At 46.3% G+C, this 72089-nt stretch overlaps 1 long non-coding RNA gene and 1 pseudogene across 4 annotated transcripts; one reads left to right on the plus strand and one right to left on the minus strand.

The window, feature by feature from the left end:
• The first annotated feature begins 25921 nt into the window (after positions 1–25921).
• Positions 25922–26041, plus strand: LOC120098002 (small nucleolar RNA SNORA17; annotated as a pseudogene).
• A 1787-nt stretch (positions 26042–27828) lies between these two features.
• LOC108348514 (uncharacterized) lies at positions 27829–56276 on the minus strand. 4 transcript variants are annotated; one of them, XR_015641086.1, is made up of 5 exons: positions 56208–56276; positions 55827–55952; positions 33833–33978; positions 33027–33181; positions 27856–29621 (listed from the first exon to the last, which is right to left on the minus strand). It is a non-coding gene; the product is annotated as an uncharacterized LOC108348514 (long non-coding RNA). The 4 variants fall into 4 exon arrangements; XR_015641085.1 differs by lacking the exon at positions 56208–56276 and having other exon boundaries at positions 27829–29621; positions 55827–56071; XR_015641088.1 differs by lacking the exons at positions 55827–55952; positions 56208–56276 and adding an exon at positions 49610–49776 and having other exon boundaries at positions 27831–29621; positions 33027–33144.
• Between the last annotated feature and the right edge of the window lie 15813 nt (positions 56277–72089).

The following is a 72089-nucleotide window of genomic DNA, read 5'->3' on the forward strand; positions in this document are numbered from 1 at the left end:
TTTATGTCCAATCCTTGACCAAGACACTAGTAACACGGTGGTCCAAATTCCTGGCAGAAGATATTTAGGTATGCCTCTTTTTTCACCACTGAAAAAGTGCCTCCGTTTCACCACCTGGTGAACCCTCTTCACGCTCTGTCTGTCCTTCAAAGTGCCCCTGGGGTAGAGGAAGACAAACTCAGGATTCAGATTGACAGCAACTTTAGACCACTGCACATCGTCGCAGTAACTCACAGCATGCTCTGTTTGAGTCTTTTTTTTTTTCATTGCTGCAACATAACACCAGAGGCTAGATACATCATAAATAAAAAGAAATTTATTTAGCTCACATTTTAGGAGACTTCAAGTCCAAGATCAGTCAGCGTCATTGGCTTGTCTCAGGGGTGTGGTCTCACAATGAATGAGGTTATCACATCTTGAGATCACACGCTAAGATAGGAAGCCAAGGAGTCAGAAGCAGGGTCTGTTCTTACAAAGAAACTGTTTGCACAGTAAGTTACGGGGATCCCCAAAGAACCACATTATTCCCTTCTGAAGCATCACACATGTAAAGCTCAGCTCCTCTCTGTGTGTATACAGACATGCATACATACATACACACATATAAATACATACATACATGCATACATACATACATACATACATACATACATCTTACATGTGTGTCTATCTCTCTATGGTATATGAATATGTGTTTAGTGTGTAGAGGCCAGGGGTCAACATTGGGGGCTTTTCTTTATCACCTGATTTTTTGAGACTGAAATATATCATCTCAGGACATGATTTCTGTGCTTTAAACTCACCCCAAGAAAGGCTCAGGGCTACAGTGGGATCCTGAACATCCGGTGTAGTCACCTGTGGCTAATAAAGATTTTCTAATAAAGATTATAATAAAGATTGGCTTAAATCTATATCTGAGCAGTCTTCCCTGGCAGTTACCTCACAGCATTTCTGGAGGTCCCACTGAGATCCCAGATACCAAAACTCAAGACACTAGGAGTCCTTGAAGCCAGGAAGAGTGTGGTGGCCAGGGGACTCCTAGGGGGTGTGCAGCCTGAGATGTTCCGGGTCTCCAGGTTCCCTTTCAGCAATTGCTGCCTGACACCTCCTCCCTCAAAGGACACAAACTAGAAAGTCACCTGGTCTGTCTCCTCCGGAGTCTGGTTAAGGCACCTTCTGTTTGGATACATAGGAGAGCTTGCCCATGGCTGCTGATCCAGTGTCCGATTACCATGTGATATGTCGCTGGATTCCCCATGTGCTCAGGTGTGTGAATGTGTGGTGGCCACTCCTGGTCTGGTTGTCTTTTTTCTCTCTGTTTCTCTCTGTTTCTGTTTCTCTGTCTCTGTCTCTGTCTCTCTGTGTCTCTGCCTCTGTCTCTGTCTCTGTCTCTCTGTCTCTCTGTCTCTCTGTCTCTGTGTCTCTGTCTCTCTGTGTCTCTGCCTCTGCCTCTGTCTCTGTCTCTCTGTCTCTCTGTCTCTCTATCTCTGTCTCTCTATGTCTCTGTCTCTCTGTCTCTGTCTCTGTCTCTCTCTGTCTCTCTGTGTCTCTGCCTCTGCCTCTGTCTCTGTCTCTCTGTCTCTCTATCTCTCTGTCTCTGTCTCTCTGTGTCTCTGTCTCTGTGTCTCTGTCTCTCTCTGTCTCTGTCTCTGTCTCTGTCTCTCTGTGTCTCTGCCTCTGTCTCTGTCTCTCTGTGTCTCTGTCTCTGTGTCTCTGTCTCTCTCTGTCTCTCTCTCTCTCTGTGCGTGTGTGTGTGTGTGTGTATGTGTGTGTGTGTGTGTGCGTGTATGTGCGTGTGTAAGTAGAGATACCATGACCAAGGGAGTTCTTATAGAAGAAAGCATTTAATTGGTGACTTGATTGCTGTTTCAAAGGCTCCGTCCATTCTTATCGTGAGGAGAAGGCAGGGCAGCAGGCTGACATGGTGCTGGAGAAGTAGCTGAGAGCCACATTCTGATCTGTGAGCAGAGAAAAATGCTAGCCCGGCGAGGAATTTTGAAACCTCAAAGCCCACCACCAGTGACGTACCTCCTCCAACAAGACCACGGCTTTTCATTTTCTAGTCTTTTCAAACAGTAGCACGCCATGGTGACTAACCATTCAGCTATGTGAGCCTGTGGGAGCCATTCTTATTCAAGCCACCACCTATAGAACGGGGATGTATTAGAATGGCTTACAGGCTGTGGTCCAGCTAGCCCAGCAGTGGCTGCCTATGAATGGAAGGTCTAAGGATACAGTAGATTTTCACTCCATGAGGCTGGACATCACAGCTGGTCTTCAGTATAGGCCAGAGTTCCAAAGAAGTGGCCTTTGATGCCGGTGATGACTTCACAGTGAGAACAAGAGAAAGCAAGAGATAAGAACAAGCCTCGTTCTTCCATGTTCCCCACATAAGCTGCCAGCCGAAGGTAGGGCCCGGACTAAAGCTGGATCTTCCCATCTGAAAAGATCTGGATTAAAGGCGGCTCTGCCCATCACAAATGGTTTAAATAAGGAAAAAATAATCTCTCACAGGTGTGCCCATATGGTCAATTCCAGATGTAGTCAAGTTGACAATCAAGAACAGCCCCTACAATATTCATTCACTCTGTCAGAGAACCCTGACTATGCACACTACAAGCCCCTTCCCAGACGAACCGTCTTCCCTTGCCCTGAGGTTCTACCAAATCTCCCCCAAGTTTAGATACATAAACTTAAGGCAGGATGGAGCTTTGTGCTTTCCCATGGATGGTTCTACAATACGCATTGGTGTTCAGATTTCCAGACACAATCAACACAGTGGTACCTGGCTGTGTCCGCACTGCCTGAGCTGTGGTGTTGGACTAAGTCAATACCATCTCCTGCCTTCCCAAGAAACTGAATAATTGACTGCCTACCCAACTTTCTGGCTACTTCTTGTTCTCCTGCGATTCAGTAACCAGGTGTGAGGAAGCCTGGGAGTACAGGACCCCCTCTGAAGGGCTCAGCTCAGTGTTCCCTGTGGAGGGTGAGGAGATGGACCCTGAGTAGGGAAAGTAGAAGCCCAGAGCATGGTGCATGCTGGGTGGGGCTGGGCTCCGCAGTTCACGTGTTGCCTAATGTATTCTCTTTGGTTTTCTTGCACAAACGGCGAGTAGCAATCTTAAACTCTCTCAGTGTAGTTTTTATAGTAAGTGTGTGCTTCCTGTGCACCTGATGATGATGGTCACAACTGGTTTGTTTTCCCCGAGAAGGGATTTGCTGGTGCAGAAAAAAAAAAAAAAATGAGTTCCTATCCCAAGGAATACAGACACCAGAGGCAGAGCTTGGGCCTCTGAAAGTGTAGAAGATGTTTATATATATAAAACATCTTGCTGCTTTTCAAAGCTTGCTTTTGTATCTTTTGTAAGAAAGGCTCCATTTCTTAGGAACTAAGTTGCAACACGTGGCCAGAGAAGCCAGCGCAGAGGCCCAGCTCCTGCCAAAGCAAAAACAAAGACTAACTCCATAGTTCCAGGAACGTCCCTGAGTAAACCCTAATCGTACTGACCTTGCCTTTCAGTTTCTATAGTTCTGCTTCTTGCTAACTGAAGTGTGCCAAGCAGGATGTGGGTTTCATGCATAAAAGACAAATGGCTGTAAGGGTTCAGGGCTGTGTCATTTGGGCAAGTCGCCCATGCACCCACACACCCTGGCCAGCAATAAAGACTTTCCTTTCAACTTTAAGTGTCCGTGTGGTGGTTCCTTGTAGACTTACCACACAACAAAGTATGCTGGCCCTTGTTGCTCTGAAAATTTCCTAGCAAGCATCTGGCCTACTTCTACAGGATGTGCTTGTTATATAACACAAATCCCTGAAAGGTACCCGAGTGGAATCTGCAGCTCCTGAAAGAGTTCTTGCAAGGTACTGCTGAGGCGCACAGAAGCAGAGCTAAAATGTTGCAGCCGTTTGAGTTTAAAAATACATGTGATTTATGTACGAGCCAAGATGGCTGCCTTAGCCCAGTTTATGAGAGGGCCTAAGGGGACCCTGCGGAGATAAGCCAGGCATAAAAGGCTTCTTGCTGAAGTGCTAAGAGTCCTGGATGTTGGAACAAGGACTAGTCCACTGAGCACAGGCTTAGGGAAGAATGTACCCTCATGACCAAACTATGACTCCTCTTGGGATAAACGAGGCATCGGTTACCCTGCCCTGAAGTCCTATGTCTGCAATCCTAGCCCTCAGTTCCTGCTGTCTCACCTGAAAGTTTGAGCTTCCTCACATGCCCTTAGCCTCATGACCAGCAGCTTAAATTGTCTTCAAACAAAACAGAGCCAGGCACCTCTTCCTGCTGGGTGTGTGACGCTCCACCAGGCAGAGAGCTGATAAATTTCTGTCTTAAATGCACACTTCTCAGGCCACCTGCAAAGGTACCTGAGACCCAAGACTCTTTTATTGCAAAATTCAGGCAGCTCACTTCCTGGCTCTGTAAAACTTTCCTCCTTTGCCAGGGTGCTCTGGGATGTAGCAAAGGCACTGTTCATTTTAATTAACTGTTATTAGTTAGCATGGCTGTTTGGGTAACCCAGAAGCCCTGATACAGTGAGACTGTTCTGTGTGTGACTGGCTAAACGTACTGAGGCTAAGACCATCAAGCTGAAGCAGGAAGTGGATACAACCTCTTCCCAGCTATCCCCCTGCCTCCAGACTTGCTGCACTGGTGTTGTGTCTCCAAAAAACAAACAAACAAACAAACAAAAACCTTACCAAACCTTCAGCAATTTCTTAAAAATAATATTGGCACTGTTCTAGGTCAGCCTCCCACCCTGAGGGTTTTTAGTGACTTCATGAAAAATATAAACACATGTGCATATGTACACATTCATATCCAAGCACTGAATTGGTCAGGGTTTTCTAAAGAAAACAGAACAAATAGAATAAATGCATAGTAAAGGGGTTTATTAAATTGGCTTACAGGATATGGTCTGAGGGGTCTGAAAATGGCTGTCTGTACGTTGGGGAAGCTTTGTCTCGAGTAGCTGCTCAGACCAGGAGGCTGGAGGCTTCAGAAGTCCCTGTTTGGTTCTGAAGAGCCAGAGCCTTCCTGGAGAACCACTGGCCGTCTGTTTATTATGGCAGGCTAAAGAACCTAGGTTCTGCTATCAGTGAAGGGGTGTCACAGCCATAGAGGTAGCAATCAGGTAGAGGACCTTACGGGGTAGATTAACTTGCTGGTGAGATTCAGAGGCAGTGAGAGAAATAGCAAAGGTCTCCACTCAGATCTCCCAATGTCCTCTGGGGCTGCCCCAGAAGATGTCACGCACACTTCCTGCCTCTCAGAACCTGATCAAGAACATCCCTCACAGGTGTGCCAGAAGCTGTCCCCCGAGTTGATTCCAGATCCCATCAAATTGACAACCAAGATAAACAACATGAGCCCCCCCGTGTGGTGTGCGTGTGCGTGCGTGCGTGTGTGTGTGTGTGTGTGTGTGTGCGCGCGCGCGTGCGTGCGTGGAGGTTCATTTGTGTTTTCACCAAGAACATTTTAGGCCTGACTTCAGGTAACCCTAGCTGCCATGTAGCTATCCAGTAATCTTTTCCAACTGATCACACACGCCATTTTCCTCACAGCCAGAGTTGGGTACCGTTCTACTTGGGAGTGTTTCCCAAATGACAGCAGACGTGTATGTTACTCAACTGGAGAAGGAATTTTCTTTCTGTTGTGAGAATCTACTTTGCGCAGAGAAGTGGGGGCTCTGTGTAGGGCCGAAGCTTTGTGCCAGGTCTTCTGAGGAAAGCCAGCCTTTGCTTCTCACCTAGCAAAGAAGAGAAGGAAGAGAGGGCACTCCTCAGTCTACTGTTCAAGCTGAGGGTTTTGGGGTCTCCCTGGGTCTCATTATATTACAGTGTGTTATGACCCTAGCAGAAGCCTGCCAGTGAGCCTCCTCCTGCATCGTAGCTATCTCTCTGGGAAGGGATGAGTTAAGGTACCAGTCTACTAACCCCGGAAAGTTCACACTGCACTTGAAGGTTCACATCCAGAAAGTCCCACAGGCGATCAGAATCTGTGAGTGCTGTGAACACCAGACTCAAAATGTTCACATCCCACATTTTAAAAACAGATTTTTTTACAGGGGATGAGGTGAGACACCTGGGACCTCTGACTTCTCACTAATGACCGGTTCTTCTTATGGAGCATCTTTTCCTTATTACGTCAGTTCCTTATTTTACCGGTGCTTTCCATAGCACCCATCTCCATCTCCCCTCTCCCTCTTCCTCTTCCTCTTCCCTCCTCCCCCATTTTAACTGCCATCTTTTGGTCATTACTTTCACCGGATCTGCCACTTCTCAGTTCTTAGGATAATCATTCCCATATATTTAACAGCTATTCAGGAGTTGTTGACTTTAATGTACACAGTCACCTTGAAACCTCATATGTGCAGAAGATTCACAAATGATACTTCAGAGCAAGGCAACATCCCGTGTCCTTTGTCCAGATGGGGTTTGATTAAATATTGCAGAACAATGACTAACAGTTTGTTAACTTATTCATTTTCTCCATCATATGACGATTACACTGTTCTGGCTGCTCTTGGCCTCCTCCATTCACATCCATGTCTGTGGCTTTGGTGAAATCATCCCTTCAAGATCCTCCGGGTCACCCTAGATCTCCCAGCATCCTTCCCTTTTGGCTACCTTCCGGGTTATGCCTGTACGTTCACAGCTTGACTGTTTCTTATTTCCCTTGTGTATTCAGTTAGCTTTTGAATATACTAAAATTGAGAAACTTGTGATTGCATCATTGTGACTAGATACTGGGAACGTGCAGGGAGGCATTCAATAAACGCTCAAAGTGCTTCTAACTAACAAGTGTTGTGTGCCACAGAAACATGCTGTGTGGTGGTTTGAATACACTTGGCCCAGGGGGTAGCACTACTAGGAGGTGTGGCCTTGTAGGAGGAAGTGTTGTGGGTGTGGCCTTTAAAACCCTCATTCTAGTTGCCTGAAAGTCAGTCTTCTTCTTCCATTTGCCTATTGAACAAGATGCAGAGCTCTCAGCTCCTCCTGCACCATGCCTCCTGCCTGGATGCTGTCATGTTCCTGCCTTGATGATAATGAACTGAACTTCTGAACCTGTAAGCCAGCCCAAACTCAATATTGTCCTTTATAAGAGTTACCTGGGCTATTGTGTATGTTCACAGCAATAAGACCCTAACCAATACATGCTGTGTACAAAGGAGCAAACACTGGTCACCTTCTACCCATTGGCCAGGTAAGTATCCATCAGCAGATAGGCTGTCTAGCTGGAAGTAACCTCAGAACACAGAGACTGACCCTTCAGCTTCTCCAAAGCTTGGTGGGAGAGTCTCTGAGCTATTTACCCTGGGTAAATTGTTCCTTTGTTCTGTGGGTACTAAGCTTTGGTCCTCATAATCAGACACAGAGTTTGCATGGGAAAGCTCTTGGGAATCTCTGATGCTGGGTTTCCCATTCCAGGGCCTTCAATGGAGATTTTGAGGCAGTGGATCAGAATGGACCCAGGCCTCTCTACTCAGTAAGGGCTCCTTGGCTTTTGTCTGTTAGCCACAGGGAAATCATTGATGGAGCCTGATTCTCAGAGGCCCAGAGCTGGCACTGCAGAGGTGCGCAGGCGGCCTGCGGAGCCTGCCTGGCGTCTCCTGCGTTGGAAGCCAGGATGATGGTGAAGGTTTCGCGCCAGCTCCACCAAGGTTTGTTGTGTCACTGTAATTGCAGGGTGAACGCAGCGGCGTTCCGCACTGTAAATAAAGCAGTCGGAGCCCAGTCTGAGGCAATTGTTTCCCATTAGGGAAATGCTAGGTTTCCTGTAACAAGGAGCTGAAATAACACAGTATGTAATTCCTATAGCCTCGATGGGACAGCATCCCGGAGCCCAAACCTTGCTGTCTCATGAGCCAGGTCCTGGAGGCTCTGGGAAAGAGTAGGTGCTGCGTGCAGACCTGCAAGGACCTCCCGATGCTTCTGTCAATTTGTCTCTCTTCCCAGAAAGTCAAAGTGAGGCAAAGCCTCACCTCTACACCGATGTATCAGCCCTAGATAGTGAGATTCAGGGAGGCTTTGAGCAACACTTGACAAAAGGAAACAATGTTTCCCATGTTCTTAAATTGTATCACCTAAGTCTCTTTAAAAGTTTTTAAGGGATAGTTTAAATTGTATATGTACCTATGCTTTGGTTATATGTATGTATGTGTGCTACATCTGTGCCTGACCCCTGTGGAAGCCAGAGGAGCACATGGATAGATGGGAACTGGAGTTACAAACAGTTGTAGGCCATCAAGTGGGTTCTGGGAACACAGGTCCTCGGCAAGGGCAACATGTGCTCTTAACTGGTGAGCTATCTCTCCTGACTTTAAACCGCTTTTTAAAATATAGGACTTTTATTAATTCTTTGTGAATATGATGCATTCCGGTCAGACTCACCTCCAGCTCTTCTCTCTAACGGCTCACGATTCACCACTCTCACCCCCTCCCAAATGTCCATTGTAATATTTGCTGCGCCTGTTTTCATGGGTGTGGGGTCATCTGACAAGGACCGCACTCTTAAAAAGAAACCCACCCTTACTCCCCGGGGAAGTCACCCACTGTCAATAGCTCCTGAGCTGGGGCTGGGAGCTCGCGCCATTCCACTGTCAGATGGTAATGCTTGGTTAACGTGCTGTTGACCTCGGCTGCTGAGTTCACAGGTACTGCCACCCTGTCAGGTCCAGAAGACACGGCTTCACTCAAGGTCCTCTCTTACCTCTGCTTCCTGCAATTGCCGCCCCCTCCTCTGTGATTCAGATGAACCTCTTAAGAGTTACAAAGTGATTCATCTGACCCTCTTAAAAGTTACAAATCCGTTCATCCCTAGAGGTTTTGAAGACCCGACCTGTACTATTTCCTTCTATAGATGTCCAACCCACAGGCGGCATTCAGTCTGGGGACAGCTAGGAGTACAGCTGACCAACACAAAATCATAAATTTACTTAAACCAATTATAAGATTCTTTTTTAGTATCAATACTGGGAGGAGACTCATCCATGTGACGTTGTTCTTGGGAGTGAACATTGTGGACAATACTGAGTTGCAGTGCCAGAAGCCTGGACTCAGCAGAGCCCTCCTCTGAGGAGGATTACCTCCATCTGCCATTGTCATTGACTCCCTCTCTGCTTTCTTCTCACACAAGAGGATGCGAGTCCCTACTCTCCATAAGATGCTTGTAGGGAAATGGGCAAAGCTATCAGGGCAAGTAACAAGGCTGATTGTGCTTGGCATGTAAGCACAAGGACCCAACTTGGATCCCTAAAATCACATAAAACAGTCAGGCATGTGTGGTAGTTTGAATAGGTTTGGCTCGCAGAGACTCATGTGTTTGACTGCCTGGCCCGTGGGGAGTGGCAATGTTAGGAGGTGTGGCCTTGTTAGAGTAGGCGTGGCTTTGTTGGAGGAAGCAAATCACAGTGGGGATGGGCTTTGAGGTCTCCTCCTGTGCTCAGGTTCCACCCAGAGCAGATGATAGTCTCCTCTTGGCCGCAGCACGTCTACCTGCCCGCTGCCATACTTCCCACCATGATGATAATGAACTAAACCTCTGAGACTGTAAGCCAGTTTCAGTAAACTGTTTTCCTTTATAAGATTTGTCTTGGTCATGGTGTCGCTTCACAGCAGTGGAAACCCTAACTAAGATGGCGTAGAAACATGTTTGAAATCTCACAGTTGGAAAGGCAGAGTCAGGTAGACACCTGGTACTTGGTGAGCGGCCAGTATTACCTGCTCGGTGAGCTCCAGGACTCATTGAAAGATTCTCGTAGGCATATACATGCATGCCAAATACACACACACACACACACACACACACACACACACACACACACCCTGGCACATACAAGCCTATCAATGAGTGAAGATAAACTAATGCTGGCTCAAAACTTAAGTCATCGTGGATGACAAGCAAGGAGCCTCGCTAGCATTTCTTCGCTGTTGTAATTGTTCATGGCTAGAAATGGGTGTAGTAAGGTAAGAGGGGTAACAGGGAAAGTTGCTGAAGGAAGAGAGAAGCCAGTAGGTCTTATTGCCTGAGCTGTAGCACTTTCAGCTGTTATGACAATATTATAAACAAGAGAAGTTAGCTCATGGTGCTAGAAGTTGGAAAGTCCATGGTCAAGGAGATACAGCTGGTGAGGGTCTTGGGACTCTATCTTCTCATGGTTGAAGATGAAGAGAAAGGGTAAAGGGGAGAGGGAGGGGGAGGGGGAGGAGGAGGGGAGGAGGAGAGGGAGAGGGAGAGGGAAAGGGAGGGGGAGGGGTAGGGGGAGGGGGAGAGGGAGAGTTATCCTGAGATGAACTCATCCTGGGATAGCTTATGCACTGTAGGCTTACATTTTTCCAAACCTACCTTAATAAGTGTTCTTAAGCACTCCCTTATAACCCAACGACCAAAAGTAAGAATGGAAGATGGCTAATAGGACCTGTTTAGAAATAGTTCTTTAGGGTGATTCCAATCTTCATTGTCAGCAGTCCAGTCCTCTAGCAAAACACCAGACGAGAATCAGCAGCAGCAGCAGAAACCACTATCAGTATGAGTCTGCTAAAGCTAAAAGAAGCAGCTGAAACAGACAGCACCAGAAGTTCCTTGGTGCGTTTCTCTTTATGAAGTCATGACAAGAGACGACCAGCCGAGAAATCAGGCAAACCAATGCCAGAGCGCCGTCAGTGAAGACAGTCAGTCAAGCCCAATGAAGACCGCAACGAAAACCAATGCCAGAGAGCCATCCACTGTCTGTGGGTTCTACCTCTACTCTTTCCGCACATCATGGGTTCTGTCAAGTGTCTGCTCCAGCAAAACATCATGTGCCCCCTCACCAGACAGCTTCCAGTAAAACAACACCACATGTCTGCTCTCAGCAAAACATCCTCTCACAACACAGCTTCCAGAAAGGCATCACATGACACAACTGAGCTTCTCCAGTGAACTCGTTTATCCGATGAAACCAGAAATTCCAGCTTCGGCCATAAGAACCTCAGTCACCTTGTGCTGGGATACGGTGGGGGCGGGGGGAGCAGAGTGGAACTGCGTTTCTTCAGTTTCTGGGGAGAAACGTCTTGGAAGAGCCCTGCTATTTGAAGCGTTGATTCCAAGGAACGCATACTGCCACTGGACTCTGGAAACAAAATCAGAGGGTGGCAACTGCAATGTGTAAAACTCATGTTCAGGTCGGTGCGTTTTCTGCTTTGGGATAAGAGTGTGTACCGCCTGGCCGATCTAGTGCACGAGTGACTGAAAAGAAGATCTAAGACATTTTCCAGAGCCGAAGTTGGCACCAGGTGACCCTGTGAGCTTAGAAGACAGATGGCAGACAACTGCTGGCTAAGCAGAGTCCCCAACCTTCTGGAAGCACCATGAGCTAGCACGGCTTTCGGCTCTCCACTAGTTATGCACAGGAAGCCTCCCCAAACTGGGATTGCACTCATGTTCTTGGCACATGACACATTTCACCAAGACTCTTCTCTAGACGGAGCTCCAGTGGCTTGTGTCCTGATTCCTGGGAAAGATGGAGAGAGGCAGTTGGAGAGTCCGTGTTCTAATAGGGTTGATGGACATGTAGACGCTGTGTGGACCGACGGTTTGGGCTGTTGTCAAATGCTACATTCTACTTGCAACCGACTTGCTGAGCAAAGCCACCAGGCCCAAGAGGTGACTGCCATGTGTTTTTGCTACCTGCCTGTGGCTTATCTATTTCTGGCTTTGCTTGGGCAGCCCGAGGGAGGTAATGTCTCTGAAGTCACCCGTGTTCTCCAGGAAGCAGGCTTGGGAAGCCGTTGTATTTCAGAACATCTTTGCTGATTAAACCATGTGGCCTGCTGGGAGTCCTCTTGTCCCTGGCAAGTGGCTTCTGAAAATAAAACAGAGAAGAACTCAAGCAGAGCTCAGTGGCAAGAAAACCGCTCTGGTGCCCTAGGATGCGAGGGAGGGAGGGAGGGAGGGAGGGAGGGAGGGAGGGAGGGAGGGAGGGAGGGAGGGAGGGAGGGAGGCAGAGCGGTGGTGGATAGATGAAAAGAGGGGGTTGCTTTGATGTTCCCTCCCGGGGCATCATAGAGATGAATCTGTCTGGCTTCCCTCTGCTAAAGAGTCCGAAGCCTCCCACAGCCAGCGCTCACTCAAGATACACCAGAAACTGTCTTTAGCACCTTAACTGGGACGTTAGCTTTCTGTTCTTACAGATCGTTCTTAAATTCTTAAAAACAAGAGTCACTGGCATGAAAGCGACGTCCTAAAAACTCAATCTGGTTCACTGTAAAGGAGAGACCAGCAGTGAAATCACCAGTGGGCAAAGTGGGCAGTGCCAGCTGTTGACAGGCGTCACAGAGCCAAAGTGGGACCAAGGAATAAAAATGGTGGAGCATAGGGACACCTGAGAGTGATAGAGTGGATGGAAACATCTGTAACTTGACAGGGATGGTCTGCGTTTATTGAGATGATCTCACTGCCTGGTTTAGACTGGCCCCTAACTCACCTCTCCTGCCTCAGTCTCCCCCTCGGAATGCTGGGTTTTCAGGTGAGTGTCATCACCGCTGATCCCACTGCCAGACATTGGGCTGCATGCACCTTCACACTCGTTAGAACCTGCTGCATTGCATTGCCCTCTCAGACTTTTCCTCCACATGGGGGTAAAAGCACGGCTTGTGTCAGTCAGATGCAAGTCTCTGGAAACCTTTGGGGACAGAGGGAAATAACGTCAGAAATGACCTTGAAATAGAACACAAGGGAAATGAGTCAATGCTTGGACAGATGCCGTCCTCCAATAGCAAAGCGCTAAAGCTGCCTTCCGGTCAAAGTCTCCAGAATTGACCCGAGGAGGTTTGGATCTGGCTCGTCAAAAATGGACCTGCCAGCTGGGAAGATGACTCGGCTGTTAACGTGAGGACACGGCAGCCTATGCTGGGTGTGGCAGTGCACACCTGTCACCCCAACTCTAGGAAGCTGGGAAGACACAATCCCTGGGTCTTGCTAGACAGCTAGCCTAGGCTAGGCCAGCCAGGTTAACCTGCAGCCTCTGCATTCCTGTGCACACATATACACATGCACTGGCACCTACTGAACATGAATCCATTCACCCAACCTCGCCTGCCTACCAAAGAATTAGAAGAAAAAGAGGAAGAAAAGAAGGGTGAGGAGAGAGGGGGAAGGAAAGGAGTGGGGGAAAAGGGAGAGGGTGAGAGACAAAGTGGGAATAGACATATACAAGGAAGCCAGCTCACCCAGTCAACGATCCAGTCAATGACCATTTAACAACCACAGGCTCAAAAGTGCCCACTCGGCTTACAATAACCACATGGCCTCCCAAAGAATCAGGTCTCAGGTGTAGAAGCATCACAACCTTCTGGGCCTTTGTGAAAGAACCCCAAGCCCCACCCCTTCCCTCTGTCCAGTCAATAAGCAGCCTCCCCCTTCTTGTACATTCTCTCTTCACTTCCCAGACAAGGAGGTAGACCTGATTCACTGACTCCCATCTTCCCTGCCTGTCAACTGTGCAATTCCTGATGTCACGGTATTGGCCACATGCCTGCAGGATGGGAGCCCCTGCCTTGTATCAAGAGAAGGGGGACTGGTGAGTACAGGGAGGATAAAGAGTTGAGGCAGAAGCAAGGGGAGAGCTTATGATGGGGAGGTGGGTGCACTGGACCCATTATGTTCACTGACTTGTCTTAACTACCGGGGACAGCTAGGAATGCAACTGACCAACACAAAACTCTTCTGTTCTCTGAGAGGTTGGATCATAGTCATAAAAAGTCCAAAATGCCTGCCTGCTAGGACGTTGATAGAGCATTTTGTATTAGCCACAGCTCCCCTGGGGAGAGCCTTGCCCACCTGACTCTCTAGATTTGCCTTCTTAAGCCCTCAGCTCATCTGCCACAGAAATACATGGTCCAAGCGATGGTTCCAAGGCTTCCAGCAGCACAGCCTCTGGAGAAAGTCTGGGCTCAATATTGTCCCAGCAGTGTTGCTAAAGATGGGAGTGAGGGCTAACTGTCTAGCCCAAGACAATCCTACCCCATCTGAGGCATCTTCACCAACCTGTGAGTAAGGGAATATGGGACTTCCCATTGGCCAGGTAATAAGCTGGCTGGGCCCTTTGCTCATTCTGGGTACCAGAGATTCAGGAGCTGATTAGAGATCCACTTCCTTGGGCTTTGTGAGTCAGAGTCTTGTGAGTGGACCGCAACATGAGGTCTTGGCCAAGCTCTCAGGTACGTGCTGCACAGTGTGGGATTCACACTGCCCGTGTACAATTCATGCGTGCAACACTGATACACACAGGTCCAGTGCACTCTCCACACTGCTGTCCTCTCAGCACCGTAACTACCCAGTGTTGGCTGCAGCCCTGATGCTGGCCCCCTGGCTTGCTCTCACTGTTCCCCAGGTGAGGGTGGGGCTGCTGAGATCCGCTCACATTGGGAGCCCAGCTTGGAAGCCTCAGAGCCCAGAAAGGTGTCTTACTACCAACACGGTGACTCTAAGCCTACCATGCTAGGCTTTCTTAGATGATTTCTCTATGGAATTAACTCATCTGTGACAGTTCATCTTGATTGTAAACTAAGTGGCTCTGGAATCACTGAATAGACCAGTCTCTGGGCACACCAGTCAGGTGTTTTCCCCTTAGGTTAAGTAAGTGGGAAGACCCATGTTAAATTGGGTAATACCCACTCCAGGGGATGGAGTCCCAGCATTTTCTCCCCTCCCTCTCTTCCCCCTTTCTTCCTTCCCCCTTCCCTCCCTGCTCCACCGCCTCTGCTTCATGACTGTGGATGTAATATGACCGGCTGTGTCACAGTTCTATCACCTTGCCTGTGTCACCTTCGAATTGTTCAAATGAACCCTTCTTTGTAAGGATAGTCTCATGTGTACTGTGCAGAAGCATCACCTGCTAATAAAAACCTGATTTCCTATTAGAAGGAAGTGGAAGGTGGTAGTTCTGGTAGAAAGAGTAGAACTCTGGGGGATAGTCAGAGGCAGAGGATCTCTGAGGAGAGGTAACCAGCCACGGGGCAGACATAGAATCGTATAAACGGTTTTAATAAGTTACGAGATAGTTGGGGAACAAGTCTAGCCGAGGCCTAGGCATGTATTCATAAGACTGTTTGGAAACTGGGATGTGGATGGAAAGGCCCAAGGTTGCGCGTCTCCCATTAACCTGCTTTTGTCAGGAACTCCGTCACAGCCATGGGGGACATCACAAAGCTAGAAACATTGCAGCCAGGGTATGGAGTACACCAAGGGCATGAGAGGTGGGCGCGCACTGTGCGCTGTGTGGTTTGGGGTTAAAGTCTGAGGATCATCCTGGCCTTCATTCTTGGTGCGCATTGCGACAACTGCGGCATAGGCCTGTAACAGTGCCATGTTCTTTGATGGCGACCATTTCATGTGTGGCTCTCACAGTAGACTTCCCAGCAGGGTCTCCAGTGTGCTGTGGGTCATGTTATTCAACTTAGTAGGCTCCTGCTTCTGGAGAGTTTTCTGAGCGACAGCCTTATCTCTTTGAGTTTCTCCTTCCTTGTCCCCTGGCCTCGGGGGTACTTGATGCATTCTCTATCTAGAGCTCCCAGAGAACAGGAAGCCAACAGCAGCAAGCTTCGAAAGTAGGTTTCTCTCTGAAGTAAATAAACACATGGATGCTAGTCAGGAGAAGAGCCAGGTAGAAGCCCCAGGACCAGACATGAAAGCCCAGTTCACTTGGAGCCCACATCCGTGGTTGGCAGCCTCAAACTTTCTTTTGGGGGTGCCAGAGCTTGTCTCTTTGGGGACAGGAGTGGGAGAGTGTGAATTAGCCCAGGGCATGACCTATCACCTGAAGAGGAGTGCAGCTTCTGTATTTAGGGCCTCCGGCCACATTCCAGTTCTTCATCCTTCCCCTTACTAGGGAACATACCATTTGCCACGGTGAAACAGGCTCATGTCCACAGTGTTTGCACCCATGGCCTCTCCCCTTTCATCGGCATTGATCTAAGATGGGGAATTCTCAGGGCCATAAGGGAGAGAGTCTGCCGCTGAATGCTCGCCCAAGTCAGGGAACTCTTCCCAGCAAAACAAGCTTGGGTTACTTCAGAGGTTCTGAGTGACGTCTTCCAAGTAGCCAATTCCTCCACAAATGCTTCCCGGGTGCCCGCTGCTCTTACCAGGGCTTGCGTTTTAAATCAAGAACCATTGTACATCAGCAAGCACCCCTTCCTGATTGGTGACTTGGTCTTCTTGTATCCTTCTGGAGAATTCCACCTCATTGCTCAGTCCCTGCAACCTTCCTTCTGACTCCTCTGCCCTACCTATGTGGTGCCTATAGAAATTTGATTTCCTGCTAGGCATTGGTTTTGATATCCATTGGCTGTTTGTCTTTGACTCTAGTCCCTGGAAAATAAATTTCCAGTAATCCTGACTCAGTGAGACCCCACCCAAAAATATACAGTGGTGACCGTATACTTGATATATATGTCTAACTGCTGTTTCTTTGCTTCTGTAATTTGCGTACACGGGTAACCAAAGATTGTTCGGAGCTGTCTTTACCACTTAATTTGGCAAAACAGACGAGTTTTTGCTATGTTGCATGAATATTTAAGGTCTTCATGAGGTCCTCCCACAAAAACAGGCCCATTCTCCGCCTTCACAACATGCCGAGAGTCAATAAATCTTGTAATTATAACTGAACTCAGTCTATGGTCTTTTCCCAGGAGCCACAAACTCCATAACATTTGGAGGCCCCAGGGAGAACCCTGAGCTAGAGATCTAGGGTAGATCCTAGAGGGAGCAAGCCTAAAAGTGGAATTGATTGGCCTTAGGAAGCCTAGACTAAAGGCTGCCACAAATTAAAGGTCACTAGTAGGAAACAGTCCCTAGGGAGGGCAAGTCCAAAGTAGACTTGATCTAGGGATCCTATGCAAACTGAAAGTAAGAATTGCCAGCCAACTTGATTTTTAAGGTTGGGTTGGATCAGTGGGCTGTTTTGTTCTGTTTTGGAGTCCAGATACTTGGGGAGACAAGACAATATCAGACATGATCATATACTCAGCCTCTGGGGCAAAAGGGACACCCTCCTGTTCTTCTGATTTGGAACTATGACTGAAGATGGCTACCACATGTCTGAGTTCATCTGGTCTTCCAGATTGTATTGCTGTACTTACCGTCTTTTCCCATTGTTCTTTGTTGTCTGAGGTGGAAATTTTTGGTTTCCTGGGAGGCTCCGTTGTGTCATGTGATGATTTTCTGGAAGCTGCCTTATGGGAGGATATTTTGCTGAAGCAGACACAGGAGAGGATTTTTTTTTTTTTTTTTTTTTTTTTTTTTTTTTTTTTTTGCTGAGGCAGACACTTGGGAGGACATGTGATGGTAGGAAAGGTTACAAGTATAACCCCCACAGACAGTGAATAATGCTCTCGTCTTGGTTCGCCTTGCAACGCTTTGGTGGTCTTCACAGATCTTTGCTTGCCGTGACTTCAAACAGAGGAAAGCACAAAGAACTTCCTGTGGTACTCTCACCGCTTCCTGCTGCTTCTGCAGACTCATGCAGCCTCGTGGTTTCTTCTGGATCAAGCCACTGCTACTGATTTGTGTTTGGTGTTTGTGTTTGGACTGACTAGTCAGCTGCTACGGATTTGTTCACCCCAGAGAACCACTTGTCCACACCCCCCATTTCTTATTAACCTTTCTTCTCCCCTACTTTTGGTTGGTGGCCTAGCAGGGAGGTTGAAGCATTTAAGAACCATTATTGAAATAGGTTTGAAAAATCTAAGCCTGCAGTTGTCTGCTAGATTTGTACTCTAAAGCTTGGCTGCAAAGGTGGAAATCAAACTGAGCACAGCTAAATTGCTCCTGAGCTGCGGGCTGCAATATTTTCAGGATTTCTGGGAGCCTGACTGCTCTTGGCTGCTTCTACTCTAGCTCCCCTCGGGAGCTTGCTCCTTCTAGCTTGATCCATCTCTGTCCCTCTCTCATTGGCTCACTAAAGCCTGCAGTTTAAGTCCCACAGGTACATCGGGCACTTCTTTATGTCCCCCTGTTTGCAATCCTTTGCCCTTACTCTGCTTCTGAAGGGTGGCTCCTTTTTCCTATTTGATCTTCCTCCCTGCTGGCCCCTATTTCTGGTTACCACTACTCCCCATGCCACTGGGCTGGGGTGATGTAGGCATTCCTGACTCCCAGCCCCCCACCCCCAAGCACCATAAGGTCCTTGTTCTGCCACCTGCTGCTCGCAAGCTGATGCAGCTGGCCAGCACCCAGAATTTCTTATCTCTAAGCCTTCTTTGTGCTCAATTCGCTCTTATCTCTCCCTCTGATAACTGGGTTTGCTTTTTCAGGTCTTCTGATGTCGTTTGGAGGTATCTTCTATGTTTATGAAAAAGCTGGCTCTGGAGTTTCAGTAAGGCCCCCCTCTCCTAACCCAAGCATATATTCTGTTTAAATTTTTTTCTTCGAATTTTCTGTTTCAGGTCATAAGGCCATCTAACGCTAGGAGATAGAAAAGACAGTACTAAGTGCTGTAAAACAGCTAAAATATAAACCATCAGTACCTTAAGATTTGTAAGCTTACTGGATGTGATCAAAAATATGTAAAATGAAAATCCACAAAGAAAACAAGAAAACAACCTGGTGCCAACATTTTCAGAGTTCCTGTAGATGTCTGGGTTTTACGGTCTTCTGTTTAATGGCCTCTGGGTTACAGATATTATATATTTCTGCAGCTTAATAACTTTATAAGAAAAAAATACTTGTTAAGCTTCTCAGGTCACCTGCCTCTGTCTGCAGACACAAACTGGTTATGAAATAAAAATAAAACCCTGTCTAAAATTTCTCAGTAATAACTCCAGACACACCTGCTGAAAATAATCAGAGCTGGACTTGTTAAAAGTTAATATTCCTTCGAAAGAAGGAGATAGGCAAGGTCATTGGCCCTTCACCTAAGCATCCACTCCCTCCTCCCTGAGGTATAAAGGGAACTGTGACATTCAATAACTGCACACTATGAAAGAGTCAAAATAAAATAAGGTTCCCAATCTCTCTGTGGACTATATTTATGATTCCATCAAGTGCTCAATCTCTCTGTGGGATACAACTTAGAATTGGAAGTTTTATTTTGATACCAAGAGACAGCTTCAATTCAAAAATTATAATTGTTTGAATACAATTAGGCCCTAACTGCATGAAGCCCCAAGGTTTTCTGGAAAAACTGTGGTATACAGCCTAAAAATTAAGAATAAGGAAGGGAACACCTATGTGACAATGTTATCTATACTGGGTGAGGTTCCTTAGGAGAAATTGTCTAATTTCTCCTAAGGAAAATTTTCTAGCAACAAATGGTAAATGTATTAGTTACTGTTATATCTCTCATATTATTTAATTTAAATATTTTGATCAAAAGGGACTTACATAAAATTGGATGGCTAAATGTAATTAAAATGTCTAGTTCTTTGATGTCTTCCCCCCTTCTTGGTTCTTGTTTACAAAGAAATGGTCCCTTGTTCAAGGTCAAGGATACTCAAAGCTCTTGCTGAAATGTAAACTTTCTTTCTCTCAGGATTTGTAAGACCAGTGCTGGGAAGGGGTCAAGGGAGAACTATAAAATTCCGAGCAAAACAGTTAGCTTAAGACTCACCATGGAAATGTTAATAATTAAAAAACCTATAGAATGGTAATCTCAGTCTACTACTACGTGTTTATATATAACTTAAAATCAACTCTTGTTGTCTCCCTTTTAGACTAAGGAAGCAGCAGGCCTTCAAGATACTTTAGATTAGATGGATATTTTCCTATTGGATGGTTTTTGTCCTAAACATTTTAGATTTAAGAACCCCAACATGTGTTGAATGAATAGAATATATTTAACAAATACGATCTATAAATCCCTTATTTATTTATTATCCCTTATCACTTACTATTAGTTATGTCTACTCAGGCCAACAATGACTGACTCGAAGCTGTATGTGTTTCCTCTCCGTCTTTGATAACCTTGTTACCCTTTAGTTATTTGGATAAAATAGAGTCATACAGGAAACTATGATATTCTATAATGGTACACTATGGAAGAATAAAAAAATAAGATTTCTAATCGCTCTGTGGCTCTATTTATGGTTTCATAAAATTCCCAATCTCTCTATGGGCTGCACTTTAGAATTTAAAGTTTTATTTTGATACCAGAGTTCAAATTCAAAAAATGTATTAATTTTTTAAAACTAACACTTAACAGGAATAAAACTATAAAATCCTAACCTTATTAAAGCTGCTGACTTGTTATGAACTGTCAAAGATAATTAGAACATGCAAGATAATGTCCAGTCATCTTATAAAAGATCAAAGATTTTTAATGATCAAACCATGTGCTCATTACTATGATCAAAACTGTACATATCCATTTTCAGGGACGAGCTTTATTTAGCTTCTGTGTATGTTTTCAAGGTTAAGCCTGAAGCAAATAGCTAAAATCACAGAAAATTTGTTTAAAATCAAGTAACTCAATAAATTAAACATTGCTTTTCAAGCTCCTGAGCGTACTGCTGAATAATGTCCTATTAAATGCCATATTTAATGCTATAAAAGTTTCTCATAGTAGACAATACTGTTAGCTCCTACTGGAAGTCCTCAAGTCTCCTTCAAAGAAGACATTGGGGCCCAAATGACTCCCACCTAGATTGTGGTAACACTAATTAACCACTGAGCAAAGAAATGCTCTATTGCCTGCTGACAGGACACTGCCCAAACTGTGGACAAACAGGACATGGGAGAATTGACTGCCCTTCTCTGTCTCCCAAGGTAGGCCAGACTCTCAAGTTACACACACACACACACACACACACACACACACACACACACACACACACACATCTCTCACACACATATACACTCATCTCTCATACACACTCATCTCTCTCTCCTCTCTCTCTCTCTCTCTCTCTCTCTCTCTCTCTCTCTCTTTCTCTCTCTCATTTCTCAGGCCTTCTGGGTCTGGCATCTGAAGGTTAATGTTGCCCTATATGGTCATGATAGACTTCACGCTGTCCTGTGTGACTGCCAAAGACCACTGGCCTCTGTCCTCAAGCCCATCATGGAGGAAGCTTGGATAACTAGGCAGATCTCTGCAGTTGACACAAAGGCCATTTGAATTATACTTTCTGCTCAAATTTATCATTCTCTAAGCTCTGATGATGTTGATGGCTAACTGTAACTTTATTAGTTTAACAACAGCAAGAATACAGCCCCTCCTCCCCCAGGCCTGTAGCTGTCTTGTCAGTCTATTTCACATGTAAAAAATTGGGCCTTGATTTTCCTAGGTTACTAAGTCTCCTCCTGAAAAAGACAGACTCATACTGTTTACCTGACTAAGAGAGATTTGGAGCTTCTGAAGGTTATGAGGTTCTAGGGAAATGATTTGGGGTGCAAATTGTAAAGGTCTAAGGATGTAAAACGTTTGAGTGAGTGAAAAGAGTCTAAGAAAATAATATAGCATACATAAATAAGTTATAAAAGTAAAGGCTTAAATAAGCTATGAGAGCCTGAGAAAATGATTTAAGATATGTAAATGCAAGTTATAAAGCTCTAAAAAAGTAACTATATCAATAGAATTAAGATTTCCCCCTAAGCTCCTTAACTTTACCCTCTGTTCCTAGTCTACATTTGTCCCAGCAGGCTCCTGATCAGATAAAGGCTGCAAATGCCTCCAAACACACCAGCCTCAGGTGATCCTTCGAAACCAGCAAGCCCTAGACTTGAAGCCAATGTAAACCAGAAGCTTCTGATGAAATTTCCTATCAGCTTGAACTCCAGCTTTGGACCAGCATTCAAGACTTCTCCAAAGCTCCCTACCCTTCCCTAGCAATGGGTGGTTCAGGCAAACATGGACAGCAGGTCTGGTGTGGCTGGCCTCTCCAGGACCTTGGCATTCCAGCCATCGTGGGGGGCTAATGGTATTGTCCTATTTCAGCTGAGAAGCAGTTACAGAAGAGACTTCTTGTCCCTTATCATTAACAAAATGCCAGAACGCTAGGTCCAGAGGAAACTAACTAGTTCCCTTCTACCAAATGAGTCATTTCCCTATTGATGTCCAAAGGGACAAACGACTGTCTATGGTGCTAATTAGCACATCAAAGCTCATGCTGGCCTCCTGGCTCCTTCGGTATTACAATTACCTGTTAAAACACCACAAAAAGGGTTACTCAAGAATGGGACTGGGAACTGATTAGTTAAAATATCAACCTTCAGGCCTGTGTAAGTGTGAATCAGTGATTTGATTGATATAATCCAGAGCCAGTGGACATATGAAAGCTAAAGAAACTCCTTTATATGCCAGGCATCCACCTTGGTACCCAATAGCAGTTTGTCTCAAACTCCAATCCCTGGAAGATAAATCCCCAGTAATCCTGACTCGGTGCCCTCCCCTCATCCAAAAATGAATAGCTGTGACCCTCTACTTGTTATGATATGACTAATTGCTTTTCTGGCTTCTGTAACTTGCTTCTGCAAATACCCAAAGATTGTTTCGCGTTGCCTTAGCCACTTGACTTGGCCAAACAGACTAGTTTTTCTTGCTTGTGTAAATACTAAAGGTCTCCTTGTGGCTTTACCTTTTATAAAAGAACCTTTCCTGTTCCCCTCTTTCACGGCATGCCTGAGATTGCCTGAGATTTGAGGCTTCAAAATGGTTTAGCAAATCTTTTAGTTATAACTGGATTGAGCCTATGGTCTTTCCCCAGGGGCCACATAGTCCATATACCAGCCCAGTTGGACCCCACATGCCCACCTAAGGCTTTTGGTGCTATGTAATGGGGGAATCCTCCTGAGAGGAGTTCTGCTGAGCCCACCCCCACACCTTGGCCAGCAACACTAAGGACTGGTCAGCCGCAATGCTTCTTTCTCTGTATTCTTCCTCTCTGGCTACACTGTTGGATTATGAACCATTCCTCCCACGGCTTGCTCACAGACCCTCACCTGGAGACGAGCCAGGTTAAATGCATTCTGGCTGAGTTGCAGACCCGTTGGCTGCTGCCTCGAAAGCTGCAGTGTGCAACAACTTCAGCCTGGGGCTCACCTCTACCCACCTTCCCATCATGCCCTCCTCGTAACCCTCAGGGAACAGCCTCAGCCTCATGTTTGCTCTTGGGAACATCCTTGTTTGCACATCTTGGCCACTAGATACTAGGATCTTCCATGGCCGTGCTCTTGGAGCCATCTGTGGTCCTGGAGCTGAGATCCATGGATTCCATAGTTCCAACTCTCTCTCAGCATCTCACGTCTGTCCTTAGAATAAAGCAGAAGAAGTCCCGTTTGTCTCTGCAACACAACCCAGCATGGGGCTCAGGACTTTAGGAGGTAGAAAACCTTTGACGGGCTTCAGCCTGGATGAGCTCAGACTTCCAGAAGTAGCTTCGTTCAGTCCCAGTTTGTTTTTATGTAAAATGTATCTCTTTCCTGCCCCAAGCTTTATTTCTAGAGACCCGTCTCGTTGCTCTGTCCTGTGTGCAAGGGAGGAGGGGCGGAAAGTCCCGCTGCACACGTGATGACCGTGTGTGTTGATGACAGATGATCAGTCGAGAAGCCACGAAGATAATTACATCCTCCAGGCCAGTCACCCGGCTCCTGCTAAGATTCACAAGCGACTTTTGACATTAGAAAATGGCAGAGTCAGAACCCAGGTTGCATCTCAATCATTCAGGGCAGGAAACAGTGTTTAAATACCATCACCGGGGGAATTCAGCGTTGGCCTGATTAACAGGGAGTGTTAGTGAAACTAATGAACATGATTTAGGACTGAGAGGTGACATAGAACACACCCTCTCTAAAGGCTCTTTCTAGCCATGACTGAGAGGTACTTAACACGTTAGACAATAGAGGCTGAGAAAGCCAGTGTGGCTTCCTGAAGACATGCAGACATCGGTGGGGCCCATACAGGATGACCAAACCAAAAGAGATGTTGGAATAACATGACCTGTGACCTTCTCATAACGTGACTTTGCACGACACCGTTCCTAATTCTAATAGGTGTCCTAGAAGATAAGAGTGCTGATTTTTTAAAATCAGTTCAAGTGAATGAGTGCTTTTGTCCATTCGTTTTCTAACAGGTCTGCTTGTATGAGGAAGCCCTGGACTTGCTATGTGACCGATGACCAATAGCCAGAGGACGCCCTTGAACTCCATTCCCGAAGCCTTTATCTTCATAGTCCCTGGACTGTGGGTGTGTATTATTAGGGGCCACTGCACATACACACCAGGAGAGAAGTACACACAGACATGTGTGTGGATGTATCATGAATGCATATGGATGGGCATGACTGTGCAAATTCTGCAAAGCTCTGGGGAGAGAGAGGAGAGAGAGAGAGAGAGAGAGAGAGAGAGAGAGAGAGAGAGAGAGGAGAGGGGGAAAGGAAGAGAAAGGGGGAGTGGGAGAGGGGGAGAGGGAGGAAGCGCAGGAGGGAGGGGGCAGGAGGGAGGGGAGGAGAGGGAGGGGAGGAGGAAGGGGGCAGGAGGGAGGGGGAAGGGGGAAGGGGAAAAGGAGAGAGAGAGAGAGAGAGAGAGAGAGAGAGAGAGAGAGAGAGAGAGAGAGGGAGGGAGGCAACTTTCACTACAAAGCCCTGGAGCTACTTCAGAAAGACTTTGAGGAGGAACTCAGACAAGAACAAGCCAGGTATCAGACAGACTAATCATTCAAGAGGAAGCTTCTGACAAGCTCCCCTCTGCAAGATGTTTTTCCCTCTCCTACTTTTAAACAGAGCGGTTTCTTGCCTTCGGTGTCAGTAATCCGTGGGTGTATTTTTCGGAAGAAAAATAGTCCATTTTAAATCCAAGGTTTGCTTAGAACTGATCTTTGCCTGGAATTTCTGCAAACTCACAGACACAAGCAGCACCCCAGCCTCACCCCCAGGCAGGAGCTCTGGTTGGGATGGGGAGAGCCAGCCTGTTGTAAGCCCCCTCTGGTCTAGCCTGTGATTTTTGGTAACCTCACAAACACTAATCTCATGCCGGATTTAATTATTCTCCTGTACTCATCGTCGATGTTTTCCTCACGCTTTACATTCTCCGGAAGTTGAACTCACTGTCTTCCAAAAGGGCCAAGCCCACGGAAGTGCTGTTCCCATCTCTAGACTTGGAACGGATATTTTTTTTTTCTCAAGACCCAGAGGTTGATTTATTATCTGTCTGCTTCCAAGGCACATATCATCTGGAGGACTATAAAGCAAAATTCCATTCAATGCTTCTGAATAAAACATTTGTCCCTGAGCCTTGAGACAGTAATTCATGTATGACAGGATTCCAGTGGGGTCCCGGCAGCTGCTAAAATACTCCACGGGGAGACACAAGGCCAAGGGCACTTGACACCTCTTGTCTTTACACCTCATGAGGGGCCTGAGGAGAAGGGATGTCAGGGTGCTTTCCTTCTCTTCACAGTTCCAAAACAGTTCAGGCACAACCTGTCTAGATTTCCTTGGAAGTTACATCCTGTAAGCTCTGCGGCCCCATGTATCCTCGGAGAGGGAAACAGGGCCTTCTCTATGTGAGGAACCACAGTTGGGGCACAGAATATCAACCTGGAGACAGAAGGTTGGTGGCAGGGGCTTGTTAGCTAGCAAGTCACAGGTTTCCATGACAACCTAGATCATGGGTTCTCAACATTCCTAACTCTGAGACCAGTTAATACAGTTCCTCGTGTTATGGTGGTCCCCGAGGCATAAAATTTTGTTCATTGCTACTTTGTATCATTTTGCTGTTAAGAGTAACAATGTAATATCTGTGTTTCCCGGTAGTCCCAGGAGACCCCTGTGAGAAGGTCGTTTGATGCCAAGGGGTCGAGACCCACAGGTTGAGAACAACTGCTTTAGACCATGCATGTGCCTGTCTATACTTTGGAACTCAGGATCCTCCTACACGGCTCTGGTTGCCTTCTGCAATAAAACTCCCTTTGAAGCTTTACTCTGTACCAAAATACTAGAATTCCTTTCTAAAAAGTCATTTTTCTGTCACATGTGAGTCTCTTGGTGACACAGAGAAGAGAGGCTATGTCTACACTCAGGGTTCTGACCTGTGGAAATCTGAATGAGTAGTGACCTAACATTCTTTGTGAAAAGCAAGCTTGAGGAAATTACCAGTTCAGCATTGCATAGGCCTGGGCGGGCAGTCTGGGCAGGGTGGGGAGCAAGCAGGAGACTAGAACCCTGCCTGGAGCTCGGCCATAGAAGGGAATGAACCGGAGGCTGATGATCCTCCCTCCCACGGGGCTACTTGGGCAGGCCTGGAAAAGGATCAAGCCCAAGATGACCCCTGCCTAGTGCCATAATGCACAAGTGGGACACAGTACTCCTGAGACCACCTCAGCCACTCAGAGACCCTGGATGTCACTAAGAGAAGCAACTGAGTGGTGGAGAAATGGGAAAGAACGAGAAACAGAAGGATGTGGGCACAATGAAAAAAGGCACAGCTGGAAACTCGAAGGTAGTGAGGAACAGCCTGATGTGAGTGACTCGTGATGCCACCTGGGACCATGGTGGGGTCCTGGCCTGTGCTGCCGCCTGGGGCCACATCTGGGTCTGTGGCCCTGCAGCAGCAAGGTTCTGTTATCACCAAAAGCCAGGCAGATATCCCCGGGCTGGGCTACCGCCTGGGGACATGTTGATGTCTGAGGGTTGTACAGAACTGCTTCCCCCAGTTGGGCATCTTGGGAGAGCTAGCCCCAGGGCTGTGAGAGCAGGACAGCTGACCCTAGTCAGCTGCAGTACGAGGGAGAGAGCATCCCACAAAGTATGGGAGCTTTGAGTTGTAGGTGAGGCCTGCACCAAGGTCATGAGAGTGGGAGAGCTGGCCCTGCCACTCATGTCCTGTGCAGTGGTACAGACAAGGGAGAGATACCCTCCTCTAGGCTCACCCCTCAGCACTTATGGCAGGCAGGAGATCTGCCTCTGGGTCACGAGGACAGGAGAGCTGTCCCTGCCCCTCCCCAGCTGTAGCACTCAGGAGAGCAGACCTTGTACCTTGCCTAGGCAGCACAGTAGAGTTGACTTTGATTCCAAGGATGGCATGGGTGAGCCGTCCCCCAGGCCATGAGCCCGGGAGAGCGGGTCCTGCCATTTGTCTACCATGCAGTCAGATGTCCCCTACCTCACCCCTGGATGCCACCCTTGAGGTCATCAGAGCAGGAGAGCGGGCACTGTATCTCACCTGGGCAGCACATTATATCTGATCCTGATGGCAGGGGCCTAAGTGAGCCATTTCTGAGGGTAAGCATGGGAGAGCCTGCTCTGCAACTTGTCTGCTGCACAGTAGCGTGGGTGAGGGACAGATGCTCTCCTCTTGCCACCTACTCAGGGCAGGAGAGCTGGGGTCATGAGAGCCAGAGCACTGTCCTGCTCCTCACTTGCTGCAGCACTCAGGAGAGTGGGCCTTGCACTTCACCTGGGAAGCACCGTAGAGATGGCCCAGGATGGCAGGTGAGCCAGCCCTGAGGGCAAGCACATGGGAGAACCAATTCAGATACCTCTCAGATCCTGATCCAAGGCTTTGAATCAGCCTACCCAACACCTATCCCCGCCATGAACTGCTGGAGTTTGTGGTCCTGTAGATCCAAAACTACAGGATTTCCATGACACAGGGCAAAACAGGATACCCAAGAGGAGCTCTAGTGAGATCCCAGTATTAACAGAGTAGCAAAAGCCAGACCTCATGTACCAGACCAAGGAGTCACTGCAAGGAACATCCTTAGGCAAAATTGTATACAATGGGACATAGTGTGGAACAGGGCCCAGCTCTGTACTGAACTTTTTCCCTGAAGAAGATCTGCCTTCCTCACTTCACTTCCTGTCCACCTGTTAGTCCCACCGGGTGAGAATAGACCACTGCTACAACTTTTGAGCCAGTTTTAAGCAAGCTGTATTTTACTGGGGTACAGCAGAGACCAGTGACTGCATCCTAAGTTGGGTTAACTCTGTTTCTTCGGGCCCTTTCGAGGAGTACATGTTTGAGTGGTTGCGAAGCAGATTTACAGAAGACAATGAGGCAGTTAGGAAGCACAGAAAAATTTAACATGTTCCCTGTGTGTGTTTATCAAGTGAATTAAAGAGGAGGCCAGCACCCTCTCAGAAAAAAATACTTCTTTGGAAAAACTTCAAGTCCAGGCCCTGCCCTTAGCTCGTGAAGCAGTGTGAGCCAATGGCAGTCACTGGGCTTTGGGGGAGTCTTCTCCTGCCCTAATATTAACGTTAAATTACAGGACACTGTTGAGCTGATGGAGAGCATCACTCATTTTCTCCAGTAGGTTAAGAAGATGTAAAAGGCACCCTGGAAACATGTGGCTTGTGAAAGCAAATAAATAAGTCTGGGAAGGTAATTCCCACAGACTTAGAATTAAGATGAAAATATTACAAAAATCTTATTTATGATTGCGTAATCGCTCTCTATTAATAAATCAAAAGTAGAGGTGGGAGGACCAAGCCCGGCTTCACTTTGAAGGCAGGAGCCATTTTGTTGCACTGTTAAAATGTTTCCATTTACTGTAAGAGCTGAGGTTCCTGGAACCTCACCTGCCTCAACCTGTGCGGGTGGGGCTTGGGTTGAATAGACCAATCAGGGAGGGTCCTGGCTGAGAGACACCTTGGTGATAAATTCACCCTCATCTAGTCCAAATTACCCCTCCCCGCAAACCCTCCTCCGAAAGTCCATCGACAGAAGAAGTTGAGTGCCATGTTTGTGACACAGGACCCTGGAAGGTTATTTCCAAAGCCTTGCCTGGAGAACAGTTGAGATCCTTGGTCACCACAGCTGAGGCAGGGTGTTGGGAGATCAGTGGAGAAGGAGGTTCTTGGGACTAGTGTGACAAAGTAGCCATGGCAGCAGAAGCCTGGAACCCTTCCTGGCTGGCTGCACACGGGAGACAGAGGCTACATGGGAAAACGGACTTCATATAAACGATCTACAGAAAGGCTACAGATCCTCTCATGAGTGCTTGACTGCAGACTGAGGTCCAGGTCTGACACAGATCCAAGTGTCTGTATTTTTCCTAAACGATCAGATCTCCTCTAACTGCCCATTGAGTTAAGAGCCACAGCCCCAGAGGACCCCAGAGAGTCCGAGTGCCTCCATCTGAGCTGGGATCTGCATCTGTAACACAGGAGCTGGAAGGGAACATCTGCCCTTGCCCCCAGCTACAGATGCAGATATACGCCACCATGCTTCTTCCACCACGGGACAATGAAGCCCTGTGGTACCCCAGTGTACCTCCATTCCTTATGTCACTATAACAAGAGCAAACCCCAGCAAACACGACTTATGAAAGGTCTTTTGTGTACTTTTAGAGAGCTCAGCCAATGGCCACTGGGTCCCGGGCTTTCAGGAGAGTGTGGTAGATCAGGACAGTTCGACCAGGAACTGTTGGACTACCAGCTGTGGGCTAGCTTTCCTGCATTCAGCCTCCTTCCTTCTTCTAGATTCTAAGCTGGGCAATGATGCCCCTTCCATTCAGGGTGGGTTCATAGGCTTTAAAGGATGGCCCAGCAGAGGCGTGCATCAGTCTCTAACTAAGGTGATTCCAAATCCAGTCCAGATGAAAGTCTGATGCGGTGGACCTCGTTTAATTTGTTTTCGTTACTTAACAGGAATTTTGATTTCCGCCATAATTCATTTCTTCATGTTCTGCCACCAGCGTTTCTGAAATCGAGAAAGTCCGAGTGTGTTTATAGAAATATTGAGTTTTCCAGTGACTAGGAGAAACAGCTTGGTGCTCCAGCCTCTGGGGAAAGAAGACCAAAGCTGGTTCCTCTGTGAGAGCCCAGAACCCACAGCGAGAAGTAGGATTTGGTTCCATTTCTTAAGAATCTTCCAGGCTGCAGGGCAGTCTTCAGGCCTTTCTTTGTGAGTGCCAGGGACTTACTAAAAACCTGAGTATAAATGATATCCATAGCAACCATGTGCATATGTAATTTCCTCGGCTTCTGCTCTAAAACCAGCTGCAGGGGGGGGGGGGGCTGATAATCCTGGAAATCTACTTCTGTGATGATGACTTTGTATTTATTTCTTATTTCTTTATTATAATCGGTTTTTAAACTTTGAAATGTTTATGCACACTATAATTTTGTGCCTTGTGTGATGTGTGTACCTGGGTGCCTTTCAAAGTCTGTTCCCGCCTTCCAGCTGTGGTCAGGGAGTGAGCTCAAGCTTCTAGGCTCGCATGATAACTTTACCTAGTGAGGTGCCGTCTTGCTGGCCCAAGAGGTAACAGTTTATTCTCTCACTCTTCCTACTATTCTTGCATTCTGATGGAAATGACATTTAACTTTCTCCATTAGTCAACACGAGTCTTGACTCCTGTCTTGTGATCTACAATAGCCTGGATTTTTAGTTTGGATATCAGCCTACACCCATTTCCTAAAGATAATTGAATAGCCTTGCTTGGCTTACGAAACTCAGTTCACTTACACATCTTTATTCAGCTTGGAAAATAGAAATGACTATAGACAGCTGATTCTTTCTGTCCACCACTGAGTCTGAATGCTGACAGAGTCATGGAATGTCAGTTCAGGGAGGTTTTGGAAACCAACTGATCCATCTCTCTCACTGCAATGAGATGCCATCAATCGCTGTGGGACAGGACGGGATGGGTTACTTAAGTAGAGGACTGCCCTTCTAACACGTTAACGAAACAACTATAGGGTAGACAGCTTGCTGTGGCACACTTGTGATCAGAAGAATGAATAGAACTTATTTGGTGTTTCAATCATGTGATCATGTGACACAGGAGGCACTCACATCACATCTCCCTCAAGTGCATGAAGACCAGAAGAAACCAGAAGGAGGAAGCAAGGGTGGAAGTAATGGTTTAGACAGGGAGCAGGCTGCTTTGAGCTGCTGAGTCTGCTTATGTCCTGCCAAGGCACTGGATGTGGTAGGGCTCCTACCTGGCGCATAATTGTCATCTAACAGAGAACTAAAGAACAATCTGGAAGGAGTCAAGGGCCATTTCTAGCCAGGAACCAGGAAGGATCCTGAGACAGTGTTCTGGGTGTCTAGACACAGAGAAAGTAACTTAGTCCTTTTACCGATATGGATCCAGTAGGCACCTGGAGGCTTCCGGTTAGCACACCTTCTCACTTTGTGACCTGCCTTAAACATCAGATGCATCAAAACGAAGTCTAAATCTTAAGCTATTGCCATAACCAATCCCATTTGCCATGTTGTAGGTGAAGCTGGCCTGACATCCCAAGCCACCCGCACAAGAGGTCCATGGAAGAGACCTTAAGAGCTCAGCTGACAGCTACGCCCAGTTTGGGGTCTGATGTAAGGAGTACAGGTCTAGATAATCCCTTCAGCTACAGCCAGGGACCACCCCTTCCCAGGATCCCAAACTCTCAGAGGCCCCAGCTATCAGGATAAGCTCAGCCATCTCTCTTGAAGGACAGCAGGATGATCCTCACTGCTTCATAGCAGTGGATAGGGTCTTGTGCCAAGGCCAGGACTCTCATGCTTAGTGCTACTAGAATGTGGGCACATAAGCAACGTGGTGGCCTCAGAGCACTGCCCAGTGTCTCTCCAGTGGCTCTGAGCTCTGCCCTGTGAAGAATCATGTCACATATGGATATATACGAAGTTACTGATTCTCACACAGGAGGATCAGAGAGACTGAAGCTGTTCATAACTGTACTTTACAGCCCGCCAATTAAAGGAGGCTGGCCAGAGAGTCAGGGGATCCTCTGTCACTGCACTGTCAGTTCTGGGATGATAGCTGTATGCCACCAGGCCTGGGTACCGAGTTTTTTTAGGGCTATGAATTCTACACTAAGAAGCTAGAATTGACAAATTTTTCTTAACACTCTTGCTTAACATTGGTTTTTCTGATTTTACAGAAAGCGTTCTGTTTGTCACAGAATAAGTATTTTTATCTGTGACAAGTCTTCTCTTCTACTGATGGGCACGACAGCCTTGCTGTCTCTCTGATATTTAATTAGAAAGGAAAAGGAGAGAAGCAGAGAGCCAACGACACACACATACTCATGCACACATACTCACACATCAGACACTTATGAAAACACCCTCATGGTCATACACAATCACACACACATGCATACACAAACAATGCACACACGTGCACACACACAATGCACACACACAGTGTTTACCTGGCCACATGACCACAAAGAGCAGAATCTGGGTCTTTAATCATAAGACAGTGAGAGCCTTGGACTCTCATATATTGAATCTAAGGCTCTGAAGATTATATTTTTATATACCTTTATTATTTGTTCAGTTGTTACTAAAATCACTTCCTGGCTCAGGGATTGCAGAAATCACACACCTTAGTGCAGCTTGAGTGAAGCTGGTTACCATGGGAATTCTGAATGTCTGCCTGTGTTCTCTCTCCCTTTCTGCCACGCTCAATCCTTTAGCCTGTGTAATATCACCCAAAAACATAGCTTTCATTTCAAAGAAATAGAAGACATGGCTTATACTGGGGCAAAATATGAGTGACCTGGTCTGAGGAACGTTTAGGTGACCTCAAATACGAAGCAGTTTCATGGGATTTTTTTTTTTTTTACGGTGACAGGAAAAGGAAGTTATTAATCAGGGTGTTTAAAAAATACATCGGCGGAACACTGAGTCACACCAAGATGGTGGAAATCTGCTATAGGCCTTCAGGGCTGTCTGATGATATGGTTAGCCCCGTGACTGGTGGGAAACTAGGATTTGGATAAGTTACTACACCCCAAAAGATTTTTTATGTGTTTTTCAGGATGTTAAGTTGGGCTGGTAGCAGGATGTTAGGTCTGACACAGAGGAGGAGTAAGGAACGGCCTTTTAGAGGGCCAAAAACCATACAAGATAAATTATAATTAGGGTTTGGACTCTCGAAATCATTGAAATTTCAATCAGCCGTTTAACCTATTCAGATAGCTTCTTCTCAGGAAGTCTTGCTCACAGTGAATCCTTTAGTTTTCTGGCCTCTTCTCTGAGGTATACTGCAATCACCTTATGCATGAACAAGTTGAGGCCCCGGTGGGGGAGAGAAAAGGTCACATGGTTTCAATGCTCCGTAGGGTTTTAAGGACCAATGGCACTTACCAGAAAATCAGCAGGACCTATTAGAGCTTTTTCATACTGCTGGACTTCTTCTTTGGCATGCAAATCCTTCCGATGAATGAAGGAATCGTCTCCAGTTGATGCGTGCTTGAAATGGGTTCTGGATATTGTGGATCCAGAAAAGGGGGTGTCTGTGGCTTCAACACAGATAGAGGAAAGGCAGAACACAGAAACAATGCCAACCAAGTCCAGCTTGGCAAATGGATGGTTTTGGAGAGTTACTTGCAGGAACTTGGGTGAGTTAGGTAGGCTTATGCATGAGGGAAAAGCCCAATCCCAGCAAGATAACAATTCAATTCATGGACGGTGCGTCTCAGCAGTTCCTTAAACAAATGCTGCTGAAGGTGTCCTTGCACCCAGCCACTGGTCAGTGCTTATGTAAGCGGGGGGGAAAAGGGTCCTGTGTCTTAGAATTTTAATGAATTATAAGAATTACAGAGAGAGAGAGAGAGAGAGAGAGAGAGAGAGAGAGAGAGAGAGAGAACAAGCATACCAGAAAACCAGCATATACATGGAGTTGCTAATTCAGTTTTTAAAGCAAACGATGTTTTGGATCCCTGCTGTGGGACAATCGCTATTTCCGGAGGCGAATGAAGCAGAAAATAGAGGAGAGAATGAAAATGTCTGTGTCTGTGGAGTTTACATTCTGAAGAATGAAGCAGACTGTAAATGAGAGAGACAGGCAAAATATGAACTGGGATTGGAGAGGAAAGACATGAGAAGGGAGAGTCTCTGGGAGAGCGCCCACTGAGGAGGTCACTGAGAGAGGAAGAGAAAATAATACTTACCTGAACGTTCAATCAGGGGTCTGGTCTAAATTAATCAGACCCATGGTGGGAGGGGGGGTGCAGGAACATCCAGTGAGGCCTCTTAAAACAATACATCTCCTGGTAGGGCAAATGGTCAGCCAATGAGGAGTCTTGAAACAACAGACCTGGTAGGGCAAATGGTCAGCCAATGAGGAGTCTTGAAACAACAGACATCTGGTTAGAGCCAAAGCTCAGTGGAGTAGAGGGAGCAACAAAAGGGCCACTAGAATGATTGCGGGGAAGACTGAGTCACCTTGAGCCTTTTGGATGCCATTTGAAAACTCTTGATTTTCCTAGAGCGTGACACAGAGGTAAAGCTCAGGAGCACTGTCTCTGAGGCCAGACGTCTGAGCTTCCATCCCACGTACCCTACACCCAAACTGGCAGTGTTTTCTGCACAGCATCAGAGGCTACAGAGGCATCTAATGTGCTTGTCCCTGTGCCCACGTTTTGGACCAGGCGTGGTGGAAGGGTGAGATAGGGGAGCTACTAAAGCTGTGAACTTTGCAAGATTGTTACTTCATCTCTCCTCCTGTATAGGAATGTGTTTCTTTTTCTTTTCTTTTTCTTTTATTATTACATTTTGTAAGATATAGATATAGATGATATAGACATGGGTGTGGGATTTACATTTATTATGGAATAGCTTATTGTAAAAGTAACTTTTATTCACCTGAGGTAATTATCTCTGAGGTTTACTGCCTCCATCTGCTAACCTAGGCCAAGTCCTGGAAGATTTTAGCCTCCATGCAATCTTATCTGGGCCTAGAATGTTTTCAGCCTCTGAGACTTACTGCTAAGTAAACTTACCCTTTCTAGCTCTTTCTGAACTCTGGCTGGCTGGTCAACTCAGCTGTCCTGGCTTAAAACTCCTCTCCACACTAACTCGCCTAAACTGGCTTCTTTCAGCTTCTGAATGGATTGCTCTGCTTGGCCTCATAATAACTTTCACAATCTGTTCTATTCTTCTGGATCCTTATTCTCTGGATCATTCTGTCTTCTTCATCTGTGTCTAGCTTGCTCTCTCTCTACAACCTGTCTCTGTACAACTGCCCCAGTCAAAGTGCCTTCTTTCCTCTGTGCTGTTCTCTCTCAAATTACCTCTCTTTCCTCTCTCTCTCTCTCTCTCTCTCTCTCTCTCTCTCTCTCTTCATCCGTCCCTCCCTCCCTCCCTCCCTCCCTCCCCCTCTCCCCTCATGAGAGTTGGACATATCCTATTCTGTCGAATCTTTCTCTGGTTCATCATTTTGTCTGCCACTCAGGTAGACTTTCAAACATAGTTTCCTTCTATGAACTAAATTTACTTTTCCTTGTTTGGGATTAAAGGTGTGTGTCTATTATAGCCAGAAGAATTCAAGGCTGTGTGCTAAGGCTAAGCCACACCACACTAGGAACCATTTTTTTTCCAGTAAACAACACAATCTTGGGGTTCACGGTGCAGTCTAATGCTCTGTAACAGCCTACAGTCTGTGGTTGAGTTAGTCAAACAATGGTTAGTCAAAAACCCAGTAGTTGTTTGGTCCACAAGGCTGGATGTCTCAGATGGTCTCTAGCTGCATTGGAGCCTGAAAGAACTAGGTTCTAATATCAGTGAAGGAATCCTTTCACAGCAGGATAAATAAACTGGGCAGGGAGAGTAAGGGCAAGCAGGCAAAAAAGCAGACACTTCCTCCTTCCGTGTCATTTCCTGTCGGCTGCCACCAGAAGGTGTGGCCCAGATTTAAAGTGGGTCTTAACCACCTCCAAGGATCCAATCAAGAAAATCTCTTACAGATATGTCCAGCTGCTCCAATTTTAGCTGATTCCATATGTAGGTGTGGGTTTCTAAATCCGCACAGGATTTGCTACCCGTATGATTTTTAAAGATTTATTTACTTTTATGTGTATGAGCGTTGTGTTTGCATTTATGTAAAAGTTCTGCATGCATGTCAGGTGCTCTCAGAGGCCAGACAAAGATATTGGATCTCTTGGAACTGAAGTTACAGACGACTGTCAGCTACAATGTACCTGCTGAGATCTTAACTTGGGTCCTCTGCAAGAGCATCCGGAACGCTGAACCACAGAGCCATCCCTCTAATCCCACTCCCTGCACATTTGAAGGCTGTTGGCTATTTAAGCATGGCCTTTGCTGGGAAGGGTTATACCTTACTGGAAGACGGGACATCTCTGAAGTGCTGTCCAACATGACATGACTGAAATGTGTAACTGTAATGAAGACACTGGGTTGAGAGTCAACAGGGATTGGGAAAAGACAGCGAAATGACAGGGACTTGGGGTAGGGGTGGCACTCGCTCTCACTGTCCTTCTGTAGCTGATGAAATGGGAGAGCTTTGTTATGTACTCCGAACCCAGTTTCCTTGTCTGCCGGGCCTGGATAAAACCAATTCCTCCTTCCCAGACGGTTGTAATGAGCAGGGGGTGGCTCATACATCATAGGCCTGATTAAAAACATATTATTCCTATTCTATTCATCCAGGGGCAGTAACTAGCACAGCCAATATTTTACCTCAGAAAACAATCCACCCAAAATGTACTTAAGTTGAAAATTAGTGGTTACTCTGGCAACTCAAGCACTCTTAAATAAACAGCAACAGACTTAGCAGTAATTACTTGATAAATCTTAGCCACAATTATGATCCTGAAAACACTGAAATTCTTAAATCTCTAAAAAGACTCCATGAAGCAATTTCCTGTGCAAAAATAACTTCCCTTGCTATGAAAAAAAATGTTAAAGAGAGATGAACCAAATAAGGCAATTTTTTTCATGAATACAGTTTTTGAGTCAATTCATGTATTTCTAAGGCTGAAAACATATCTTTGGAGTTTATTTAAGGTGGGTTGGAAATGACTCAGCCTCACTGCATCAAGGGAAAAGAAATAATAAAGTGGGGAAAGGGAGGTGTTTACATACAGAACACAGTAAAGAAGTACCACTTCAACGTGTTAGGAACCCTTATCAAACGTATGGATTTCGGACCAAGTTTTGTTGTGGGACACCCACCGTAGAGAAGATCATTTGGACAAAGGTCTAAGCCAATAGAAAGCCTTTATTAACTGGCCAGCAGAACTGGGTGTTTGGGATCTCAGTGTAGCCCCAAGCCTTTCTCAAGATGAGCTTTAAGCACAGAAACAATATTCTGTGTTGACATACTTCTGTTAACAAGAACAGCCAGAAGCAGAACCCCAGAAGTTAAAAGGCCTGGTCCGTGGATTTAGCGGCATTCCCTGGGACATGGGCTTTGATGGATTAGGTCTTTGTTTTCATTTGGAACTTCCGTTGTGGAGTCAGCTGTGCTTAGGTCGGGGGCGTTCGGAGATCGGGGAGCCTGTTAGAGTTTAAGGTCTTTACTCTTAGCAGGCGTATTTACACAGAGCAGAAGGAATAGGTGGCTCAGATCTGAGCACCCCCCCCCCCAATACCTCCATCCCTTCACCAAAAGGCAGGAATTGGTGTGCACAGCATGGGCAGGAAACTGAGGCCAACCTCAGCTGTCGATATGTCCTGTTGTTTAGAGGCAGGGCGGAGTCTCTTTGTTGGTCTAGATCTCACTGAGTAGGCTATGCTCTCTAGCCAGCAAGCTCCAGGCAATCCTCCTGCCTCTGTCTCTGAAGTCCTGGAATTATAAATGGGCAACAATTTTATGTGGGTTCTGGAAGTTGAATCAGGTCACTAGGATTGGCATCGTCAGTATCCTTACCACTGAGCAATCTTGCTGGCCCCTAATAGGACTCTTGTTTTCTTAAATTATATATATAATTAAATCATTTCTCCCTTCTCTTTCCTCCCTCCAACTCTTCCCACATATTATACTCATTTGCTCTCTTTCAAATGCATGGCCTCTTTTTCTTTAATCATTCACACTCATGCACATGCACTTAGATACATAAATGCTGTCTGCTCAGTATGGCATAAGGGAAAGAATGGCTACTATACTGGCTGGTTTTGTGTGTCAACTTGACACAAGCTGGAGTTATCCCAGAGAAAGAAGCCTCCCTTGAGGAAATGCCTCCATGAGATCCAGCTGTAAGGCATTTTCTCAATTAGTGATCAAGGGGGGAGGGCCCAGCCCATTGTGGGTGGAGCCATCCCTGGGTTGGTGGTCCTGGGTTCTATAAGAGAGCAAGCCGAGCAAGCCAGGGGAAGCAAGTCAGTAAGTAACATCCCTCCATGGCCTCTGCATCAGCTCCTGCCTCCAAGTTCCTGCCCTGTGTGAGTTCCTGTCCTGACTTCCTTTGGTGATGGACAGCAATGTGGAAGTGTAAGCTGAATAAACCCTTTCCTCCCCAGCTTGCTTCTTGGTCGTGATGTTTTGTGCAGGAATAGAAACCCTGACTAAGATAGCTACCTATGATGCCAGTTGACATACTAGGAAACTTGGCCCTGATTACCAACTGGTAGATTCATTTTAGTTCTACAATACGATAGGGCACGTGGCCTGCTTTGTACAAACCATTCAGATTATAAATGTGGCAGCACTCAAAGAAACATTCTAAAAAGAGACCTGAGATAAAATAAACACGGCTGGTGCCATGTTCGTTTCTGGGCTTCTGCTAGGTAGGTACTAAGATGTCAGCCACCTCAGGGCCTTCGGCCCCTCTGCTTCTGCTAATTACTGTTGGCTCTTACATCAGTGATGCCTTAACTGGATGATGAGTCCTGTCTGGGTACCATGAGGCTGGTGGTTATCGGATCTCTTCATTGTTACTGAGACTTCTGGTTTCTGCGTTTTAGTTCATTGATTTCTTAGGTCTATTACTATTCAGGTGGAGAACAGTTAGGACTTTTACTAGAGCAGCTGGGGTGCTGGCTCCCCTGGTGGTAGGATTGGGAACAGTAGGATCAATAGATCTGGGAACTGTGCTGCACTTGTCATTGGTGATCATAACCAAGCTCCTGAGGCAAGAGACTGACTGGATCTGGGCTGGAAACACCCATCAGCTATCTGACTTCCTCTCTGGACCCCGTGGCAAAGGTCATATTGCAGGACCAAGGGGACTTGACCTCCTCGACATGCAACAGGGGATCTGCATGGCTCTCGGAGAACCATACCAATCACTTGGGAATGGGCAGAGAAAGTTTGAGCCTAGTTAAACAAAGAATTAAGGAAAGAGAAAAGTTATATTCAAACAGTCAAAATTGGTGTGAGTCTCTAGTTTCCTGGTCTGCACGGTTAACTACCTTTCCTTGTACCTTCTAGCACTGTAATTGGTCCATTATTACTTATTTTCCTGACTCTCACGGATGGACCGTGTCTTCTGAATGCAGTGATAAAATTTGTCAATGAAAGACTTGGGATCATTAAACTAACGGTCCTGAGGGGCCATTATGAACATTTGGGGCCAATTCCTATTGGAGATGATCATTTCCAATGATTCAGAAATCCCCTAGTAGGAGTGGGGAATGTAGAACTGCTGATTCCTTTCCTTTTTAATCTAAACAATGTTAGACTTTGATCAGGCGCTTAGCTGAAGGTCCCCTGGGTTTGGTTTTGTTCTTCCTCGATGGCCTTGTGAATTACACACTGTAAGTTGTTTCCATTAAGAATTGACTGACCGTAAACTGTCAATGGGGTGTTAACTGACTGATGATAAACCCGTACCAGGTACCTTTCTCTCCATCATAAAAACCACTGCAAACTTCCATTTTTAGAAAATCGCTTGTTATAAAAATTGCTTGTTATAAAAGGACCTCTTCTTGCTTCTCCTCTACACAGCTTCATTTTTCTGCCTAGAGAGATGCAAACTTGGCCTGGCCATAAAGAATAAAAATTTGCCTTGCAGTTTCTCAATGTTAGGCCCTGGTTTTTGACACCATAACTGTAGGTAGATAGTAATATGGTTCCTTAGGACTTTTTCCAGACATTCTTACTACTGTTTACTCCTCTTTCTGTTTTACCACCCCTGTTAGCATTCTATCTAAGCTCCGCCCCCACAGTTACCTGGCAACAGCCAGTTGTGCCTGACACTATAAAAGGAGCTGCTTGTCCCCTCCTCACTCTCTTGCTCTTGCTCTCTTGCTCTTACCCTCTTCCCCCTTTTGTCCCTTCTCTCCCCGTTCCCCTTCCCCCTTCTTTCCACATGCTCATGGCTGGCCTCTACCCTACCCCTCTCCTTCTCTACTCTTCTCTACTTTCTCTGTCTTTCTCTGCCCTTACTATCCTCTTAACTCCCCTCCCCATGCCCTGAATAAACTCTATTCTATACTATACAGTCATGTGGCTGGTCCCTCTGGGAAAGGGGTGTCTCAGCACTGGCCTCCTGAGGCACCCCTTTCCCCAAACCCCCAAAGAACATAATCCCCCCTCTCTCTTTATCTTTTTATAAACACATCAGCTCTCACCTTCTCTAACTGAAGGTTCCTATTTCTCCCATGTTCCTCATTTTCCCCACGTTTCCCTTTCCCCCATCCAATCACTTGTACTTTCTATCCCCTCTCTTTACTGCTCCTTCTGATGTCATCCATAACTCCTGTCTGTCTGCCTGCCTGTCTGCCTGCCTGCCTGCCTGTCTATGAGTAAGTGTCTGTGTCTGCCTGAGTGCTGTCTGGTGAATCTGTCTGTCCCTATCTCTGTGTTGGCGTGTCCCTGTGCTGTGCCTGTCCCAAGCAAAGGGCTTTGCCTTTTTTTCTTTAATTGCACAACAAGGATAGCATCACACAAGGAAGGAAAAAAGAAGACAGAAATCTTTAACACAGTTTTCCGAAGGATTAAGTCACCAATCCCAACCAACCCGTATAACAGCAGAATTATAAACATTGATGTTTATCAAACAACAGCTGTAGGTTGTGTTCCACATTTATGGTGGATGTGAGTTTTACAAAGCCAGATTCATCCTCTCTTCTGTTTTCACAAATGATTAGCCTAACTCAGATATACGCACGCTCTACTCATGGCTCAGGGCACGGGAGAGAACGTAGCTTAGGATTACAGCCATGCCTTAGCTTGGTTATAAAATCCAAGGCATGTAAGCTTAGTTGTTACATTGTTTCTCTTAAAGGCAGCTTAATCAAAGAGGCTGAAGACAGTAGGAGAGCCATCTTAAAGCGATAGCAAGGTACATTAGCAACCTCAGCTGTGAGGTCCAGCAAAAGTTCTGGTCTCTTAGAATTTAAGAGATATTCTCATAATAATGCATCGCCACTAGTGAGCCTCTTGGAAGTAGAACCAGTGAGAAAGAGTCAGATCTGGGGTAGACAGGGAGGCAGGAACACAGTGATGGAGCCTGAGCAGCATCAGGAAAAGCCCTCTGCCAACAGAGAGCCAAAGAAACCTTCAGTGTGGTTTGCTCTAAGTCCAGAGCCATCGGGGAGGCTGACGGTGTTGCTAACGGAACAAGTAGGGCAGATAAGTATGGGAGGAGCTAACGGGGATACTTCAGTGCTCTGTATGAGAACACATTTGTACTTTATACTATAGGAAGGAATCTGCATGTATATACTGCATAGACTAATAGCCCATGCATGCTCGGTGCTAACAGTTTGTGTTAACTTTTAAACTAGATGTCACCTTTGAAGAAATGTGTGGCTTAGCAGCCTTGGAAGTAGTGGTCTCTCTCTCTCTCTCTCTCTCTCTCTCTCTCTCTCTCTCTCTCTGTCTCTGTCTCTGTCTCTCTCTGTCTCTGTTTCTCTCTGTCTCTGTCTCTCTGTCTCTGTTTCTCTCTGTCTCTGTTTCTCTCTGTCTCTTTCTCTGTCTCTCTGTCTCTCTCTCTCCCTGTGTGTGTGTGTGTGTGTGTGAGAGAGAGAGAGAGAGAGAGAGAAAGAGAGAGAGAGAGAGAGAGAGAGAGAGAGAGAGAGAGAGAGAGAGGCACAGGAAATTACACAAGAAAAGCATCAACTCCTTGAATCTCAGAGAGGAGGCCACTGGTCTGACCACAGGGGCAGGACTGGACTTTGAAAAGATTGAATCCCTTGCTTTTAGTCGTTGTAAAGTGCTAAAGTGCACGGGCTGGAGATGAGAGCAGCAAGGAGGAGTGCTAGGATGTGAGTCCCCTGTCTCCTCAGACTGTTGACTCTATGAATAAAGAACAGCTCCAGGATTCGGTTGCTGTCTCTGTTCATTGGTGGGAGGGGGTGGGCAACCATTGGAGATCTGATATCTGGGTGACAATGTGTCCTAGTGAGCCTCAGCTGTCATTATTACACAACTTAGAGTCATCTGAGGGAATCTCAATTGAGGGATTACCAAAATCAGGTTGGCCTATGACCGTGTCTTTGGTATTGTCATGATTGATGATTTGATGTTAAGGGGCCCATTTGGACTAATGGCACAACTTTCCTCATTAGTTCCCTGATACAGCTGCTAATCTCCTTCAGAGGAATCCTCAGACACACCCTGAAATACTGCTTTGCTAGCTATCCCGGTGCCCCTTGGTCAAGTTACCTAGCCTGTCCCTCCTGTTCCGTGTGGCTGGGTCCACAGAAACATCGTCCCCATTGAGATGCCAGCTGGATTACCTCATAGCTGCACCCATACAACAAGATCCCCTCCGCTCATGGGCAGAGCATCACAGCATGAAGATGGCTGTCCAGCCACATGGCAAAGAGTTGTTTGCTGACTCTCAAGTTTGTCGCTTCACAATCAAAAGCACTGGAGAGTCAGAGCAGCAAAACTGAGGCAGCTTACGTTATGACTTTGCAAGGCTGTGAATTGGCCTAGGATGGCTGACCCACTGAACGAGCCCAGGAGATAGTTTTTCTAGTGCTAATGCAACAGACTTTTTCTATACTTTCTGGTAGAGTAATCAGGAGGGCTCAAGGACTTCTCTTTTCCTCTACTGCTTATGTTCGTCTTTTTCTTGAAACTGTGTTTTACTTCCTGCTCATTTTAATGCTTACCTGAGGCATGGTCTTGCAGGAAGACTAGGCTGTTAGTAATTTCCTATTCTAGACTTTCACACTGGCTCACCAGAATTTGGGTGGGAGAAATAGCTGGATGACCCAGCTCCACCAGGGCCTGGTGTTTCCTGCTTACCTAAATCTGGCCCAAGGTGCTTTTGAAAATGAACCATCCGGTTTCACGTCTTACAGCTGTCTGATCACAACACCGACACACTTCAAAAGGATGTACAAGTTGACCCCATAGGATGAGGCATCTGTCTAGGAATCGGTTCTAGTCGTAAGCTTACAAAACCCACATCAGACAACACCCTGCACTGTGTCACTACACAAAGGACACCTCTGAGTGTCACCCACTTTCCTGGGGCCAGGGAACTGATGTCACGGACCATAAGACCATTTGAAAGTCACTGCCTTGGGCAGAAAGACTAAATTATTCAGATTACATTGAGAATCCTGGAGTAAGAGGCCTCTTAGGGAAAGGCCACATCGGAAACCTGGTTACCCTCCCTCCCTCATCTAACTCTGCCCCACTCAGGCTGCTTTACAGTACAAGAGGACAGCAAGCTGCCACCCCTCCCCTTAGCTCCCTACAAAAGCTCATGAGCTGAAGGTTTTGTCCTTGGCTTAGTGCTTTGAGGAGGAGCGAGGGTTGATAGGTTTGAAGAAGAAGAAGGAGGAGGAGGAGGAGGAGGAGAAGGAGAAGGAGAAGGGAAGAAGAAGAAGAAGAAGAAGAAGAAGAAGAAGAAGAAGGAGAAGGAGAAGGAGAAGGAGAAGGAGAAGGAGAAGGAGAAGGAGAAGGAGAAGGAGAAGGAGAAGGAGAAGGAGAAGGAGAAGAAGAAGAAGAAGAAGAGGAAGAGGAAGAAAAGAAGAAGAAGAAGAAGAAGAGGAAGAGGAAGAGGAAGAGGAAGAGGAAGAAGAAGAAGAGGAAGAGGAAGAGGAAGAGGAAGAGGAAGAAGAAGAAGAAGAAAAGACATGAAGTTATTTGCAGAGAGGAGGTGCAGGTGACCCGGGGGGAGTGGAGGGAGCTGATGACTGGTACACATCCTGCAAACACTTGTGAACTGGAATCTATTGAAATACATAGATGTGAATTTGTAGGACTAATTATAAGTCTGAAAATACAAACCTGTTTATTCCTATGTTTGTTGTTGGGTAAGGTTTCCTTTGAAATCACAAACGGGCCTGAAAAATGGATTCTTGATAAATGGCACCTATGTAATTGTAAACGAGCTAGGGAAGAATAAAGCTATCAGATTGGTTGGATACGCACAGTAAAAGGAACTACAGGAAGGGCAAACCTGGAAATGGTGGGCCTGCAGATCTCTCCACTACAGAATCTACCCTACACCCCATGGTCGGGATGTCTGTGCCCACCAAGTTCATTTAGTGACACCCAATTCCCAATGTGGTTGTATTAAGGGGGACGGAGTTTCAGGTGTTGTGAGGGTTTCTCTTCCATGGGGCCCATGTCCTCATAGAAGAAGCTTAAGAACCGTGCTCGCCTCACACACCATGTGGTAAGATAGTAGCAACCATCTCTGAGGCAGATGGATTGCCCTCAGTGAGACTCGGTCTGCTGCTGCCTTGATCCTGGACTTCACTGTCTCTGGAGCTGAGAGCTATAGATTTCTGTTGCGTATTCAGTCTAGGGAGTCTTTATGGAGCGGTTCAAACAAACCCAAGCAATTTATAAACCTGAAAGGAAAGAGGGGTGCACAGTGAACTGGGAATGTGCGTAGCTGCCCCCTGTAGACCTAGCCAAAGGATTCTCGACTGACTTCTAATGAAGCCACCGGGCACTCCTACACCTTTTACCTCCTTCCTGCCTACCCTGTCCTGGTCACCATCCAGCAGGGGAGTCAGCATCAGCCTTGAGGGATATCTGTGCCGACAAGCTCTGGGACCTGAGCTCCTCTGCCCATCTGCTATGGCAGACCCAGCTACCAGTATTCATGTGCCTGCCTTGGGTGATTATCTAAGTCACTCCAACTTCTTAGACTCCCGGCAGCTGCTCTCTGCCAGGCTTCTCAGCCTCTTACTCTGCGACAAGAGTCAAAAGATGCTCTAGGATGCTGGAGAGATCAAAGCATTTTGTAGAAAGCTGGCTCATTTAGTCCTTGGATCCTGGTTCTTGAAGCTCTCTCTCCTACTTAGCCTTGGTGAGGAGACGAGTCTACTACAGGCTGCCCTGTTCTCTGGTGGATCAATTCTTTGCAAGGTCATAGGCTGGAAATGTATGGCTTACTGTAGATGAAAGCGATATCTTATAAAAATGTAATGAATTCAGTTACCTCACTGCCCTGCTCGGGATCCATGTTGAATTTGAGACGGCATCACACGAATGCCGCAGAGTAAAGGATCACAGTGACAGCTTTTGCTGACACTGCAACACATTAGGTAAAACTTCGTCACTTAGACGAGAGCACTCCCCAGGTGCCTGGGGACCTCGTTCCACATTGCAATAAAGTTTGATTAAAGCAGCCTTCATGCAAGTAACTTTCTTCTGTGCAGCAGTATGCAGGGTGATAATCTCATTTGTGTGTGTGTGTGTGTGTGTGTGTGTGTGTGTGCACATACATGTAAGTTTGCTTACATGCCGTTACTCTCAGAGAGGAAGAGAGCATTCTGGAGCCCGGAGCTAGAGTGACAGATGACGGTGAGCCATCTGACAGGAATGCCGGGAACTGAAATTAGGTCCTCGTGAAGAGCTGCAAGTGCTCTTGACAGTTGAGCCAGCTCACAGCCCCAAAGGCTGAGTATCTCTAAATACATTCCCCACGCCCACCTACAGACCTGCACACGTGTGCCAACGATTACAACTTAACCACCAGCAGTGCTTCATTGTTTTTTAATGTGAGAAGTTTTTTACTACAATCCTTTTTGAATAACATATTCAATTACCATGCTTAAGCAAAACTTAAAGGTTGATTTTGCTGTGCCATCTGTCCATACAGCCCTGAATAAGCCTAGTTGTTTGGCGCAGCTTTAAATACAGATTATTTTAAACATGCAGCCTCTATTAGGGGGTTCTACCCACATGAATTAAGAGCGATCGCCCGTTTTCTTATCCTGTTTTAGAGAGCAAGGCACACAATTTGCCTCCTGCAGTGTTAAAGTCTCTTTCCTACAATTTTTGCCCAAGTGGAGGGCCCAGCACGAAGTCGGTTTATCAGTTCTGATGTACTTTTCTCCCCCAAACACTTTGCTTCGCAGAGCCTTTTAAAGAGCTGTCCAGCGCAGCCAGGGAGATGGCAACATCCGATCCTCAAGCTGAGTCAAGAACGACTGGCCAAGGAAATCTTGGCAATACCATGGTGAGAATGCACCACAGAGAACTCCTGTGCAAGAAAAAGCCTGGAGGCAAAATTAATCATTTCCTTGCTTGCAGCAGGGGCCGAGTGTTTAGACAACATAGTGGGAGGGGCTTCCAAACCATCCGGCTGGAGTTAATTGTGTGATACGGAGCCAAGAAGTGTAATGTCTTGCTTGCAAAGACTTGAGTTGGGAGGAAGAAAAAAAAACTTTTCAGCGACTTAAGAAACACTGGGCTAAGAATAGCATTTTTATCCAGCCTAAGAGCAGTTAAAACAGCTCCAAGAGAGCAGAGAGCAGCAGCTTCCGCCTGGAACAGTGAGTGAGCGTGCTCTGACAAACGCCTCTGCATGCATCAGAAGCAAGGAGAGCTGAGGAAACAAAAGGTGTTTAAAGACCGCCATCCTTCTGAGATAAGAAAGGAACTTTCTCAGATAGAAAATGCCACCACAGCCAGTCTTGTGTGCCACAAATCCCCCCCGGGGGGGTCATCAAAGAGCCACGTCAGGATCATGAAAAAAACAGTACAGTGTCTAAGTGTTTGTGCCTTCCCATCAGGTGGGCCAGGGTAGCAACTACTCCTATGTCCCTTACCATCTCAGCATAGAATGATGAACGGTGACAAGAACAGATTGTCACTGTCACTGAAATCCTTCCAGATACTATTCAATGTGCCTGTCAGAGCACCGGGCAGAGCATAGCAAAATACCCCACCACCAGTTTGTCTTTCTGGCCATTGCCAAGTTATTTTGGGGAGTCATAGTGGTGATGTGATTTAAACGTCCCACCTTCCCAACCCCTGTTCACAATGAAGGAAGCCAGAGGAGAAGTGCTCATTGGTGAGCATTCTGGCAAATATAAAGACATGCAACACGAAGCCAGCATAGGAACCATGTTGGCTACCTGAACCTGGAGCAATGAGTGCAGAGGGCTCTGCAGCTTGGAGAAGCATGCACACTTGCTTTCTCTCTCACACATACAGACACACACAGACAGACACAGACACAAACAGACAGACACAGACCCAAACAGATACACACAGACACACACAGACAAACACATAAAGACAGACATATACAGACAGACACAAACAGACAGACACAGACACAGATACACACAGACACACACATACAGACAGACACAGACACAAACAGATATACACAGACACACACATACAGACACATACAGACAGACACAAACAGATACACACAGACACACACAGACACACACATACAGACATACACAGACACAAACAGATATACACAGACACACACAGACACACACATACAGACACATACAGACAGACACAGACACAAACAGATACACACAGACACTCACAGACACACACATACAGACATACACAGACACAAACAGATATACACAGACACACACATACAGACACATACAGACAGACACAGACACAAACAGACACAAACAGACAGACACAGACACAGATACACACAGACACACACAAACAGACACATAAAGACAGACATATACAGACAGACACAAACAGACAGACACAGACACAGATACACACAGACACACACATACAGACAGACACAGACACAAACAGATATACACAGACACACACATACAGACATATACAGACACAAACAGATATACACAGACACACACATACAGACACATACAGACAGACACAGACACACACATACAGACATACACAGACACAGACACAAACATATACATACAGATACACACAGACACAAATACAGACACACACAGAGACAAAGGCACATATAGACATATACAGACACATACATCACACACACAGAGAGACACAGACATACACAGACACACACAGATACACACACACACACAGAGACACAGACATACACAGACACACACACAGAGACACAGACATACACAGACACACAGACATACACAGACACACACAGATACACACACACACACACACACACACACACACACACACTGACAGCAGACCCTATGGGGAGGGGCAGGCTCACCTCTGAATCAGGTAAGACTGCAGGACCACCTGGAAACAACTCCTCACACCCTTTTTATACAAAGGAGCTATGATCCCTAACTACCCATAATCGATCATAGAACAAAACAGCAGTTCCCGCATCATTCAAGTAGCTGGAGCATCCCCTGCTGTCTATGGAAGCCTGGATTGTCCACTCATCCACTGTTTCATATGCTGGGAACTCAGCTCTGGAATTATTGATGGAATGAACCTGGGCACCACACGGTGAAGTCACACAGGAATGGCCAACTGTCCTAGCTAGTTGTGTGTCAAATTGACACAAGCTATAGTTGTCTGAATTGAGAAAATGCCTCCACACAATCTGACTGTAGGGCATTTTCTTCTTCTTCTTCTTTTTTTTTTTTTTTTTTTTTTTTCCGGGGCTGAGGACCGAACCCAGGGCCTTGTGCTTGCTAGGCAAGCACTCTACCACTGAGCTAAATCCCCAACATTTTCTTAATTAGTGATTGACAGGAGAGGGTCCAGTCCATTGTGAGTGGTGCTGACCCTGGACTGGTTGGTGGTCCTGGGTTCTATAAGGAGGCAGGCTGAGTAAGCTATGAGAGCAAGCCAGTAAGCAGCACCCCTCCATGGCCTCTGCATCAGCTCCTGCCTCCAGGTTCCTGCCTGTTTGAGTTCTTCCCCTGGCTTCCTTCAATGATGCACTCCAATGTGGGAGTGTCAGCCGCATAAGCCCTTTCCTCCCATGTTGCTAACTAAAATACCAACCCTTTGTAGACATTGTGAACTCACGTTTGTTGTCATCTGCAAATTTCGTGTTAGCAAGCTACACTGTCGAATTAAAACGATCACGCACAGCACCCGCTGTCTTAAACAGGATAGCACTTTTGTGTAGTCCTGGTTCACAGCTGTCTTGGGGTTCATGTGGCCATTGGGGCATGAACCGGACATGTCTGAGTGTTTTGAAATGACTTTCTTTTGTGGAGGTGAAAAACACAACTCTCACCTCAGAGGCAGCAAGAGTTTAATGGGGAGCTAAATTAGAGTGACCCCAGAACATAGGTTCAGGTTTCCCCCAATACCACATTGCACAGAGGATGTTGTTAGGTGAGATTTTTAATTAATGCAGAGCAAAGAATGTCATAAATCAAAGAGTTCCTGAGAGACCAGATCTTTTGGGTTCAGACTCCATCTCAGAGAACCTGACTCAAGGTTGAACTCAAGCTAACTAACAGGCCAGTACCTAGCACCGGTTCCAGGCTACCCCCAATAAGACCTGGGTCTAGCACTAGTTTCCAGGTTACCCCCCACAACGAAGCCTGCATCTAGCACGTTTCTAGGTTATTCCCTAACGAATCTGCACCTCCAGGTTACAAGCCCGCCCCTGACACGTCACTTCCTAACAAGCGCCAATCAAGAGAAAAACAGAAGTTAATGGTTTGGCTCCCAGCACCAGTGAATTACACTGAAGGCCATAATGGGCCCCCTATCAAATATGTACCAGGCTAGAAATCCTCTCCTTGCCTCTATGAATACCTGTTTGAAAGTGACCTCGGGGCTGTTGCCTCCTGTTCTGCTGGGTCAGAAATGGCGGGTGTGGCCCAAGCTCTGTAAATAAAGACCCTTACGTGATTACCGTGGAGTTGGCTCCTCATTGGTGTTTTGGGGTTCATGAACGCTTCCTGGCACAAGATTACCAAGTAAACAGAGAGATGAGATTCAGCAAAGCAGGGCTGGGACGCTGAGCCGCAGGTTTCAGGTGCTGTCTGATGGCGTCCTTAGCTTTTTGCATCAGTGAATACTAGATCTGCTAAGGCTACATTGTAAGGTTTTGATAGTTACAAGGGTATTAGTCAGACATGGTGTGGGCGTGGAGTGGCTGTCAAGCAACTAAGAATGGCCTGAGGTAATTTGGCTCTGGTTTGCACCATTTACTCTCCACTCTCCATAGTCTCTAATTTGCTCATTCGGCTTTGGCTTCGTGGAACGAGAACAGGTTTTCTCCATCCCCCTCCCCTCTTCCTTCCCCTCCCCTCCCTTCCCCCTCCTACCTGCCCCATCTCTCTTTCTCCTCCTCTCTTGTTTTTTTTAACTTCTTTTTTTTTTTTTACGAGCCCTGGGAAGTTCAATTCACACATCACAACAAATGCAAGTTGGAGGATGCTACAGTAGCCATAGTGCAAGTGCTTGCTATGTGTCAGGAACCTTCTAGAAACTGTACATGGGCTAGTTAACCCAAACCTCATCACTACTCATTATGCTTCCAGCAACTCACAGATGAAGGAAGGAAGGTTAAGTTAGGTACATTCTGGGTAACCATCCGTTATGAATTACGGAGACTTAAAACCAGGCAGCCCTAAAATGCCTGGTACACTTGCAGCTTTCAAATGGTACCTACGTGGTTTTTTTTCCCTCAACCTGACTTCTTTCTTGAATCCAGAATACAAAAAACAGAACCAAAGATGAATATATCAACATTGTTGTACAAATGAAAAAGAAAGTGATTTATTTGTTTGTCCTGAACTTGTAGAAAGGCCCACATTTATGTGTTTCAAACAGGAAGTTCATAATCATTGCCCAATGATGGAAAAATGCAACATAATATTTATTTTGTCTCTAAAAAAGATCTACCACATACCTGTCGTATTAATTGCACTTATTCAAAAATATGTATGCATACAAACAGTGAAAGAACAAAATTTATGTAAAGTTATATCCTCAGTAGTAAAATTAGTAATCCCAGCAATAAATAAGAATGCAATAAAATATGATTACGTAGTTCCTGGGCAGCCATGATGGATGAATCAGAGGAAACATGATCTGTTGTTTAATAAAAGCAGCTACTCTGGGTGCTGAGCCAGGAGGGCCTCTCACACCTCCTGTTCAAATTCCCTTCCCTTCCTCCTGCTATTATTCGGTTAAATACATGCTTCCCCAAAACAAGTCAGTAAATCAAGGCCATAATCAATGAAGGACTGAAGTCAAATACACAGCTGTAACAGCTGGTTCCACTCACCGAGTTACAAAATTACCAATCACCTTGCTAGTTAAATTTTTTTAAAACAAACTTTTTTTAGTCATGGGTACATGTGTGTGACTATTGTGCACATGAGTGTTCTGGGTACATGTGTGTGACTGTCGTGCACATGAGTGTTCTGGGTACATGTGTGTGACTGTCGTGTACATGAGCGTTCTGGGTACACGTGTGTGATTATGGATTGCACAGGAGTGAAGAAAGCCAGAAGAGGTCCTCAGATTCCCCTGGAGCTGGAGTTATAGGCAGTTGTAGGCCACCAGTGTGCGTGCTGGGAGTCAAACTCAGACCTTTCGGAAGGGTACACCTCTTAACCACTGAGCCATCTTCCCAGCCCGTATTTCAAAGTGTCTAAGTGCACACAATGTAGTACACATCTTATTTACCTCCCCGTGTCCATCCCATTCTGGGCGGCAACCCTGAAAGATGCCAAGGCAGAGAGAATCCTGGGAGTGAAGAAGCCTTGAAACATGGATGCTGAGAAGCTGCATTTGAACAGCTGTTTCCTCTAAAGGCCCGTGAGCCTCTGGGTTCACCAGAAATGAGCTGATGTTTTGTTCTTAAGTGCCGAGGTGGTGTTTGTGACTTGCAGGGGACATGTAGCTCATAGGCAACACGGGGGTGGGGTGGGGGGGTGGAGTAGGTGAGAAGCCTAACCCAGAAAAAAACAAAGGTCATTGTTTATTCAGAAGTCGGGCTTGTCATTTGGCATGGCTCACCCTTGCCTGGGTCCTCCTTTGGGCCTAGAGAAGGGCATAAAACCCTGCAAAGGGCAAGTGGAAGGAGCCTTGCCTGCAGGCCAGAGGTGGAAGCACAAATCCTGAAGTCAGAGACTCCTGCTCTTAAACTGAGGACAGAGACCAGGAACTGAGGGATGCAGAGCCCTCAGTGATGTGTGTCCAGGGAAGACGTGCTACCACAGGCTCTGGAGCTCAGCACAAAGTGGCAGACATTACACACTCACTGCAACCCATCAGCCTATGCCACACAGAGAGGCCATGTTAGAAGCCTGCAATGCATGCTGGGGCTGGCTGGCAGTTTGCTGCTCACTTTGTTCAAAGCAGTCAGGCGTCTTCATAGAATTTAAAATGAAAAGCGAAGGTCAGCTCTGTTTAACCACAGCACTTTCCTTTACAAGGTCTCCTCATCGGGACCATTGACTCGCAAGCCAGAACGGTTTCCAGGAGCACTTCCTTTCAAAGGTCCACTGACAACAAAAGCCTTCAGATGTCGGACATCTCAAAAGGTGGTTGGCTTTCTTTCTTTCTTTGTTTTCCCCTGAGTTTGCTTTTGAAAAATAGTTTCTAAAGAAGAGCATAAGGATGATTGGTTTTCCATTGTGCGTGTGTCTGTGTTATGTGCGTGTGTATTTGTGTATTGTGTTCATGCACGTATGTGTGTGTATACGTGAAGTTTATGTGCCTGCCTATCTGCCTATCTATCCATCTATGCATCTATCCGTCCGTCCGTCCATCCATCCATCCATCTATCTATGTATTTATCCATCCATCCGTCCATCCATCCATCTATCTATGTATTTATCCATCTGTCCATCCATCCATCTATCTATGTATTTATCCATTCATCCGTCCATCCATCCATGTATTTATCCATCTGTTCATCCATCCACCTACCTATGTATTTATCCATCCGTCCGTGCATCAATCCATCCATCTATGTATTTATCCATCTGTCCATCCATCCATCCATCCATCCATCCATCCATCCATCCATCCATCCATCCATCCATGCACGTATGTGTGTGCTTGCATGTGGGGGCTAGAGACAAATGGTGTCTTCTTCAACCTGGTTTTTGGTTTTTGTTTGTTTGTTTTCTTTTAGTCAGGGTCTCTTTTGGAACCGGAACTTGGAGCTTGCTGATTCAGCTCAGCTGGCCAGTTCGTGAACCCCCAGGATCCTCTTGTCTCTGCCTCCACTGTATTAGAATTAGGTTCCCAGTTCCTTGACACTGGTCTGGGGATCAAACTCAGGTCCTCCTGCTTGGGCACCAAGAACTTTACTTATTGAGCCGTCTTTCAAACCCCTGGTTTTTTCTCTTGTATGGAGCCTGGGGAGATGGCCAGCGTTCAAATTCCCAACACCCGTGTAAAAGCACTGTGAAGGGGATTGAAAGATTGCTGAGGTCAGCTCCAGGCACAGAGAGAGGCTCTGTCTCTAGATTAAAGCAGAGAGTAATGATGAAGGATACCAGTGTGCCCTCCTCTCTTCACACAGGTGACTCTCTCTCCCTCTCTCCCTCCCCTTCCTCCTGTCTCTCACTCACAACTGTACCTTTATCTTTCTTTTTTCTGATGAGGTTTTAAGTGTCTTACCTGGGTCAAGGTTTAATCTTTTTATCTCTGTTCAGTGTCTCCTCTTTCTGGTTGCTCTCAATGTTGCCTCTCTTGCATTTTGATATGGTATTTGACAGGGATTTCTCCTTTCTGTCTCTCATGGTTGCCTTTATTTCTCCAAGTGTTCTCTTTCCGGCACTTCCCCAGTTACTCCTGGGTTCTCTCAGATGATCCTGACCCTCAGTGCCACAACAGAATTTCTGCTGTTCTTTGTTTTATTTTTATTTTTAATTTCTATTTGGGATTCTTTTCATTCATTCATTCATTCATTCATTCGTTCGTTCATTCATTTGTTCATCCTTTGATGCTGACAGTTGAATCCGGGGCCTTGTACATGCTAGACATGCCCTCTACCAATGAACTACATCCCCAGAATACTTTGGACATAATGTTCATATTTTATTTTTCCAGGTTCACTCATTGTTTGGTTTATCCCACTAGTCGGTCTTCCACTTAGGTACTATCTTTGCTATTTCTAGAAGTTTCTTTTGAGGTGACCAATCTCTCACCCCTGTGCAGGATCCCTTTGAATAAATTTACTCTAAGAGTTCTTTCTCTTTCTGCTGAGTAACCCTTCTCTGTTCACAGTTCCTGAAGCTGGGGTGGTGGCATCTTCAGAGATCTGCCAGGTCGAATCAGGTGTGGGATCATGAGAGTTTGAAGGATCAAGGGTACCGTACTTTTCTAAACTTGTCAACTGCCTGCAAAATTCACCTTAATTGCAGCCTATGATGTGGGTCAGCTGATGAAGGCTTGTGCCACTAAGCCTGATCATTAGAGCAATCCCAGGATCCGTGTGGTCAAAGGAAAGATTTTCCATGAGTTACCTTCTGACCTCCAGACTCATGCTCTTGTGAGCCTGCACTCGTGCCTATCCCACACTTAGAGAACCAATAGATAAGTGGAGGAAAATATTTAGAAAATTCACTTTTTTTTACAGGTGCCTCCCAGAAGTCTCTTCCTCTGTCCTGTATGTTCGAAGGTCAGGTGTTTGTATGTGTTGTACGTATTTGTTGGTGGTGTATATGTCTGTCTGTTTGCATGTGTGTTTGTAAGTATGTGGGAATCTATGGACATGTGTGCATGCATCTGGAAGCCCAGGTTGGGATAGAATGTCTTCCTTGATTTTGTCCACTTTATTGGGACAGTCTGTCCCCAAGGACTCCCCAGTCTCTACTTCCTGAGAGATTGCTGGTGGCTGTCACAACTTTCCAACTTTCCAATCCCAAGCCCTCAAACTTGTATAATAATGACCTACTCCACCAAAGCAGCTCCCCAGCCTGACGGTCAGATTTCAACCCCATCGGACTAATGGATTTTGACGTCGTTTTCTTGCTCACGCAGTTCTGTGGCTGTGTAAATTACGTAAAGCAGGTAACAATGATATGCAGTCATGTGTCACTGGCACAGTCTGGAAATGCAGCATCAAGTGACTTTGTCCTCGGATATGCGTCATGGAGTGACAGACCCACGGGGCAGCATTGTTGCCAGGCAACGCTGGCTTATGGGATCTCAGAGGATATGCAGCCCATTGTAGGAATATTGAATTGACAAATATGTAGATAACCAAGGTAAACAGTGTGGCCCTGCTGTGTGTACAGACTGCAATGTGATTCCACTCAGAGGGAAGGGCACAGCACATCCTGTCTGGGAGGAAGAGACAGAGGCACTGGGTTACCCTGCCGTTTTAGACTCGCAGATTCCTGGGCTGGGGTGATACCAAAGTGGATCAGTTTACTCAGTTGATAAAGTCCTTGAAGTAAATGCTGGAGGAGTTGAGGTCTGATGCACAGAACACACATAACGAGCCAGGCATGTATCTGTATCAGTGTTAGGGAGGCAGAGGTGGGGACCCCTGGGGTGCTGTATGAGACTTTGATACATGACATATCTGCTCATCCCCGGAAGAGAACCCATGCCAGACCAAAGTAATAATTACACCCAAGCCAACCTGGTGAAGCAGGAAACTTGTTGGGCTTCATAACTTACAGGACTTACAGGTCACTTAAAGAGCAGGAAAGGCTTAAGAGGCCGGAGTGGAACAGAGTTGAGTCTGGTGGTCTGTCTGGTCTGGGGCTTTAGTAACAGTTGTAAAACAATTATATTAGACATTTATCTCACCTAGTTTATCTCCAACAATCAGCCCTACCCAAATTTGCTCATTCAATTGTTGATTTTTCAATATTTAATGCTTTCATAGGGAAATTTTGTTTGGAGAAAGCGGCATTTCCTGCAGTACTGAGAGGCACTGAGGTATGTACATCAAGGGAAACCAGCCAGCTCCGGATTAGAGCAGAAAAGCTTTGCCCCACTCTGCCCACATAATCTTAGCAAGCTAGTTTTGTTCATTAGGGAAGCAAACTAAATCATAAGCGGAGAGCATTGTCGGTTGAAATAGTTTTTAAATGCTGAAGTCTGACCCCACATCTAATTGTGTTGAAAAACCAGCCTTGTGATGCTCTTACCTTTGAACTGGAGATGCCGGCTGTCTTTCTCAATCCCCGAGAGGTACATTGTAGCAGGCGAGATGAACACAGACCTGTTACTTTCTTACTTTCGGAAGCAGTGAAGATCCGAGAGCTGGCGCTGAACTGTTAAGAAATTTGCTGTTTGTCGGGAGGCTGGGAGCTGGCTTCCAAGGACCCACCATCAGGCAGCTCACATCTGTCTGTAACTCCAGCTGCAGGGCATCTGATGCCCTCTTCTGCCTTCCTCCTACCCACCCCACCCCCTCACGTGCACTTACATGTAGGTATTCCCACACAGACCCTCACATACCTTAAAGAAAGAAAGGCTACTGTAAAGATAAATACCGCGTAGGAAGGGACAATCCTCCCATCACTTACAGACGCTGTGAAGCTCTGTGACTAGATGATCACACAGGATCCTCTTCCTCTGATCTCATTTTCAAATCTGCTACATAGTGTGCCTCGTATTGGAGAGTAACAATTTGAAAAGGACTATGGAGCCCGGGGGAATAGGCTAAAACAACAAAACAACTGGCATAGCTAGGAATACGATGAAGCAAAAGACTTTAATAAGCAGGATTTCCTGTCGTATGCTTGAAATCCCAGCACAGAGGAGAGGGGGTCTAGAAGATCAGGAATTTGAAGTCAGCCTGAACCTCATAGCAACCTCAAGATAACCCCCAAACTAGAAAATAATTATTTGGACAAATTAAGAACTCATATTAAGGGGTAGATAGGGTTTCAATCGATCAAGAGATTTTATACTGTTGTTTGAGGAGGTGAGAATCATCCTCACGTCGTTTTGCTTAACTTAATAAAATTTCCATTTGGAAATAGTTTTTTTTTAAAAATAACCCTTAACGTTTTAGAAGATTAATAAAAGGACCTGTGCATATGTATGTGCACACATATGAATGCATAAATGTTTACACATGCAAAGATGTCAAAGAACTCAGCTGTCCTTTCTCAGGGGCCATCCTTGCTTTTGAATCAGGGTCATCACCACTAAGTACACTAAGCTGGTTGTCCAGACAGAGCCTGTCTCAGCCTTTCCCGTGCTGAGACTACAAGTCCCATCATGCCCTGCTTTCTATTTCCTTTTCAAGCATGGGTTTTCTTTTTTATACTCTTTACACAAGCAAAGAGTTGCTTGCTAAGTTTATGCTTGCTAAGCAGGCCCTGTACTGACTGAGCTACCACCCTATCCCTGCATGCAATTAAGTAAACCCATAAAGAGAAGCCAGGTCTCAAGCGTATCTGTTTCCCCAGGTAGGAGAAACCACGAGAGAGCATTGTTGGTGGACCACTGTGGATATCCGTGACAGGATTCTAGCAACTGGGGCTACATGGATGCTTCACAGGGTTTGTAGACCGGTCAGGGAGAGTCAGAAGAGAGCTGGATGTGGTTACAAAAAGGCATTATGAGGGAAGCTGATGGGGCAGATCCAACTGTTGGCTGAGGAGGAAAAAGACGTTTCTGGATGATGTACTAAAGGCTAGCGTCTTCTCAGGACCTTGTCCAGATCTCTTTGTCTCAGAGGCCACCTGCTTTATGGCACCCATTCTGCAGCAGAGACCCACAGATCTCTGTTTGTCCTTTATTCAGCTGGCTTGTTAGACAAGCTATTTGGCCATGTGCGTACCAGTAAGGAGACTGAAGCTTTGATCTCAGGGTGCCCCTCTCGTGTGTCCTTCATTTCTAATGACTCCAAACCCAGACAGAGAAGACACAATATGTGTTTATTGGACTCTGTGATCATTAGGATTAACCACCCACTGGGTGCTAGAATTACAGAAGAGATAAGCCCCTGGGTATGTCTGTTAGAGAATTCCTCCATATATATATATATATATATATGTGTGTGTGTGTGTGTGTGTGTGTGTGTGTGTGTGTGTGTGTGTGTATAGATAGATAGATAGATAGATAGAGTGTCAGGGTTTCCATTCCTGTGGAAAGGCTTTATTCAGGAACTGAGGCTGCACCTTTCCCAATAGCCTTCCATGACCCCTCACAGTGCCAATCCTCAGGTGATCTTCATGACCTCTTCATGCCTTCAAAACCAGCACCACCTGGGTGACTCTTACCCATTACCAAGTTCAGCTACTGCAGCAGATACAACCTTGGCTCTCTCTGGAATACAGCTTCTTTGTACTCTCAGAAAACACTTCTCAGAGATTTCACCTCAGTGATGCTGGTCTCTTCTTAATCACCATTAATCTCTTAGCACCAGCTGACCAGCAACAATATTCCCAGTAACGCAAAGATTTCGCTTTAGCAATTCTGGTATCTTCTTAATCACAGCTGATTCTTCAGCCCCAGCTAACCAAAACCACGGAATCTTCACAATCAAAACAGCAACCGTCCTGAAAAGAGTCTTTAATCTTCCCTCTGAAATTTCATAAGCCAGGCCTCCATCGTTTGCACTGTTCTCAACATTATCTTCCAAGCTCCTACAGAACATCCACAGAGCTCTTAACATCCCAACGGCTCTTCTAGCCCAAAGTTCCAAAGTCCTTCCACAGTCCTCCCCCAACATGATCAGGTTGTTACAGGAATACCCCACTATGTTGGCTTGTCTTAGTCAGGGTTTCTATTCCTGCACAAAACGTCATGACCAAGAAGCAAGTTGGGGAGGAAAGGGTTTATTCAGCTTACACTTCCACATTGCTGTTCATCACTAAAGGAAGTCAGGACTGGAACTCAAGCAGGTCAGGAGGCAGGAGCTGATGCAGAGGCCATGGAGGGATGTTTCTTACTGACTTGCTTCCCTGGCTTGCTCAGCTTGCTTTCTTATAGAACCCAGGACCACCAGCCCAGGGATGCCCCCACCCACAATGGGCTGGGCCCTCCCCCCTTGATCACTCATTGAGAAAATGCCTTACAGCTGGGTCTCATGGAGGCATTTCCTCAAGGGAGGCTCCTTTCTCTGTGCTAACTCCAGCTCTTGTCGAGTTGACACACAAAACCAGCCAGAACAGTAGCCATTCTGTTCCTTATGCCATATATAAATATGCAGTATACATAATTACTGAGCAGATAGTATTTATGTATTTAGGTGTCTGTGTGCATGTGCACGTGTGTTTGTATGCAACTATGCATATTATATACTATAGCTAGAGATATGGAAGGTTACAATACTTTATCCATGCTATACACTTTTATATATTTTATATATTTATATATGGGAGGTTTTACACACACACACACACACACACACACACACACACACAGGAATATACTATGCAAAATTGTAAGATAATCATCCGGAGTTATCCCTGTAACGATACTTTCTCTAGCTCTCCTCCTTGTTTCATCTGCACACATTCACTCCTTACTTCTAAGGAAAAAGCTGGAGCCTGCAGAAACCACACAAGCTGAAGACTGTGACTCAGACAGTGTGAAGAAGCCCGGCCACACGATGGGCTATCAGTCCAGGCAACTTTGTAACAGCAGTACAAAGCACAAAAACAACAACCTGCCATAAAGGTCACTGGGCCACTTCACATGGAAAATCGGCATCTCCAAGATGGCCCTGCCGGGGGGTACTGTGACTTCTCATCCAGAGCAGGAGCTGGCTTCGACAGCCTCGCTCAGAAATGCACCCTGTACAAGCCAGGAAAGCCTACACTTCTGCGAACATACCTGGAACAGTGTGGGGCTGGAGGACTTCTTCAGGTGTGTGGAGCACGGCACAAGGCCAATCTTGACTCCGCAGATGTGGGGGAGGTGAGGCCATCTGTGTGGAACAATACTGTCTCTCACAGTGCAGAGGCAGCGCCTGGTAAGCTTCCTCCAGGAGACTTAGTACATTCCCAGGCCGCTTTACTCCAACAAGGTTATGATGTCACCTCTGTCTCTCTGTCTCTCTGTCTGTCTCTCTGTCTGTCTCTCTGTCTCTGTCTCTGTCTCTGTCTCTCTGCCTCTGTCTCTGTCTGTCTCTGTCTCTCTGTCTCTCTGTCTGTCTCTCTGTGTCTCTGTCTCTCTCTGCCTCTGTCTCTGTCTGTCTCTGTCTCTGTCTCTGTCTCTCTATCTCTCTCTGTCTGTCTCTGTCTCTCTGTCTCTCTCTTTCTCTTTCCCTCTGTCTCTCTTTCTCTGTCTCTGTGTGTGTGTGTGTGTGTGTGTGTGTATGCATGTGTGTGTTACATAAGTGCGAACCCACACATGGAGGCCAAAGGATAACTTAGTAACTTTGGGTATTGTTCTTTTGGGGTTCTTTGCGTTCTCTTTGGACTTGATCGGTGGGTAGGCTAGGCTAAGCTGACTGGCCAGTGAGAAGGGTCTGCCTGTCTTGTTCTCTCTAGACTTGGGACTTTTAAGTGTGTGTCACTATGCCTAGGGTTTGTGTGTTCATTTGTTGTTTTTTAATGGACTTTGGGGTTGGGCTTCCAAGTATTTTACCAGTGGCATCATTTCTCCTGTCCGAATGCTGCTTTTTCAAGAGGAAGCCAGGAGGCAGCCTCATGTAGATGTTCTGCTGGGAGCTAGGCTGGCCCAAGGCTTTCCGGAGGCCCTGATGTATGGAGTGGACCACATTTCCTTGTCTAAAGACAGGCATACACTTGGCCTAACTGATAATAGCCTGGTGCCAGAGCCTTGTGATGCTGACTCCATCCTGAGAGCTCAACTCTTTCCTCCCCATAGGGCTACGATTATCAGTCTGAAGGCCACTGTATGCTCAGTGTGTGATACACTTGAGATATCCTGTGTCTCCCATGCATAGTTTGGCTCCATCCCACGGCTTCCTGCCATCTCTGTCCCTTTCTCCCTTGCAAACTGTACGCAAGGTGCTGCATTTCTTAATAAACGTGCTTTCATGTGCCCTTAGCTTGTAAACGACTTCCTGATCCTAAACTTGGCTTTCTTCTTTATTTTTTCATCCTCCAGTCCTCTCCCTCAGGACCCTGTCACTGAAGAATAGCCTGCTGGTCCAGGCCACTGTTCTGTGCTGCTGATGGCTGCTGAAGAATCATGACTTGTGGCACCTTTGGTAGAGGAAGGAACTCTGAGTCTTGGTGAAACTCGATGCAGGCACGTGTCTCCCTCTGGCTTGGAGCCAGCCAGAGAAAAGAACTTCCATAAGACAGGGAAGGTGGAGATAAAGAGAGGTCCAGAGTTAAGGGCCGAGGGCTGTGAGGAGGTAGCTGGATGTTGCAGTGGTACAAAGACCACCCTGTGAGTGTCTTGAGGCACTCTGGTCACAGTGCCGTAGACCGCTGTTAGTAGAGGAGACTTCTCTGGCCATCGTTGTCTCTGGTGCCTCTGTGGCATTGCCTTCTGTAAGGTAATCCAGTGTGTGACTGTGTGTGACAACAGTCATTGAGACACATAGAACCAGGGCAATCGCAGCACAAGTAAGAAACAGTCGGACATATGACCACGAGAGGATTCAGACATCTGGGCTCTCTGAGGAGGATATTTTGTTCTAAATCACGTAATTTCTCAATAGCCAGTTAAGAGTTCTCATGAAGGAATTCAGACATAGAAAGTGTCAGGAAAGAAATAAAAACCATGAAGACAAGAAAACAGAAAAGAAAATCCTACAATTGGGAAAAAATGTGACCCGTGAAAACATCATGGAGAAATTTAAGTGGAGAGAGGAGAGGAGAGAAGCAGCAGCCATGGAGACCAGTGAGTATGAATCATGCAGTTTAGGGAATAGAGAGAATAAAGAGAGGGGAAATGATAACACAGAAACCCAACAACGATAACAAAAAAAAAAAAACCAACATTTTGTTAGTGGAGACTTCGATTGGGACAACAACCTGAAAAATATCCTGAAAACTAGTGGCTAGAATCCCTCCAGATTTAGGAATACACAAACATATGGCTCAAGAGGCTGAGGAAAGCACATGGCTATGCTAAAAGGACCCAGAAAGCTCAGGCATCAGCATGTCCGAAAGCTAAGGCCAAAGGAAGACTCCGGAAGGTCACAATGAGACAAGACATGGATGACACACTGCCTTTTCGGGAACACCAACCTGTGCTCCATCCCAGGGCTGAGAAGGAGAAAGGGTCACACTTCAATTTCTAAAGGAGAAGAGATGGATGAGTATGAATTCTAAACCTTATGAAATACCCTTTGGGGTGTTACAGAGGAGGGTCAGCATTAAGAGCACCTGCTGCTCTTGCAGAGAGACCCAGGTTCAATTCCCAGCACCCGCACGATGGCTCACAACTGCCTGTAATATACCAGCTCTGCCTGTAATGTCTCGTCCTCTCCTCTGACCTCTGAGGGCACCCACAAGTAAGTGAGCTTGCACACAAGAGATGTACATCTACACATATAAGATGTTACCAACTGTGTGAATAGTATGCGAGATGCAGGTTGACAATTAGCACTAACCATCAAAGTCACCATGGGGGGAGGGGCATGGGACTCTCAGTCTTCCTGAGGAGCTCTGGAATCCTAGATAGATGCCTTACTTGTAATCTATAAGTTTCTCTCTAATCCTGTCTTTCTATATATACATATACATCATATACATATACATCATATACATATACATATACACACATATACACATACACATATAGAGAGATTGATGTAGATATCCAATAGATATATATCATCTGATAAATAAATATTAATAGGTATCTATATGATATATATGTGATAGGTATATATCCTCTAATAGACATGTATCTGATATATACATGTATGATAGGTATATATCATCTAGTAAATATGTATCTGATAGATATATCATCTGATTGATATGTATCTGATAGCTATGTATCTGATATATATATATACATATATATATTTACATGTGATAGGTATATACCTGATAAGTATCTATAGATATCTATAGATAGCTGTGGAGACCTTCCTTTCTCTGTCTGCCCTGTGTTGGTTATAGATATGCACCACCACACCCAGCCCTGATGCTTGTACATCAGGTACTGTCCCTTGAACATTGCTTAAAGGAAAACTGTAAATAGCCTACCTCTGGTGTGTATGAGTGTTAGTGGTGATTCTAGACAAAAAAAAAAAAAAATCAGACACAAACCAGAAAACCAACAACAACCACACCGCCACCCCCCAAAGAGAAACTTAACGCTGTGCTGACACGCTCGGACCAGGGTGAACCGTGAAGAGAGTAAGGTGCGAGCGTACTAAAACATCTCTCTCCTGCTTCCATTTTCTCCATGAAGGGTAAACCCTAGCACCTCTATTCTCTCTGTCAGAGTTGATTTTTACAAAAGATGCTCCAAGCAGCCACATAAAAATAGTTAGAAATGATGTGAAAAACAGATCGTTTTGTTTTGCAGAAGAGAAGAGGTGTCTGCCAGATGGAGCAAAGAAGCAGCAAGCCCAGCTGATTTCCTCACTCCCCTTTCTCTGCACTCCTACTTCGGCTCCCTCTTGGGATGCGGCATGTGAGCGTTTGGCAGGAAACCGACAGGAAACTGACACCCTCCATGCTTCCTTCCTACACCAGCCAATGCCATCTGTGTGCCACAGCAGGGCCAGCATCTTCAACATGGGCAAGAGAGACAGCTCTCTGTGGATGCTTTACACAATTCACCTTGACTTTTTCATAAGCAAGAATGTTTGTCTTAGGGCTTTACTGCTGTGAACAGACACCATGACCAAGGCAACTCTTATAAGGACACTTAGTTGGGGCTGGCTTACAGGTTCAGAGGTTCAGTCCATTATCATCAAGGCAGGAGCATGGCAGCATCCAGGCAGACATGGTGCAGGAGGAGCTGAAAGGTCTACATTCTCATCTGAAGGCTGCTAGGAGAAGACTGGCTTCCAGGCAGTTAGGAGGAGGGTCTTAAAGCCCCCACCTGCAATGACACGCCTACTCCAACAAGGCCACACCTACTCCAACAAGGCCACACCCACTCCAACAAGGCCACACCCACTCCAACAAGGTCAAACCTACTCCAACAGGGCCACACCTTCTAATAGGTGCCACTCCCTGGGTCAAGTGTATACAAACGGTCACAATGTTGTACATGCATGCATTTGAACTAACATGTCTCCACAGCACTGGCCCTTGCCCACCATGGCTGTTTCCTAATCCTGTGGTTTTGCCTTTGGTACCATGTCAGGTAAATAAAATCCTGCAGAACCTTCCCCAGTCAGCTCTAGATTCACCTATGGAGTTGTGTATGTTGGCAAGCTCTTAACTCCGAATAGAATTGTTTTATATTCTCTCTCTCTCTCTCTCTCTCTCTCTCTCTCTCTCTTTCTCTCTTTCTCTCTTTCTCTCTTTCTCTCTTTCTCTCTTTCTTTCTCTCTCTCTCTGTGCGCCCGTGTGTGTGTGTGTGTGTGTGTGTGTGTGTCAGTGTGTGTGCACGTGCGTGCACTTGTGCCTGAAGACAACTTCACCTGTCATTCCTCAGCTGCTGTTTGTCTGTCTGCTTTGGTTTTTGACACAGACTCCTTTTGACTTGCCACTAGTCAGAGGAATTTACCTCCAGCATCTGCCCTTCTCATACTTGCAAAGCAGGCGTTCTATTGGCTGAACTATCTCCCCAGAGCTGGGGGCTCTTGTCTGTGCCATTTCTAGTGTACCCAACCTTCACAAAGCGAATGGATGCTTCATCTAGAAACTTCTACACCTCTCTTTCTTAAGTAGATGCAAAATTTCATCTCTTGGAAAAGAGAACAGCATCCTCGAGTCCTGCAGAGTGAGTGCCTTTGTAAGAACCTTCTAAACTGTGTCCTGCAATTACTGGACCCATTTGGGGCCACAGCATCCCTGCATGGCCTGTGAAGGAGGATTCCTGGGAAGACTGCTGTCTTTTACCATACACTGATAAAACCTTCACTGAATGTGGAGAGTTTAGAATGTTGCTGATGCCACAGGCTAATCGCAATTTCTCTCCGGTTATCCTTGCCCCTAAAAAGCTGTTCACTGATCAGCTGTTTCAGACCTAACATCCTGATGACCAGGCAGAAACCTTCAGAATGTGTTAGCATAATAAAACCTATTCTCCACCAATAAAAGGGCTAAGAATTCTATCCTATAGCATGCAAGGCCTTGGGCTGAGACTCTTCTGCCTGTTATAGCTTCAGTGTCTGACGTCTCCACCAGTGAATTTTTAAAATTGCCTTGACTTCTGGCTGTCTTTGTTATGTTGCTTTAAAGCTCCATGAAACTGCTTCCATGGTGGAAGTGAGGTAACATGAACTTGTGTTTTTCAAGGGCATATTAATTCAATTTTGGGTCCAAAATAAACCACTGCCTATTCCCTTTGAGGTGAGAGCTGTGTTTTTGGCAACAGTATGCCAAATTCCAAGGCTGCTCAGCTGGCAAACGTACAGTTCACAGACTTTCCTGGATGGACAGGAAGTCTAAGCAGTCCCCTATTTGGTATACCTGGTTGGGAACAACTTTGAAGTTGCAGAAATTTTGCTTTATATATCTCCTGATCAAATTAGTTTAAAGTGGTAAGGGGTGGGGAGATCATGAGACTGCTCACTTGGTAAGGTTCTTAGCAACTGTGTGAAGAGAATGAAAAGATTTTAAACACATCTTTAAAACACAGAAAGAAACACAAGATTCCTCTGCCCCTTTTAGGTAAAAAAAAAAAAAAGAAATATTATAGTCTACAAAGAGAGGTGATCTAGACACAGTTTCCACAGATTTCTCTAGTTAGCTGAGCAGAAAACAGCAACATCCGTGTTGCAGGTGAGAAACGTGCGTGCGTGTGTGTGTGTGTGTGTGTGTGTGTGTGTGTATGTGTGTGTGTGTATGTGTGTATGTGGGTGTGTGTATGTGTGTGTATGTGTGTGTATGTGTGTATGTGTGTGTATGTGTGTGTATGTGTGTGTGTATGTGTGTGTATGTGTGTATGTGGGTGTGTGTATGTGTGTATGTGTGTGTATGTGTGTATGTGGGTGTGTGTGTATGTGTGTGTGTGTGTATGTGTGTGTGTGTGTGTATGTGTGTGTATGTGTGTATGTGTGTGTGTGTATGTGTGTGTATGTGTGTGTGTATGTGTGTGTATGTGTGTGTGTATGTGTGTGTATGTGTGTATGTGGGTGTGTGTATGTGTGTATGTGTGTGTATGTGTGTATGTGGGTGTGTGTGTATGTGTGTGTATGTGTGTATGTGTGTGTATGTGTGTATGTGGGTGTGTGTATGTGTGTATGTGTGTGTATATGTGTATGTGTGTGTGTATGTGTGTGGGTGTGTATGTGTGTGTATGTGTGTGTTGTGTGTGTGTGTTGTGTGTGTTGTGTGTGTATGTGTGTGTATGTGGTGTGTGTGTGTATGTGTGTGTATGTGTGTATGTGTGTGTGTGTTGTGTGTGTGTATGTGTGTGTTGTGTGTTGTATGTGTGTGTTGTGTGTGTGGTGCGTGTGTGTGTGTGTGTGTGTGTGTGTGTGTGTAGAGACTCTCCTTTGTGTTTCTCAACTGGCTGGGCACTGATGTTCTTTTTGCTTCCCACAGCCTGGCTCTCCTGTTTGCGGGGGAAGTATGAAGATGTGGGAGGTGCCAGTAACTGGTCCTCTGAGCTGGGTGCCGCACGAATCAGAAATAAAAGAAGGCAGAGCCATTTCAGAGCCGCCTGTGGGGACAACAGTGCAACCCGGCTGTGGGTGGGAAGTTAGCTCAGAACAGTGGGCCTGGGATTCTCAGATCTTACGGATGCTTCCTCTAGGAGACAGCTCACCATAGATGCTATTCCTGAGGCCTCCATGGAGCCCAGGTTGTGGAGCTTCCTCTGGGCGACTCCTAATGTAACAGGACTTGGGCAGTTCCTCAAGAGCGTCTGTGCATGAATCATGATACCAAAAATTGGATGGAGTGCTTCAGAATTTGCATGTAGACTGCAATTATACCCAGGATTGTGTTTTAGAGATGTGGTAAGGAAGTAGAATGTATTTGAAAAATCGGGCTGTCTTCTATTCTCCTACAAATGTTGTGTGAGGGTGTGGGAGTCAGGTTGTTTGGAAGGAAAAGAAAGTTGGAGGAGATGGAGGAGGAGAGAGAAGGCTAAAAACAGAGATGGGGAAAGCAAAGAATTCAGAGAAAAAATATATAAATAAAACTAAGATTTTGAAGGGCACCGGGGCATTGACTTAATGGGCCAAGCGCTTGTCATGCAGTGGGAGGTGCTGAGTTCAGATCTCGACATGCTGGGCAGGTGTGGCCATGCACCATGCTGGCTTCAGAGCCAGGGACTCCCTGAACAAGGTGACCAGCCCCACCAGCTGAATGGGCAGATTCTAGGCTCAGCACGAGTCACCTCAGTAACTAACGGAAGAGCCAGTAAGCTACCAGGCACATGCTCACACACATGTGCCCATCCCCCCCCACACACACACATGAAGATGAATAACAGCTGTATCACACATGCCCTAAAACAAGATTTCAGGAGAAATGGCAGCCGTACCAGAAACAGCATAATGGGGGCTTGGGGAGAGGGGAGCCTTTCCTAAAGAACCTGGACAGGAAAATGAACATCGTCACAGATGGGACATTGTGTATGATGAAGGGAGACGGGGGATCTTTAAGGCCCCAAAAGGAGTTGTGTCAGAAGGGACAGCCATCATGTACTCGTGTCTACAGGGAAGAACCATCAATTCTCGAGGACAAAGGGAGTTTCTGGTTCTTCCAGGGGTTCAGGTCAGGGTTGCTCCACACCACGCAACACACACAAAGAGGGGCTGAGATCAGAGATGCCCCTGATTTATTCCCCAGCTGCCAGGGAAAGAGAAGGACCGTAAACCCACAGGAGGGCTGGCTTCCTGTCAACCCTGTGTCTCAGAGACAGGCGTGAGGATCAGGAGGAATGCAGAGTTCTGAGAAGGGGAGACACAGTCTGTAACCTAGGTCAACTGGACTCTTGTCCTCAGCCCCCAGAGCTGTCTGAGGCCTCGGCGTACCCAGCTCGAAAAAGACCATGCGTTACCCTTCTCCAGGACTTAACAACTTCAAACTTCTTCTGTTTCCTAACTCCTGGAGGACTCTCCCCCTTTCTCCTGAAGGAGTTAATTACGTCTTCTCGTCAGGTGATCTGAGCCGGTGGCATCAACATTAGTCAGCTTTGGGGTTACTACAGAGTTTGAAAATGGGGTACTGGACCACGGGTTTTGCAGTCCTGAGGTATCAAGTTGACAGCCATGATGGTAACCAAGAGATGAGTGACTGGGAACCGATGACACCGCTGAAGCACAGTTCACCCCCAGGCAGCATGGAGACAGGGCAGAACAGTGTGTCACTTAACACTTGGGAAGTGTTTCTTTCTGGAACACTTCACACCACAGAGACCACAGCTAACTAAAAGCATGGAAAGGGGACAAATTTATGTTTTGGCCTGAGTTTCTCTATGTGGAATCACAAAAGAATATAAAACCACCAGGCACCTCAATATTTCCATATAGGGATGAAGGGAACGGAGCCATTTTGTGGGTCCTGGAGGCAGATCCAGTCGCTCACTGTCACTTGCCTTTCAGTGGCTTGTGAGCTCTGCCCGTGACCAGAAACCTTAGGAACAGACCAGGGACCCTGCCAGCCCTAACACTCCAGGTTCAGTCACCGGTTCTAAAAGAAAAATTAAGAGTGGAAAGCAGCGGCATGGAGAGGTTTCCTTGCAGTGGCCACAGTGGAAAGAGGAAGGAAGAATTCCAGGGACTCTCAAGTCGTCCTTGGGTGCTGGCATGAAGATTAGGTTGAAAGAGTGGGCCGGGCTATGTATGACTGAATAGTCTCTTGCAAGATGTGTTCTGCATTCAGCCCCTCAGCCCTGCTGAACTTTATGCTGAGGGAAACATGGCAGCAGGAAGGCAGCTTGTGTTCTGATCCACAAGCATACGTCAGAGAGAGAGAGAGAGAGAGAGAGAGACAGAGACAGAGACAGAGACAGAGACAGAGAGACAGAGACAGACAGAGAGAGACAGAGAGAGACAGAGAGAGAGACAGAGAGAGACAGGGACAGAGACAGAGACAGAGAGACAGAGAGAGACACAGAGAGAGAGACAGGGACAGAGACAGAGATAGAGACAGAGAGAGACAGAGACAGAGAGAGACACAGAGAGAGACACAGAGAGAGACACAGAGAGAGAGAGACAGGGACAGAGACAGAGATAGAGACAGAGAGAGACAGAGACAGAGAGAGACAGAGAGAGGGACAGAGAGACAGACAGAGACAGAGAGACAGAGACAGAGACAGAGATAAAGACAGAGAAAGACAGAGAGACAGAGACAGAGAGACAGATACAGAGAGAGAGACAGAGAGACAGAGACAGAGAGACAGATACAGAGAGAGAGACAGAGAGACAGAGAGCAAACTAGATAACTTGAAGTGGTATGGACATTTCAAAGCTCGAAGTACACTCCAATGACACCCTTCCTTCAACAAGGCCACACCTCTTTATCCTTCTCAAATGGTTCCACTTGGGGACCAAGCTTTCAGATACAGAAGCCTAGGGGAGCCATTCTCATTCAAATCACCACAGTTGGTAAAGGGCTTGTTGCACAAACTTGGGAACTCCAGTTCAGTGCTGGCACTTGCATAGAGAAGTCAGGCATGGTGGTGTGCACCTGTAAACCAAGCACTCGATGGTAGAGACAAGTGGATCCAAGAGCGCACTGACTAACCTATGTTGACACTTGGTCTGTTGATGTGTATTGTAATGCTAAATTCTGTACACGAAGGTCTAGGCCTATGAGTGAATTCTCAGGGTTACCAGCTTTTGTTGTGCAAACCTTGTTGCTTAATTTAAAATTACTGGTTGAATTAAAAAACCTACAATGTATAGCCGGGCAGAAGAGAGGTAGCTGGAGATTCAGTTCCTGGACTGAGGAGACCCCGGGGGGGGGGGGAGGAGGAAGAAGAGAGTGGAGAGAGTAGAAGATGCCATAGGATAAGGTATCATGAGAACTGGTCAGTCCGAGTAAGATTGGACCAGGTAGAACATGGCAAGTCACATCTCAGGGCTATTGGCAGGGAAGTGGACATAATAGCAGAGAGGGTTACTATGCGCCCAGCTGTAATGCTTTAAGGCTTGTTATAAATATAAAGATGTGTGTGTCTTTCATCTGGGAGCTGAATGATCTAAGGCAGTGTCGAAATCCCCGACTGATGCTTAAATATTCACTACAACAAGCCTGTCTGATGGATCCATAAACCCAACATTCAGTGAGACTCCCTGTCTCAGTTAATAAAGTAGAAAGCAATAGAAAACAGCCGATGAGCAACCTCCCATACATGCATGGCTATGAAAACTCTATACATGTAAGCATGCATGCAAGCAACAAACACATGCATGCACACACGCACACATGTGTACACATATGCACACACAGAGAGACAGACATGCACACACGGGTGCATACATGCGCACACACACATATAGACAGGCAGACAGGCAGGCAGACAGACAGACAGACACAAACAGAGACACAGAGACTTGACTTAGAGACCCAGTGGCAACAGACTGGGACTCTTCACTATTTTTCCCAGTACTTTGAGATTAGGGGTCATCACAGTGAGCGTCTATGCCACGCTTCATTTAGATTTGTTAGCTCACAGATGCTCTAACTTCCTCCCTACCTTTCCTACGTATCAGCTTATCACCCTCCTCCGGCTGGTTCTCTGCCCCTCCACCCAGCCCATCCCCTCTAATAGAGAGTTAAGACACCATGTCCCGCTGTGGCCTTGAAGCCTTTCTCCTCACTACTGGAAGGAAAGTCCTAACTGCAGCCTGCCTCTTGGCACGCTGCCTATGACAAACTAAATCTTGTTCTGCGGAACTACCCATCTCCCTGAAAACCTAAAAAAGTCACAAATCGTCCTTGCTCCACAGATTTCTCCGAGGCTTCTCTCTTTTCAGGTCTCCCTGCATACACAGCAGCCATCCCTCTGGCTCTCCTGCTAAGCATCTCTCCTAACATAGCTACTTTCCAGGTTTTCAAGGAGAAGTTCTCTGTTTCTCTGGGTATCCTCATGATGCCCTGGTCCCTGTCATAGTCTCACACCCCAAAACTGAATGTTCCAATAAGCTCTTCCTACTGTAAGCTGCTTTGGCCATGAAGTTTCATCACAGCAACAGGAATAGTATTAGTTGTAGTAGTAGTAGTAGTAGTAGTAGTAGTAGTAGTAGTAGTAGTAGTAGTAAGAAGGAGGGGGAGGAGGAGGAGGAGGAGGAGGAGGAGGAGGAGGAGGAGGAGGAGGAGGAGGAGGAGAAGAAGAAGAAGAAGAAGAAGAAGAAGAAGAAGAAGAAGAAGAAGAAGAAGAAGAAGAAGAAGAAGAAGAAGAAGAAGAAGAAGAAAGGAAGGAGGGGGAGGAGGGGAGGAGGAAGAAGAAGAGAGGAGGAGGAGAGGAGGGGGAGGAGGAGAGGAGGAGGAGGGAAAGGGAAAGAGGAGGAAGAGGAGGAGGAAGAGGGGGAGGAAGAGGAGGAGCCAAGAAACCAACAGAACTATACCTGAGCCCAAAACCTCCTAAGCTTTTCTCATATCCCTGACCCACTTTCTTGACTGGAATCACTCTTTGTGAAGCCTCCCAGCTCTACCACGTGTGCCTGTGCCGTTCATTCTTTGTCATGCATACAAAAGCCTAGAAGATCCGGTGAGCACCACCTGAGCGCCCTCCTCACCTCTAGCACCTTTCAGTGTGGCTCCTAGAGTATTTCTACGGATGGCCTCTGAGCATGGCCGGGTGCCACAGTTCTTTCTAAGCACAGACATCACTCAGAGACTTTGGCAGGACTCCATGCCCACGGTATCCCCTCTTCCTCTACCCACCTGAAAGCTAATGTTTCAGACCAGAGTGTGCTTTTAAAAAGCGGGAACGAAGGCCAAGATACGGTTTAGCGGTTACGTGGATCTCTTCAGAAGGCTAAAGTTTGGTTTCAAGCATCCACGTATCCCAGAGTCCAGCTCCAGTGGGGCACAGATCCTAAAGAGGAGGTGTGGAGTCAGTGAGGGAAGGAGACTGACACAAACCGAGGGTAAATCGGGATAGCTCCGGAGTCTATTGAAAAAAGGCTATTCCTTTTATACTCTGTATCTGCATAGTAGCTTAATCACAGGTAATGTAGAAAGCAGACTTAACGATTTCAAGAAACACATGATCTTTTCACCGTTTGTTTTCAACCAATTTAGCCCTATTTTTCAGCATCCAGAATGAAAGAGGTGATCAGTTTTGTTACAGTACTTTTCTTTAAAAACAAAAGCAGCGAGTTCAGTAATTATCTGAGTTGTTACTGTTCTCCAAGGTTCAGCGACCCCCGCCAGGTGCCCCCACACATTTCCTCCTGCAGGCTCTCAGCCTCTGTGGTCAGGAGGTGCCGA

Source organism: Rattus norvegicus, chromosome 17, assembly GCF_021556685.1.
Source record: "Rattus norvegicus strain SHRSP/BbbUtx chromosome 17, alternate assembly SHRSP_T2T, whole genome shotgun sequence".
NCBI classification, from domain to species: domain Eukaryota; kingdom Metazoa; phylum Chordata; class Mammalia; order Rodentia; family Muridae; genus Rattus; species Rattus norvegicus.